At 35.9% G+C, this 72,089-nt stretch overlaps 2 protein-coding genes and 1 long non-coding RNA gene across 14 annotated transcripts in view; 1 reads left to right on the top strand and 2 right to left on the bottom strand.

Moving 5' to 3' along the window:
* Positions 1-13,870, top strand: part of LOC147832549 (uncharacterized) — a 98,095-nt gene extending 84,225 nt beyond the window's left edge. For 3 of the 9 annotated variants that reach the window (XR_015516753.1, XR_015516750.1, XR_015516751.1), the window contains one exon: positions 13,380-13,854. Coding sequence is in view for 5 of the 9 variants with exons in the window: in XM_087295794.1 (XP_087151920.1) it covers positions 1-25; positions 13,380-13,619 (265 nt within the window). In the remaining 4 variants the exon portion in view is untranslated. Of the gene's footprint in view, positions 26-1,344; positions 1,433-13,379 lie in introns of those variants that run through there. The other 6 variants (XR_015516752.1, XM_087295793.1, XM_087295794.1 and 3 more) reach the window with 3 other exon arrangements.
* A 22,775-nt stretch (positions 13,871-36,645) lies between these two features.
* Positions 36,646-39,479, bottom strand: LOC137488508 (uncharacterized). 2 transcript variants are annotated; one of them, XR_015516760.1, is made up of 5 exons: positions 39,399-39,479; positions 38,565-38,681; positions 38,430-38,471; positions 37,979-38,109; positions 36,646-37,638 (listed from the first exon to the last, which is right to left on the bottom strand). It is a non-coding gene; the product is annotated as an uncharacterized LOC137488508 (long non-coding RNA). The 2 variants fall into 2 exon arrangements; XR_015516759.1 differs by having other exon boundaries at positions 38,023-38,109.
* Positions 39,480-50,103: 10,624 nt separating this feature from the next.
* galr1a (galanin receptor 1a) lies at positions 50,104-59,104 on the bottom strand. 3 transcript variants are annotated; one of them, XR_015516744.1, is made up of 4 exons: positions 57,770-59,104; positions 56,537-56,602; positions 54,737-55,852; positions 50,104-50,563 (listed from the first exon to the last, which is right to left on the bottom strand). XR_015516744.1 is itself a non-coding variant. In XM_087295741.1 (3 exons), exons 1-3 carry the CDS (start codon positions 58,427-58,429, stop codon positions 55,535-55,537), a joined length of 1,044 nt encoding a protein of 347 aa, XP_087151867.1. In that variant the 5' UTR covers positions 58,430-59,104; the 3' UTR covers positions 54,557-55,534. The 3 variants fall into 3 exon arrangements, 1 of the variants encoding a protein (XP_087151867.1); XR_015516745.1 differs by having other exon boundaries at positions 50,105-50,297; positions 54,716-55,852; XM_087295741.1 differs by lacking the exon at positions 50,104-50,563 and having other exon boundaries at positions 54,557-55,852.
* Positions 59,105-72,089: the final 12,985 nt, after the last annotated feature.

Below are 72,089 nucleotides of genomic sequence, written 5' to 3'. Positions count from 1 at the left end.
AAATACAGGACTGAACAACCTTAGGGTGAGTAAATGATAACAGAAATAGCTTATTTTTGGTGACCTATCCACTTAAAATTTATCTGAAATTTTACAGCAGCAAACTCTTAAATTACAGTAATTTGGTATGTAAATGTAACTTTACAGTTAAATTAAGTATTTCAACTCCAACCAACTGAAAAATCTGTTGTCTGATTTCTAGTAAGGTCACAGTAAAAATAAATAAATCTACAGGAGAATACTAATAAATCACAGTAATTTGATGTACAAATGACAGTAAATACCTTGCAGTAAATACATTTAAATACAGTATCTTGTTGTGAAAGTAATGCACTAATAGTATTCAGTAATATACTGTCAATTAATGATCAAATTTTTAAAAAGTAAAAGTAAAAGGGCAGCTTCTGCACTTTTATTTCTGAAAAAAAGTGATCATGTGTTTCATGTTTCACATGTGATTTTAACATGTTAAGCTCTTTGATGCTCAAGTGTTTTTTTTTTTTTCTAAAATTGTTTATTTTTGAATCTTCATAAAATAGAATGACTGAGATAGAATGAGTCTTGAAAAGAAGACAATTTGAATTTGGAGACAAGAATAAAAATCAAAATGCCTGTAAAAGTAATCTGAATAAATTAAATTTTGTGTTCTAGATTATATCACTGACTACAATTTATATGAATTTGTGAATGTCTATCTAACATATTTAGTATTTCAAAGCTGAACTTTCTGAAGCATTGTCATAGGAGTTCTTTAACGAGATAATGCTTTCCATATATGCAAAAAAAAAAAAAAAACAACAACAATGATTCTCCCTATTTTCATTTAACTGTTGGTGTGATTTAGCCCTTCATAGCAGGTCTTAAAGCAAACCAATCCACTTTATTGGGAAATGAGTATGTGAAGGGCCACTTAAAAATGCATTAGAAGTGCAAAGCATTATCAAACAGAAGAGCACATAAAGCCAGTCAGCCATTTAAAGCTGGGCCCACACTGTTTATGAGCTCAGCTCTTCACGCTAATGCAGCTCTTAGATGAAGCCAATAGCTTACAGCGCTAACTGTTCCGCCGAGGTAATGGTGCCTCGGTCTCTGCCTGCTTCAAATGGCTGTAGGGGCTCCTTGTTCGCCTCGATCGGATCGGTGACCCTAATTAATAACGATCAGTCTGTCTGAAATGTGCAAATGGAACAATAAACGTAGATCTGAGTAATTAACCTCTAGCATTTCTGCTAATCATGGGCAAACATCCTCACTCTGTCATTGTTACTCACTGCAGTAGATTTCAATCGGGCCGGCAGCCTCGTTTAGCAGCTCATAAATCTGACACTCATATCGTCCTTTCAGGGAAAGGGCAAAGTCGGCACTACACAGCTGGGGAAAAGAAAACAAGATGCCAAAATGTAGGGAATCAACAATAAATAATTGGGAAGTCAGCTCTTTGTGTCCCAGAGTGTGCTTGCTTTCCTTTCACTCTCAGGAACTTTTTTTTCTTGCCAAATCAGATATGGAATAGAATTGAATTATTCATATATAATTAAATTATTCATATGGAACTAAATGGAATATCATATATATCACAAATGGAATACCAAAATGTATCCAATTTGATTAACATATTAAATATATTTTCTTTTATTCATATAGAAATTGTATTTATTATTATTATAGATTGTTATTATTTATTTATTTTAATAATGTATTTATTTAGCTTAAAGCAAGTTTAATTGTATCATAATTATATGGGCTTAAAAAAAAAAAAAAAAAAAAAAAAAAAAAAATATATATATATATATATATATATATATATATATATATATATATATATATATATATATATATATATATATATATATATATATATATACATATATTGGACTAGGGTTAGTTTTATTGTTTAATTTGAGCCATTGCTAGTAGTTTGGGGTCAGTTTTTTTTTTTTTCATTTTTTTAAGCAAATTATTCCTTTCATCAGCGCATGATTTATTTAATGTAAAAAAGGAGTTAAATAGTTAAATATCTATTACAACTTTAAATAACTGCTTTCTTATTATATTTATTTCAAATGAAATTATTACTGCAGTCATTATTGCTTTTATTATCTTAAATACTACTACTACTACTACTACTACTACTACTACTACTACCACTACTACTACTACTACTACTACTGATAATAATAATAATAATAATAATAATAATAATAATAATAATACTAATAATTAATATTAAAGTGATTTGTAAAGGATCAAGTGACTCCAAAGACTGGAGTAATGAAGCTGAAAATTCATCTTTAAAATCACTGGAATAATGTATTAAATTAAATTATAAATAATACTTTTGACCAATTCTTTTATAGTGCAATAACATTTCACAATTTTGCAATTTTAAGTAAATAGTATATTAATAGTATATATAATTAGTATATATGATTATTATATGAGCTTGTAGTAAATATTTATTATTATTATGACATTATTTTTGTAGTATTGAGACATATTTAGCTTGGTAGCTAATAAAAGACATTTGCTTATTCTTGAATAAAAACGAACTATGATTTTTCTCAAAGTGGAAAATATAATTGAATCATAATTGCATGATAATGGGTAAAAATATAAACATTTAACTTAATAATAATAATAGTAATAATAATATTAATAATAATAATAATACATGTTTTTTTTTTTTTGCATAAACTAGTAGAAAATTGAGTTGTAACATTACCTGAATTGTAATATTTCAGTACTATATTGAAATACTGAAATATTAATAAACTATTTACTTATAACATTTAAATGACCAATAAAAAACAAAACAAATTACACGTTCTTACTCTTAAATAAAATGTACAAGTGCTTATGTCTTGTTTTATTGGATGATAATTAGGTAAGCACTTAACAACATTATCTTAATCTTATCATCATAATCACAATCTTAATCTAATCTTAATATCATAATCTTATCATTAACATATGTTAATATTAGTTTAGAAATATACATATACAGTTGAAGCCAGAATTATTAGCCCCTCTTTTTCTTTTTTAAATATTTCTCAAATTATGTTTATCAGAGCAATGAAATTTTTCACAGTATGTCTGATATTTTTTCTTCTGGGGAAAGTCTTATTTGTTTTATTTTGGCTAGAATAAAAGTGGTTTTTAATTTTTAAAAATCAATTTTACAGTCAAAATTATTAGCCCCTTTAAGCTATATATTTTTTCGATAGTCTATAGAACAAACCATCATTATACAATGACTTGACTAATTACTTTAACCTGCCTAGTTAACCTAATTAACCCAGTTAAGCCTTTAAATGTTACTTTAAGCTGTTTGGAAGTGTCTTAAAAATATCTACTAAAGAATTTACTGTCATCATGGCAAAAATTAAATAAATTAGTTATTAGAAATGAGTTATTAAAACTATTATGTGTTAAAATTGTCTTCTTTTCGGTAAACAGAAATTGGGGAAAAAATAAACAGAGAGCTAATAATTCAGGGGGGGGGGTAATTTATTCTGACTGCAGATATACATATATGTATATTTATACAATGATCATAAATATATGAATATTACATATTTTTTTATACCTATAAAATATATGCAGTGATAGAACTTCATTTATTAATAATGCCTATGCCAACTATCAAAATATTTTATTAATAAACTTATTTTATATGCATTGTATTTACATATATTAAATATGGAAAATCATGAATCAAAATATGCTATAAAGGAGGAAGCCCCATTAGAATAGAAACAAAGCATCCAAACGGAAAACCACATGTTCCGCTCTCTAAATGCACACTTTGTGATTGATCCCGGGACGATAACCATTTAAGCAAAACAAAGCCTCCATAATCCCAAATGTGGGCATCTGTGTGAGAGCGTCATTGACATGGACACAGAGGGTAAGTAATTGGGGAGTCGGAAAATGATTAACCCACTATGCAAATGGCAATTAAAGGACACCTAATGCTGCAGGCACTGTCCTTGTGTCCTAATCGCTCGGACAAAAGTTCAAGTACAACTGTTTGCAATGGACATGTACATACTAGAAAACAAGAACGCCATTAACACGACTGAATCATTTCTGCTTAATGGGGAAAAAAATGATCAACGCTTACATTCGTTTTGACAGAATAGTGACTGAAAGAGTTGGGGAAGTGACCCATGTGCAACATCTACATAATTCATTGAAAAAAGGTGCTAAAGTCACTGACCTAAATGTTCATTTTGTGATACACTACATTTCATTAAGAAAAAAAAAAAAAAAACATTAAATTACACATTTTATGAATGCAATATTTTTGTTTTGATAAATTTTGGTAAAATTTGCAATATTATTTTTACTTGCCAGTGGAGGTGCTATCATAATTTCATATGTGTATTTTCTGAATGTATAATTGTAAGTGCTGTCAAATGATTAGTCACAATTAATTGCATCCAAGATAAACATTTGTATTTAAGTAATATAAAGGTGTGTAATGTGTATAATTATGCAAATATTATGCACAAATACACACACGTAAAAATCTACAAAATAAAAAATTCTATATTTTTTATATATTTTTCTATATATTTTTAATATAATGTTTTAGGTTAACTAGGCAGGATAGGGTAATTAGGCAAGTTATTGTATAACGATGGTTGTTTAAAAATGCCTTTATTTTTTTTATTAAGAAATTCTGCTTTTATTCTAGCTGAAATAAAACAAATAAGACTTTCCCCAGAAGAAAAAAAAATATTATCCGACACACTGTGAAAATTTCCTTGCTGTGTTAAACATGATTTGGGAAATGTTTAAAAAAGACAAAAAATTCAAAGGGGGGGGCTAATAATTCTGACTTCAACTGTATACACACACACACACACACACACACACACACACACACACACACGTTTGTTTTTGTGAAAAGTGGGGACATCACATAGGTTTCCATTCATTTTATGCAGCCCAAACTGTATATTATATTGCCCTCACCCCACCCCACCCCTAAACCCAACCATCACAGGAGACTGTGTGCAGCTTTACTCTCTGATTAAACTCATCCTATTGGATTTATAAGCATTTTGAGAAATGAGGACGTCACCAAAGTCCTCATATTTCACCTCCTTTTTGTAATACCTGTGTCATACCCATGTCATTATACAGACATTATACAGATTATTGTATTTTTATTAAACATAAAGTCATTTATTCATTCATTTTGTTTTCAGCTTAGTCCCTTTATTAACCTGGGGTCACCACAGCGGAATGAACCGCCAACTTATTCAGCATATATTATATAAGCTTGTATTATGTTGTATATGCATCTTAAAGGTCTGATATCATGTGTGTCTATTATGTGTCGTACATTTTGAAGTTACGTATTCCAAGTTATCCTAAATTATATAAAAGAGACATTTTAAGCACATTTCATGAGTTACACACAGTTGATTGAGACTGATTTCAGAACTTTAGGAGAGTTATGGCTCACTGAGCAAGCAATAAACTGCATTTTTGCTAATTAAGCTGCCACACTCAAAGGATGGGTGCTTCTGCAAGGTGGTAATCTTAAAACTCAAAGCATTACATTAAAATGTTCTAAATATTTAAACTGAAGTGAACTCAACAAGTCTTTTTTAATTCAATCCCACACAAAGCATGCTGGGAACTACAAATCCCCTAACCAGGTAGGTAGTTGAACCAACATAAAACAAATTCTACAAAATGTACAAATATAAGTCGACTCAGCATAAAACAAATAAATTGGCCAAAAAAATAACAAGAATTGTGTTGCTTCATATACATACATACATACATACATACATACATATATATGCAAATATTATATACATTTATTTTGTAAACATGAACATTTCTTTTGAATGAAATAAATCACAATTAATTGACACCAAATATATAATGCATTTTATTGTGACAAGGCATTATAAGTTATTGGCCTTAGTTTTAAATTAGTTAAATATATTCCTTATTATATTTAAAAACTGCTTATGTAAAAATTTGAATTATTATGGAATTTAATGTTAATTATTGACATGGGTTTAATTATTGATTCGAGTTTTTAATAAACTATTATTTTAATAAACGAATAAAGTTACTATTATTAATAATAATAATAATATTATTAATAATAATAATTATTATTATTACTTTGATTATTATTATTATTATTATTATTATTATTATTATTACTATTATGGCTTTAGACTGTACATTATTTCTGTTATTAATGTTTACATTTTATGTAACAAAAGCTATTTTTTAATTCATTTAATTTAACAAAAGCAATAATTTTGATGGTTCGATTGCCTTCAGTGTTTATTTAGGGACATATTGTAAATACTACTGTATATTAAACTGTCATTGCATTTTTAAAATGTATTTAAAGGTTTGATAAATTACTTAAGTTTATTACTGTAATATATCAGTTTAAAAAATACAGTATGTTTTGCTACTGACTATTATGTAATATCTATTATAATAGAAAATAATATTTGGATTTTATAAATTGTTTTCTTCCCTTTAATCCAAAGAGGCCATTTTTTTTAAGCTCAGTTAGACAGAATCAATTATAAAAAAAAAGCAATCACATATGATTTGTGTGTTTTTGCAAGACTTTCCTTGAGAAAGGCTCGTTTTTCACCGGAATCTCATCTGATTTGACCTGAAGTCATGCACGGCTAAAAACAATATTATCGTCAGCCTGTCAGCTTGCATATATCACTTTAAGCCTATTGTTCATTCGTCAAAATAATCTAAGATCAAGTTTTATCATCAACGAGGGGCTTAAAACCCTAACAACATCTCATGTGAATGCTATTGCTATTTTATATTTAAAGTGGTCATTAAAATCTCCGTAATGTACAATTAAGGACATTTTTTTTAAACTTTAACTAGTTGATTCTGTATTATTTGATAGTGTTGTTTGCACAGTGCTTTAAGAAACTGCTTTTAAAGGCATTAATAAAGTTTATTATTATTAATAATGGTGTATTTAGTGTTTTAATCAGTTTTTACATTTTATTATTCTGGTATTTAAACACCTAATTGTTCATTTACTTAAGTATATGATACATTTACATTTTAAAACTGCCATTTGCACTGAAAAAAAAAATATTTTTGTCTTGTTTCTAGTCCAAATATCTAACAATTTTTAAATCAAGAAGCATTTTCTAGATGGGTAAAAATATTGTTCTGTTTCCAAAATGACAAAGTCAGTGACTTAAGTCAAAATTAAGTTTTTCCTTTAAACAATCAAAATAATCTGCAATTAACACAAGTAAAATATTCATACTTACCCTGCTGGCTAATTATTTTGATTGTTTTAAGGTAAAACTCACTAATTTGACTTATTATTTCTAAAAAACAAAACATTATGTTTACTTGTCTAGAAAAAAAAATGCCTCTTGATTTAAGAACTTTTAGATATTTGGTGTAGAAAGAAGACAAAAACTCTGCATAAGAGGAATTTATTCTGTTTAGTTTCAGTCAGTGGATTTACCTAATATTTGCATTTCATAAATTATTATTTGTTCATTTAATAAATGCTGTAATTAGAAATGAATTTCCAAAGTCAGCTTGCATATATCCCTCTAAGACTATTGTTCAATAGTCAAAGTTATCTAAGATCGAACCCTAACACCAGCTAGAAGCTTAAAAAGCTATAACAGCATCTTCTCCACATCGTCATCATCATCATCTCAGAATAATGGAGCATGTTTCAGTGAGCTCCAATGCGGCGCTGAGCAGTGTGTTTATGCATCCGCTGCTGTCCTGCAAAGTCTGAGACACTGCAGGAGTTTAACACAGCTGATCAGCTCTAGCCTTCTCAGCGCTGACCTCAATGATTTCCCCATCAAGGCCGACCTGATGTACCGCTCCATCTGCACCCAATCCCTCTCCCGTATCGATCGCTCGCAAATGAGCCTTCCCAGGCCTGGCCCAGGAGCAGTAATTCAAAAGAGCAGCGCATTGAGTGCTCCTAATGTTATGAGACCTGGATGTGCACATGCTAACAAAACAAAGTGCCAGCATCGGCTTTCTGCACATCATTCACAGCTGCGCAGAGCTCACTGATTGAATTGTGGAGATCTGTGAACGACATTCAGCAAAAGATGTTTGTCCGTTTGCTTGTTTGTTTGGTTTTTGCTCTGTTTTCCATTTTCTTCCCAGTCCAACTTTTTTTTTTTTTTTTGTAAAGTTATTAAAAAATGTCACTTCAGGGGTATATTTTGTGATAATGTGATTATGTTTGTTAAGGTGGCATATGGTTATTAATTTACCGTTGTTTGGTGGATTTATATCATTTCAAAGGAATCTCCACAAATAGGAGTTTCAGGAACATGCGGGCAAAAAAAATGACTGATTGTGACTGATTCAAGTTGGTCATGGAGATTTGTTTTGACCAACAGTAAGATAGTTGATGTTACTTCTTTATATTTTAGTAAATTATTCAATAAATTGTACGCATGTGACCACACCTTTATACACACACACACACACACACACACACACACACACACACACACACATATATATATATATATATATATATATATATATATATATATATATATATATATATATATATATATATATATATACTCACCGGCCACTTTATTAGGTACATCTTACTAGAACCCAAGTTGGACCCCATTTTGCCGTCAGAGCTGCCTTACTCCTTTATGGCATAGATTTAACAAGATACTGGAAATATTCCTCAGATATTTTAATCCATATTGACAGGATAGCATCACACAGTTTCTACAAATTTGTCGGCTGCACATTCATGATGCGAATCTCCCAATCCACCACACCCCTCTGGTGACTGTGGAGGCCATTTAAGTACAGTGATACTGTCATGTTAAAAAAAAAAAAACTTTCTGAGATGATTTGTGCTTTATGACATTATCCTGCTGGAAGTAATCATCAGAAGATGGGTACACTGTGGATCGACATGGTCAGCAACAATACTCAGGTAGGCTGTGGTGTTGACAAGATGCTCAATTGGAACTAATGGGCCCAAAGTGTGCCAAGAAAATATTCCCACACCATTACACTACCACCACCAGCCTAAACTGTTGATACATGGCAGGATGGATCCATTGTTGATGCCAAATTCTGACCCTACCATCCGAATGTCCAAGCAGAAATCGAGACTCCTTAGATCAGGCAACGCTTTTTCCAATCTTCTAATGTTCAATATTGGCGAGCCTGTGTGAATTGAAGCCTCAATTTCCTGTTTATAGCTGACAGCAGTGGCACTCGGTATGGTCTACTGCTGCTGTAGCCTATCTGCCTCAATGTTGGACATGTGCATTCAGAGATGCTCTTCTGCATACCTTGGTTGTAACGAGTAGTTATTTGAGTTACTGTTGCTTTTCTATCAGCTCCAACCAGTCTGGTCATTCTCCTCCGACCTCTGGCATAAACATTGCATTTGCGCTCACAGAACTGCCGCTCACTGGATATTTTTCTCTTTTTCAGACCCTTCTCTGTAAACCATAGAGATGGTTAGGCTTGAAAATCACAGTAGATTAGCAGTTTCTGAAGTATTCAGACCAGCCTGTCGGGAACCAACAACCGTGCCACGATCAAAATCAGTTAAATCTCCTTTCTTCACTATACTGATGCTCAGTTTGAACTACAGCAGATCGGTTTGACCATTTCTACATGCCTAAATGCAATGAGTTGCTGCTGTGTGAGTGGCTGATATGAAATTTGCATTAATGAGCAGTTGGACTGGTGTACCTATTAAAGTGGCTAGTGAATGCATGTGTACAATACATTATAGGTATGAATCGATACTCTATAATTGTCCTGGTGTGTTATATCACTAATTACTTGCCTAAAATGCACAATACAACATTTTTGTTTATTTTTATGCATTTAAGAAGATTATTTTGACACCATTGTTTAAAATAAATGTTAATACTTTGTATTAATAAGGCCTAAGATGTGTGAATACAATCAGAAGTGGACAATGTTTGTGCAAAACATTCTAAACTTGTCAACATTTGACTATTTCATTGTCATTTAATTTTTTCAAAAGTTTTAATCATAGGGTCAAATATGTTCAGCCAGGCACAAAAGACCATCCTACTCTCTGCTTACAGTTCTAACATATGATTGTTATGGGACATGGAAAAATTGCGGGTATGTGTAATGATGTGGGGGGATATTTTCTTGACACGCTTTGGGCCCATTAGTACCAATTGAACATTGTTTCAATGCCACAGGCTAACTGAGTATTGTTGCTGACCATATCCTTTCCTTTATGACCACAGTTTACCCATATTCTGATGGCTACTTCCAGCAGGGTAATGCGCCATGTCATAAAGCGCAAATGATCTCAGACTGGTTTCTTTAACATGAGTTCAATGTACTTAAATGGCCTCCACAGTCACCGAATCTCAATTCAGTAGAGCACCTTTGGGATGCGGTGGCCCGAGAGATTCGCATCATACATGTGCATCTGACAAATCTGCAATATCTGTGTGATGCCATCATATCAATATGGACAAAAATCTGTGAGGAATATGTTTTGTACCTTGTTGAATCTATGCCACAAAGAATTAAGGCAGTTCTGAAGGCAACGAGTAAGGTGTGTACCTAATAAAGTGGCCGGTGAGTGTACAAGTCTCTAGAATGAAATTTGTCCATGTCAACAGACAAACGCACAGTCTGACCATTTCAATGCACGGACAAGCTCAACAGCCAATCAAATTGCAGTAATAGATAATATATTTGCATATGTGAAGTGGTAGCCTCAGAATTGCTGCCTCAGATTGGTAATGTTATCCACGGTGAAAAAAGAGATTTACTGTGATAATATACACAGGTAAGATTACAAAATAGTAAAACTCATAACAATATTTCATGTCCATGTATATATTTATCTGGTAATTACAGTCTTAAAAGTGGGCTAGTGTGAAGTCAGCCAGTCATTATCACTACATAAATGATAATAATAAGCATCTTAATGTATTTACATGTATACACAAGAATTCTACATTTGAAAAATCACAATCAAACATTTCAGGGAACGTACACAATAAAACAAGAATAGTTTCATATCACTATTTAAGCAAGATGTTATGCATCAGAAAGTGTCTTCTTTTCTTTATCAGTCTTTTCTTTATCAGTCAAAAACCTTACAATAGTCTTTAAAGAAGCAAGCGTTCCAGATCCAATATTCAATATGTAGATCAGAATACAAACACCCTTTATCTGGATTAATGTTTTAAAATCTGTCACCGTCACTCAAGACCCTGTTCCACACATGCCACCTATACCCTTTATCTGGACTGAGAGTCAGTTTTAAAACCTTCTCATGGTTATGACAGGCACATAAATCATCCAAGGATTATAACCAACCCTGTGCCTGCAGAGAAACCTTATTGATCTGGCCAGAGGGGGGCAACCTGCTCAAACCTGCACAGCCCAGCACTGCTGCTCTCTGTTTTATTTACACTTAAATATATTATCACTGAATACTCCTGCTTTATTTATTATTAAAATGCATTTGTTTTGATGAAAATGACAATAGTTGATAGTCAATTTAATTTAAAAAGTCTATCCTGATAAATATTATATTGTTAAAACAATATAATGCAACATAAACTTTTTGAACCATTTTAATAAATTGACAAGAAATTCTGAAAAATCACCAATTCACAGTATCATAGGGTAAAGGTAGTTGGCTTTTTATGCTGTCTTCTGTTTTTTTTTTTTTTGTTTCCAACCAGATTGTATTACTGGCATTTCTCACAATTATTTGCTACTTTACAATGAATGTTATGAATATAATGAACACGCAATGAAATCATATGTGAAATACATATGAAACGTTTTGGAACATTCATTCATTAATTTTCTTGTCGGCTTAGTCCCTTTATTAATCCAGGGATGCCAACTTATCTAGAAAGTTTTTACGCAGCGGATGCCCTTCCAGCTGCAACCAATCTCTGGGACTGGGAAATATCCATACACACACACTCATACACTATGGACAATTTAGCCTACCTTATTCATCTGTACCGCATGTCTTTGGACTGTGGGGGAAACCGAAGCACCTGGAGGAAACCCACGCGAACGCAGGGAGAACATGCAAACTCCACACAAAAAACACCAACTGAGCCGAGGCTCGAACCAGCGACCCAGCAACCTTCTAGCTGTGAGGCAACAGCACTACCTGCGCCACTGCTTCACCCTGGTTTTGGAACATCATTTGAGCATTTTTTTCCCAACACAATCTCATGGCAATTCGTAACTTTTTGATTTATTTTCTAAATCGTATGAATTTGTACAATCTAATTCGTACAATTTAGTACGATTTGCTCATCCCCCAATGACGGTTGGGGTTAGGGGTGGTGTCAGGTGCCACGCCTCCTTTTTAAAATCGTACCATTTCGTACGACTGAACTCGTACGAATTCGTACGAATAAGCCATTAAACTGGCAAAACGTAAAATACTTACGTTTTCTCATGAGATCAGGCTGTCTGTTTTATGTGTATTCCACTTGTGATTGCACATGTGATGCTAATGTGCTTTTTTTTTAATGTATTGCATGTTGTCTTACTCATTTACAAGTCACCTTCAATAAAAGCATCTGCAAAAGTGTTTATTGTGATATAAATATTAAATTATACTATACATATTAACTGATATCACCACTAAGGGGGTGACACGGTGGCTTGGTGGTTAGCACTGTTGCTTCACAGCAAGAAGGTCGCTGGTTTGAGCCTCGTCTGGGTTTGTTGGCATTCCTGTGTGAAGTTTGCATGTTCTAACCTTATTTGCATGGGTTTCCACCAGAAGCTCTGGTTTGCCCCACAATCCAAAGACAAGCGCTATAGGGGAATTGAATAAACTAAATTGGCCGTAGTGTATGTGTGTGCCTGTGAGAGTGTATGGGTGTTTTCCAGTACTGGGTTGCCGCTGGAAGGGCATCTGCTGTGTAAAACATATAACGAATAAGTTGGCGGTTCATTCCATTGTGGTGACCCCAGATGAATAAAGGGACTAAGCTGAAGGAAAATTAATGAATGAATCACCAGGTATTGGCGATTCTTAATACACATACAGATCTTAATTAATAATTAATTTTTATTAATAAAAAGACTTCAAAGCCCTAGTGTGAATTTTATATTCAATATATATATATATATATATATATATATATATATATATATATATATATATATATATATATATATATATATATATATATATATATACATACACTTTTTTCTTTTGGAAAAGTTGTTTCTTTTAGTTTGGCTGTAATAAAATTTTCTTTTAATTATAAAAAAATAAAAAAATAAAAAAAATTTTTTAGCTTTATTACTGTCACACCCTCTGCTTGTTCCTGCAGCTCCAATCACCACTCTCCCCACTCTCTTCACCAACTACCTCTCCTCAATCCCACGAACAATCACCAGCATACCAATCACCTGCACCTGCACCTGCACCTACAATCACTGGACATTATAAAAACCCACCTCATTCTCACACTCATCGGCCGGTACTGAAGTTGGATGGTTCACCTCACCTTCTTCAACTTCTCTTCTCCCATGGATGTCTCCATTTTGCCTTCAGACGTACATACAACTAAATAAGGGAAGTGACTAAGCTATTCTTGTGTTTACCTGAATATCTGATGTTTACCTGATGAACTGTGTTCACTCACCAATACTCACCGTATGATGTTTTTCATAACGAACTGTGTGTGAGATCGCTCACCATCATATGTTTTCCCTATGAACTGTTGATGAGATTGTTAACAACTACAACACCACTCTCCTGCTTCGTCACTCTGATTTAATAATGTTGTTTTGAATAAAACCCTTAAAAGATAACCATCCTAAGAAATGATTCTTTTTAGTTGGCTACAGAACAAACCTCTGTTTGTCCAAAAACTAGATAATTAACCTAATTTGCATTGCTAATCTATGTACATAAAATCTTTAAATGTCACTTTAAGCTGTATACTAGTATCTTGCAAAATAACTAGTAAAATATTTTGTGCTGTCATCAAGGCAAACACTTAATTAAATTATTAAAAATATTATGTTTAAAATGAAAGGGGGAAAAAACTGTTAAGCAACACTTGAGAAATGTTTTTAAAAAAATGAAAATTTCAAAAGAGGGCTAAAATCTGGTATACCGAGCCAACACCAAACAACTAGCACCAACAAAGCCCAAATGTATTGTCACAGCCTTGTGTTGACTCGTGTCTGGTTCCACCTTGTACAAAAAGCTAAACGTGAACACACCAAACGGACGAAAGCCAACTCAAAGGAGAGAGCGTGCTCTGCACCTTCGGAGGAAAGTATCTGTTTTCTCGTTCAACAGAAGACCAGAAACTTACCACATATGAAATTAGTAACACATGATAAAGCACGTGCAAAATGTAAACAAACCAGTGTTCAGTTATTTTTTTTTTTATAAATCGTCAATTGTTTTATACAACGGATGCCCTTCCAGCCACAGCCCAGTAATGGGAAACACCCATTCACACATGCGACAAGGCCAATTTTGTTTACCCAATGTCTTTGGACTGTGGAGAAAACCAGAGCATCTGGAGGAAACCCACACAAACACGTGGAGAACATGTAAAATCCACACAGAAATTTCAACTGGCCCAGCCATTTTATATATATATATATATATATATATATATATATATATATATATATATATATATATATATATATATATATATACAATGACTTGCCTAATCCCTAATGTCGAGTTCAGACTGCATGATTTTTCAAAGTAGTCATGTCACAGATGTTTTCACACTGCATGATATGTGATATGAATGTGTTTACTGAATTTAAGAATCGCAGACAATGTTGTCTTTATCCACAAATTACTGGATTTTGAAAGAAATTGGCATTTTCTTTTTAAAATTTTATCTTATTGCTCAGACGACAGATGTGCTTGACCAAATTTCCACCAGTTTTTCCTCCATTTCCTGGGTCTAAATATACAGAAAAGAAGCCTTTTTCACTTCTCCCCTGACCTCCTGTAGGTCTGCAGATGCTCTCTTATTGACTGTAGATAATCACTGATGTTATTTTCAATCAGAATACATTTTACACTGCATGATTTTAAATCGCAGACGGGTGCAGATATTTCAGCCTGTTCTCACGAGAAAATGTAAATATTTTATGTTTTGCCAGTTTAGTGGCTAATTCGGACGAGTTCAGTCTTACGAAAATGTACAATTTTAAAAAGGAGGCGTGGCACCTAACCCCACCCCTAAACCCAACCGTCATTGGGGGATGAGCAAATCGTACTAAATTGTACGAATTAGATCCTATGAATTCATACGAATTAGCCACTAAATCAAAAAGTTACGAATTGCCAAAGGATTGTGTTGGATATTTAGCATGCCAAATATCTCATGGGCGTTAATGACACATTGGCAATTCTCTCAGATCTCGTCTTTGATATTTCAAACTGTGTGATTGTTACTTGCATGAATGAGCATCGATTTGCCTGTGATTTCAGGCATTTGTCTGCAATTTCTCAAAACCTGATGGCGAGTCAAAATCGGGGCTAAAATTATTTTTTAATTAACCCAGTTAAGCTTTTAAATTGCACTTTAACATTGAGGGTCCAGAGTGTTTTTTTAAGGCTTTGTTGTTTTTATAAGATGCAAAGTATTGTGTGCTCATGCTTTATTTGTAAAAAAAAAAAAAAAAAAAAAAAAAAAAAAACATTATTACACATTACTTAGAAGGTGACGCGGTGGTGCAGTAGGTAGTGCTGTCGCCTCACAGCAAGGTCGCTGAGTCGCTGGTTCGAGCCTCGGCTGGGTCAGTTGCCGTTTCTGTGTGGAGTTTGCATGTTCTCTCTGCGTTCGTGTGGGTTTCCTCTGGGTGCTCCAGTTTGGGTTGTGGCTGGAAGGGCATCCGCTGTGTAAAAACATGCTGGATAAGTTGGCAGTTCATTCTGCTGTGGCGACCCCGGATTTCTAAAGCGACTAAGCTGAAAAACAAATGAATGAATATATGAACATTACTTGATTATTTACTGCTACTTGGATAACATAACTAACAACGGCTGTGATATTTCCTAGTTCCTCCGAAAGCCCGCCGTCAAGAGGCTCTGATTGGTCAGCTAACATAATAAGCTGTGATTCGCGGATCCACGTCACTAGGAAAAGCATCATGCCACTACGAGCACACGCTTTTGCGCTGTGTCAACACTGTCAATTAGAGTAGCTTTCAGCCGTATCGGTTTGTCCCTGAATCAGACAGAAAATGACACAGAGGACACAGCTGAACCTCACCCCTGCTTTCTAAAATAAAATTTGACATGCGTCTTTCACATATATTCAGAATTAGCTTATGTAAGTAATATGAAACATTCACATATCTTGTGCGAGTTAATTATTTGAGATGTTGAACGCAGGGAAAGTGGCCTTATAGAGAGATACAGCAGCGCTGCTGAAGATTGTGGGTGTTTACAGCGGTTTGACTGATAAATATACATTTTATTTAAATAAACTAAATTGTTAGCGGTGCCAAACAGAATTTTCCTTTGTTTGCATCCTTGCTTACGTCCTTGCTACATCATACTGTTAATGTTAGAAACTGTGCATGTAGTTGATTAATTTTAACAAATAAAAACACTTACAGGTTGTGAAACAATCCACAGGTTCTTCTAATATGGTTGGACCCATACCTACCAACATTTGTCTCTGAAAATCCAGGAGACCGTGGGGGAGTGGTGGGGATGTCTAGGTGTCGGGGGTGAGGTGTCTGTATAACACAGCTAAGTACTGTACTATGGACCGAGTTTTGGGCAGTCGCTGCAATCGGATACTATACCAAAGTTGGTGATTATGGGGTGTTATAGACTGTACCAAAAAGATTTATGAGTTTACGGGAGTTTTCCAGAAGAAAAAACAAAATGCGAGGGTGGCCAGAGATAGGTCTGAAATACAGGAGATGCCCGGGAAAACTGGGAGTGTTGGCTGGTATGGTTGGACCTGCTCCTCCTTCTTCCTTCTTTTAGCCGAATCCAGCACTGAACTGAGAAAAAATATTTTTAGTAAAATATTATTTACTGTTTATTAGGAATGCAACAATACAGTCTATGGTTCAATACATACCTCGGCTTTTTAAACGTGGTTTTTAGGTAGGTTGTTTCTATGCTCAAGCAATAGGAACAGTAAGAAATTAAGGAGAGAGAGAGAGAGAAAAAAAATATTTATTGCATTACTCCTTTATTTTACTTAAAAGCCAAGAAAAGTGCACAAGTTTCTAGTGTATTGTATAATAATAAAAAAAATATATATATATTACACTGAAATCTCACAGCTGTTGGTAGCTCATAGAGGTCAGGAATTATCTCGGTGCTGAAAAAAGTGTGAGACAGCAGTCTGTAACGTGGGTCGAGTCCTTTTATGAGATGACAAAAGCCAGCATCCACAATGACCAAAAACGGCTGCAAATCTTTAGCAATGCACACCCCCACTGCCTTTGTTGTTTTTATGTGTCTCAGAACCAGTTGGGTATGTTTGCTGGCAGGATTCAGCTATATTGCTTCGTGATGGTGCCACAGATATGCAGTCAGGTTGGAAGTGTTTCCGTTTGAGGAGGCTATAGGTGTAAAACAATGCTTAAACAGTCATTTTTTTGTTCACAGTTTTTTTTTTCTTCCTTGGCGTTACACTCACTGGCAAAACTAAAATTTGAAAGATACCTCACTTTCTTGTACTGTTTCCTCACATCACCGCCACTCCCCATGTTAAAGGGTGGAAGGATGGTTAAGCACCCCCTAACTTTCAAGCATAGTGATTAAATATTAATGAGGAGTTTCCTTGTCTCAGTTCGTAGACTTACAGGCACACACAAACAGTCAATTCAGAGAGAAATAAAACACACATTAATTATTTAATCATAAAAACTGAAAAAAAAAAAAAAAAAAACGCAGTTCACAAGTGCGTATTGAACTGTGGATGGCCTACCGAACAATTCAATATTATATTGAGAATTGTGGCATCACTACTGTCTATTATGTTATTAGAAATGAGTTATTAAAAGTGAATATATTCAATATATTCCTCTCATGAGGAAACATAACAAAGTGGAGAATTTGTACAAATTGAATTTGCATGTTTAAAAAGGAGGCATGTCACCAAACCCCACCTATAATCATACTATACCCCTTGAAGGATCATACTAAAATGTACAATTGAGATTTTCCTAATTAGGGGTCCAATCTCGGTCCTGGAGGGCCGGTGTCCCTGCAGGGTTAAGCTCCAACTTGCCTCAACACACCTGCCTGGATGTTTCAAGTATACCTAGCAAGACCTTGATTAGCTTGTTCAGGTGTGTTTGATTAGGGTTGGAGATAAAATCTGCAGGACACCGGCCCTCCAGGAACAAGTTTAGTGACCACTGGCCCAAATCAATATGAATTAGCCACTAAATCATAAAGTTCCGAATAAAAATAGTGTTGAAATATTCCCATCACCGAAATACATTGCATTTCAAAACATATTAAATCAGATACTCCTGGTGCCTGTTTCAAAAACCAAGCTTACAGAAAAAGCCAGGCTTATTTTGGTAAGCCTGGTTTATTAATGGCAGATTCGGTTTCAGAAATCAAACTTCCGATAGTTCAAACTCAGTTACTCTGGCAACCTGGGAAACTAGCCTGGTCCGGAGCAGGTTAACTCTCAGACTAAGTCTTAAGTTCAAGCTTAATCAAATGTTAACATTCATCTGCTTTAATTTGATGCTACTTTTAATTTACTTAACCTATTAATAATGATTACAACTTTAGTCATTTAATAGTATTATATATATATATATATATATATATATATATATATATATATATATATATATATATATATATATATATATATATATATATATATATATATAGAGCAATATCACATTCGTAGCAGTGCAATATGGCTGTATATCGGCACTGGTGGGAGGCGTGTGTTGGCACGAAGCCGCAGGCTGAGTGCCTTAGTGCCCCCAGCAGTGCCTATATACACACACACCAAACATCTTTAAGAATAGAACAATAATATATTTAAATTCAAACGAGTTATTGCAAACAAAACAAAACAAACTACATCATTTTAATTACATTTTATATCTTTTTATGTTTTTGTTGATTTATTTCCTGTTTTTTAAAATTTTATTTTATATTTTCCCCCAACATAATTTGGGTGCACTTTTGACTGATCTTAATTTTTTTGTTAAATATTAATTTAAAAGAGAGATCTTTGAGGGGTGTACTTAGCTACAATATGTATTTATGAATGTCAAAAAAAAAATATTAAAAAAGATCTGACTGATATAATAAAGTAGGCTACTTTTCTTTAAGAATGACTTTAAACCTATAAACCCTGCATGGAATAATCAGGAGATGATCCGGGCCAAGCAGTAGCCTCACTTTAATATAAAGATATTTTTCCACGGAAGCGTCAAAGGGAAAGCAGAAACTTGCAGAGTTTTTGGGAGCAAATTTAAAATCTCGTCACTTGTGCGTGCACGGCTCTTTGTAGCCTTTATTTTAAACTTATTGTTCTGAAGTAGAGCACATTCTGAATGTTACAGTGAGCCTGAAATGCGTAATTTTTTTTTCCTCGCAAGCCACAATTGGCAATAAGCGCATCCTCTCTGTCTCTCTCTCGAGCGCGTTCGAAAGAACAATATCAATGTATTTTTTACAAATATTAATTTAAATATAATAGGCCTATATTATGACCTATGTTTAAATGTTTGAACTCTAAAAACCAAGTCGGCTCTCTCACTGTAAACATAGCTCATTTCAGAGCTCTTTTAGTTCTCTCAGTTGCCTTGGTAGTACACAACATCATCGATGCATCTGCTCGACACTCAGCGTTTCATGACAGCAACTTGCACGAGCAGTTATCTAGATTATTTAAACAGGACTTAGATCAGTTTGATTAAATGAACTACAACTTGCTGCTGTGGAACCAATTTAAGCGTGGTCGTTGAGTTCGGCTCACTGAAGTCAGGATTTTGAGTTTAATCCTCGCTTTTCTAAACCACTTTTATGAAACAGCTCCCTGACGGCGCATCTAAAGTCTGCAGCTATTTCTCATTTTAGAACAAATCTGTTAACTTCTCCTCTGTCCACATCAAAAATCCAACTCGCTTAAGAGGACTGACATCAGTTCAATAGCTTGACCTGGTCTGAAACAGGTTTCCCGGTGTATCAAAATTGACCTGCTATACAGGACCACTGAAGTGCCTCAGATCCGCATGTGTGTGTGGGGGGAGACGAAGCCCTCCGTCTGCCAAGGTCTGTCTGCGGTGTCACGCTTGGTTTCATTTTTCCCCTGCAGATGAGATCTCCACTGCTATCTGATGAAATTGAACAACCATTACCAGCCATCAGAAAATAAAGCCCACTCCACTCACTGCTAAAACCAATCCCATACAGCTGTCTCTGTCAGCATTTTTCGAATTTGTCGGTCTCCGATGATCGGCATAATCTCGGGCCGAGGGAGATTGACAGTTCATTGCAGAAATCAATATTTACAATTTACTTCTTTCAACGTTCATTCAGGAAGGAGCTGCCATGTTCCCCTCTCCCGAAATAAGCTGATCATATCTTTCCCCAGCCCCGGAATGAGTTTCCTCACCAAAAATGTGAATCTCTCTCTATCTATTTTCCTTCTTTCTCTTTCTATTTTCTTTCCTTCCCTTCTTCTCGCCCTTTCTCTCTCTCTCTCTCTCTCTCTCTCTCTCCCTGAATCAATGTGTGTGTCTGTGTGTTCTAATCTGCTCTTTGATGACAGTAAATCTTTACCTCTCAATGGCAAGCAACACTGAACCACTGACACCATTTCCTTTGAGAACAAAGGGACAGACCAACACCAATCCCTCTTTCTCCGTGTTCCTATCTCCATCTCTTCCCCTTTCCTTCTTACTTTCTCTCTTCTGTCTCGTATACTTTCTCCAAATACACTATGGGGTTCAGTGTACACTAACAGGCAAAGTCATTAATCAGTAAAAGTGACAGTTGTAGACACACACACACACACACGCACACACATTCATAATTTTCTTCATATAGCATTTGAAAAACTTGTATGAAATCCAGTCATAATACACCAATAGCTGTGAAATGTGGGATAAAAGGATGAAAAACTGATAACAAAAAGTCAAGACAACAAATAGTTTTATGTTGATTTAACTCATTTCAATAAGTTAAATCAGATTTCAACTCAATGTTCCAAGTTATACAGTGTTTAACTTAATATTTTTTAGTCAGACTGATTGATTTAAGTTGAGATTAAAAAAGTTACTTTGATTCAATGAAGATATTTAAATCAGCAATATTTTTTTTTTACAGTTTGTTTAATTTCATATTAAATTTGAGATTTAGTCTTAATCTAAAAGCTAAATAGTAAAGCATACTCTCAATGCATCACCTAGCGGGTTCTACACTGGCTCCTACATCTTGCTTATATACACTATGAACAGCAGCTACGCTAATTATTTTCTTTATTCTCTATTTTCACCTGGGGATACTCATCCTGAGGTCCTCAGATTATGCGGAGTCACTGATTGGATCCAAGACCAGCGACGTGATGATCCCAAGGATTCCATATCCGGGACCAGGCCATATCCTGAGCTGCTGCTGCGCTGATGGTCGTGGGGAGTGGAGAACATGAGTCTGATTCCAGCGATGCTCCAGGGACAGACGAGTCTTCGCTGAGGCCATCTTCCAGCCTAAACCACGACGAATGAAGTTCTGCACTAGACTTTTGGCCAGCGGAGAAATTAAAATGGTCTTGCCCAACTGAGTCTGGTTCTCTCAAGGTTTTTTTTTCTTCACTCCCATCAGGTGAAGTTTTTTTTCCCTCTCCGCTGTCGCCACTGCCTCGCATGGTTCAGGATTGGTAGAGCTACGCATCGATGAATTGGCTCTTCAGTGTTTGAACTCTCAGTAATGATTAAATCACACTGAACTGAGCTAAACTGAACTGAACTTAAACATTAAAAACTGAACTACACTGTTCCAGTTACTGAACCACACTGTTCCAGTTACTATGACCATTTATGTGAAGCTGCTTTGACACAATCTACATTGTAAAAGCGCTATACAAATAAAGCTGAATTGAATTGAATTAAATAAATAAGCGTTCCCTTTATATTTGGCCAAGATAAAGCTATATAAATATCAAAATTAAATAAAATGATTGTTTATATTATTAAACTATTGTCTATTTTAAATGTTTAGTACATTACTAAATAACAAATGAGTTTAGACAAACACAGAAATCATTGTATATATGAAAGGAGAATAAGTAAGCTTTCTTTTTTTGTAATATGTCAATATTTGGCCAAGATAAAACAATTTGAACATCAAAAATTAAAAGATTCCAAATACAGTAAATCAAATTATTGCTTTAAAATACAGCTTTGAAGATGTCTATATGAAATGTTTAGTAATGTAGCACGTTACTAAACAACAATATTGTTTAGAAATTATCTTTATTTATAATTCTACTGATTTAAAATGGCATAATACATCTAGAATTTTTGACCCATACAATGTTTGCCAAAATATACCAGTACAATATACAGTAGGACTTTTACATCAATTTGTGATGATGTAATTGTATCGGAGGCCAGCTAGTAAGTGCTATGCAGGTAAACCTGCGGAAGGTCAGCGGTTTGATACTAGCTCGGAACGGGTTGGGTTGGGTAGGGTAGGACCGGTGGGGTTATATTGGTGCCGTGACCCGGATCAGATCGAGGTTTAGAGGGTGAGGGTAACGGAAGCCAGCTAGTAAGTGTTGTGCAGGTAAACCTCACTCCTCTGACGTCTAAAGGTGCTCTAGCAATAAACATTGTAGAGATCGAACTTGAATTTTAAGTATCTTTTACTTGGAACTGTTATGTTTACATTGATTGAATGTGGAGATTTTGAAGTAATAAATATTAAGTAAAACCAAAACAACTTTTTGAAACTTCCTGGCAGGCACACAACATCATAAAGCCTGCTTTATACTTCTGCGTCGAGTGATTGACGTGACTCATGCACTGCGCGTTGCCGCGCATTTATACTTCTGCACGCTGTTATTTCTGCTCTGCAGTAATACTTTCGAAACGCTAGCTGGCAGTGAGGTGTTTATGTTTATGTTCCTCTGTGTTGAGTTTCTTCAAACAAAATCCAGCGTCCCCACGACATTGGGGTACAACATCAATATAACTTCATGTTGACATCCTGCCTGCAGGGTTTCTATAATCAAGATAGTGCCGAGCATGGCCGCCGTGTTGCGAGCTCACAGCAAACTTTGTTGTGTTTTGTGTTTTTACTTGTATTTTTGTCGTTTTTCATGCTGGATGTACACACTCTCATTACCTAGGACATACTTTTACTTCGGGAAATTGGCTCCCTCGTAGCACATTGAAGACCGGACTTTGAGTTCTTTGAAGACGCTCTGTTTACAAACACAGCAACGGAGCCCTTTGTCTGGGTCACACAACCAAATCAACGACGAAAACACAGCTAGAAAAGAGGAAAGAGAGCCAGCGTCCTTGTCAGACTAAGACGCCATGGATTTTGACCTCTGCTCCCCACCGTTCTGCTGTCTAACGTTTAGTCTCTGGACAACAAACCAACGGGAAACAAGAAATTGCTGCATTATCTACCTCAGAGAAACCTGGCTATCTGCGGAAGTATCAGACACAGCTGCTGAACTTTCGGGGTTGTCCGTGCGGATAGAACGAAAGATCTCACAGGGAAAAGCAAAAGAGGGGGTGTTTGTATCTTTATTAACAACTCATGGGGTGATGAGAGAAACATACACCCAGTTAGATCATTTTGTTCTCCTGATCTGGAATATTCAGTGTCAGCCATACTGGCTACCTTGGGAGTTCACAGCTGTTATCATTATGGCTGTCTACATCCACCTTCAAGCCAACACGAAGCAGGCGCTCAGGGAACTTTGTGGGAGCATAAGCAAGCAGGAAACCACACACCCGGAGGCAGCATTTTTTTTGTTACAGGGGACTTTAACAACGCCAACCTTTGGAAAATCGCTCCAAAATACTATCAACATATCACCACAAACACGCTTGGTGGCAGTATTCTGGACCATGCTATTCTCCATTCTGGGATGCCTACAAATCCTTCCCCCGCCCACCATTTGGCAAATCAGATCACTCTTCTGTTTTGCTCTTGCCTGCTCACAGGCAGAAACTGAATCGGGAACCATCCACCCTCAGGAAGTTCCAGAGCTGGACGGACCAATCGGATTCCATACTTCAAGACTGTTTGATCACGTGGACTGGGATATGTTCCGGGCCGCTTCTTATGACAACATTGAAATGTACTCAGACACAGTTACATGCTTCATCAGAAAATGCATAGAAGACATGGTCCCAACAAAAACTGTCCGTATCTAACCCAACCAAAAACCATGGATCAATGGCGAAGTTCGAACAGCCCTATCAGTGCGAGCTTCCGCCTATAAATCCAGAAATACTGAGAAACAAAAACAAGCTAATTACAACCTTAGCAAAACCATCAAAGCAGCAAAACGTCAATACAGAGACAAGGTATAGGGTTAATTTAACACCAATAATGCAAGGAGCATTTGGCAGGGACTTAATTACATCACATACTTTAAAAGAAACGAACCCGCCACTGTAAACATTGCTGTGTCTCTCCCTGACGAGCTAAACTCGTTCTACGCCCGCTTTAAAGCCCAGGACAGCGCACACACACGGTGCGCTCCCGCGGCCGATACTGATACTCTCTGTTTCTGTAGAGGACGTTACTAAGATCTTTCCGTCGCGTGAACATCTGGAAAGCTACGGGCCCAGATGGTATCCCTGGCCATGTACTTTTCACGGACATCTTTAACCTCTCGCTCTCTCAGTCTGTGGTTCCCACATGCTTTAAGACAGCTACTATTGTGCCCATATCAAAATCAGCTAAAACCATATGCTTAAATGACTGGCGTCAAGTTGCTCAGACACCAATCTTCAGCAAGTGCTTTGAGAAGCTGATTAAAAAGCACATCTGCTCTGTACTGCCCACTCACACTGACCCTCTGCAATTTGCATACAGGATCAACCGCTCCACTGACGATGTAATTGCTTTCACCTTGCACACTGCTCTGTCTCACCTGGAAAACAAAAACACATATGTGAGAATGCTGTTTGTGGACTAAAGCTCATAGTGCCTGCCAAGCCATAGTGCCATAGTGCCTGCCAAGCTGGTGTTGAAGCTCCAAGCTCTGGGTCTTCACAGCTCTTTGCGCAACTGGATCCTGGACTTCCTGTCAAGCAGATGCCAGGTGGTCAGAATGAACAACATTACCTCATCCACACTGATCCTCAACACTTGTGCTTCACAGGGCTGTGTTCTCAGCCCACTCCTGTACTCCCTGTACACACATAACTGCACAGCCAAACACAGCTCCAACGTCATTGTTAAATTTGCTGATGACACAACGGTGGTAGGCCTAATCACAGATAATGATGAGACGGCCTACAGAGAGGAGGTGCACACTCTGACGCAGTGGTGTCAGGAAGCCAACTCTCACTCAACATCAGTAAAACCAAGAAACTGGTGGTGGATTTCAGGAGAGAGAAGAGAGAACACACCCCATCACCATAAATGGGACATCAGTGGAGAGAGTCAGCACTTTCTTGAAATACACTAGGCTGAGGATTTGACATGAACTGCTCACACAGACGCAGTGCTGAGGAAGGCACAACAATGTCTCTTCTTCCTCAGGTGTCTCAGGAGGTTTGGAATGAGCCCCCACATCCTCCGCTCATTCTACACCTACACTGTGGAAAGCATCCTGTCTGGCTGTTTCACCAGCTGGTATGGAATCAGCACCAGCAGCAATCACAAAAGCCTACATAGGATTGTGCGACAAATCGTAGGAGGTGAGCTTCCCTCCCTCCAGGACATCTACACCAGGCGGTGCATGAGGAAAGCCAAGATAATTATCAGCGACCCCAGCCACACAAGCCATAGACTTTTCTCTCTGCTACCCTCAGGCAGACGGTTCCGCAGCATCCGGTCACGCACCAGCCGACTGGAGGAAAGCTTCTTTCCTCAGACTGTCAGGCTGATGAACACTTAACACACCTCACACAGACTCTTCCATACCCCTCACTGCACTCCATCAGTATGTAGCATGCACTGCACTTTAACCAATCCATACTTAAAACAATTTTGCCTACAACTATGTGCATACCTATTCATTGTACATATCGCTGTCAATTTTACATTGTCCTGTTGTCTCGATTTTGCACTGTCATTGTATTTTTGATCTGTATTTTGTCTGGAGCCAGCACCTAAGCTTTTCACTTATCATAGCACACTAGCTGCTGATGATGTGACAATAAAAGTGATTTGATTTGATTTTATGATTTGCAGTTGTATTTACAATTTTTAATTGTTGTGTTTGTTATCTGGTGTTGTAACTTGCTGTTTTATGACACCTGGAATTCATTTTCTACTCAAAATTTAACATTTATACACAAAAAATGCATGAATTGTTGCTGTTTTTGTGTACCAAAGTATTGAGGTAGACTGTGTTCAGTGGTACCTTGTTGTCTTTGATATGTAGATCTGTTATCATATATAGATTTTTACTAGAAATGCTGTACTGTTAACTTACATTAAGTATTAAAACTTACAAAGGTAAAATGTTCTAAAATACTCAAAAAAAAAAAAAAAAAAAAACAATGTTACATTTAAGTAACCTACTTTTTTAAAAAAATAATTAGCCAACAATAAATAAATATACTTGCAAAATAATTATTAACCAATGTGTTCCAATGGACCATGGGATTTTGTGCCAGAAACAGAGCAAAATTGTACAATATCTCAAAGTAATAATAATAATTAAATAAATTTTACAGACTTTGAGAAACTTATTCGATAGGGTTTTTGTTATACTGTTAATGCTGTCAATTATTTTTTTTTTACTTCAAAGCTTTATAATTTCTGTTAATTGGATTTGCTCTTTGCTCTTTAAATTACTACTGAAATTTATTTTCTGAATTAAAAGTAAATAAAAATATTATATATATATATATATATATATATATATATATATATATATATATATATATATATATATATATATATATATATATATAGTGTCGGCTGTTGTTGATGTGTTTGCTTTAAATTTGATCAAAAGAAAAGTAACTATTAGCTAGATAAAGCTTTAATGGTGTCTTTCATAGATCAAGCTTTTCAGGCAGTTTGCTGATTGAAAGCTTCTTTATTAAAAGCATATTAATAAAAAAGCTCAATTAAATGAGCATAATGCTCTACCTCTTACTAACGTTATGAGAACTGACCCTGAGGAAACATCCCCTCTTTCCTTTTATATACAATTTATTCCAATAAAACTTTTTATTTTTTATTTTTGGACAAGTTCTATAAAGCGGACCTGTATATTTTGCATTTAACCTAATGCAGCTTCTATGCACTCTTCCATTCTGAAGGAACGATTGGGTGGTAATCTATTGTTAAACAGCATTTAATGTGAGAGATGAAAATGTCAGGCTCACACAAGCAATCAATTCATATCTCATTAGTGCATATTATTTATGACAGCGGTAATGACCGGGGAACAGCTCCCAGGAGAATAACACAGACCTCAACCGTCAGGGCGAATAATGACAAATGCTGCGGTATTATATGACTACAGAGTCCAATGCTGAGGGCTGGCTTGGAATATTATTGATTGCAATGGGCTCTTTAAGAGATATATGGCCATCAGCTTACTGCGAGGGAGGAAGAGGAAGGAATAGAAAGTAGAACAACAGCAGCATGATCTCTCTCGACCTTTATGTGCAGTTATACTATTATAAAAGGATTAATCAGATGCTGATTGGTCCATGCAATACTCAAGTCAAATTATTTTCCAGCTATGATGTGCAACAGCTTTTCAGATATCACTGTGAACATGCATGGATTATTATTGTTTTTTGTTGCATAGCAACATTTGGACGAAAGGCTGAAGGTTTTGATGGTTACATGGCCCTGTTAGTCTCTGCAGTTTTTGGAGGGCTCTTAAAAGCATGTAATAGGTTCATATTGACGTCAGAGCTTTGCAAAGTTTTTAGTGAAGAGCTCAGGATTGTGTGCGTTTTTATTCTATCTGAGTCATTAGTCATATGCATTATATCATATCTGTCAACATTGGGATGTGAAAAATAAGGGATATGCCCACCGTAATAAGGGACACCTTAATAAAGCAATTGTGAAAATGCAATTGTAAATGTACTTACTTACTTACTCCCAATACTGATTGATTGAGTAATTGAGTGATTGATTGATTGATTGATTGATTGATTGATTGCCCACAGCGCATTACATTCACAATCCTCAAAAACTGCAATAATACACTTATGGAAGAGCAATTGTAAAACGTAATCTCTGTCCAACAAGAACAACAGGATGTCCATCAATAATATTTTTTCAGTAATTGGGCAAGCAAGATTGCACTTTGCATGTAATACATTTGTACGCAAATAAATGCCCTGTATAAATACAAATCGTCCCATTGGAATTATAAGGTTCTCTCTCCGTTCTGAATGATTTTGAGATAATGAGCTTTAAGTTTTTTTTATTGCATATAGACAACAGTATGTGTGTAACATTTGTTTTTGTTTTTTTTTAAATAAAAAGTCTTAAAATGTAAACAACTTATAAAAAAAACATCCCATAATGTAAATAAGTTGTCATTTAATAAGAATATGTCAATGGTTAGATTTTGACAAAAATGTCAGATAGAACCTTATAATTCTAAGATGATGAAATGTTTATTTATTTATTTTTTCTATGTACTATTGACTCTTCTCAACAAATATCAGATTTTTTTAAACCTAATTTTTCCATGGTTAATTGGCTTGATGGAAAAAAAAAAAATTTTGAGAAATAAAAAAAAAAATCTTTTTGAGCAGTGTTTCTCAGAAATACACTTTATGTTTTGGTGGCCTTGGCCAAATTACTGACACAATAACTAGGTTTTTAAGCATGAATGAAATGTTTTGGGTGAGTAACTAATATTTTGAGCAAGGCACTGGCATTTGCAGGTAATTCATGGTGTTTTTCTATTTGTACATGTTGTTTTGAGAAATGCACTTACTGTTTTGCAAATTTCAATTCTTATATGAGAAATGGACCAAAGCGACCATTAAAAAACTGTAATACACTGAACTTTAAAATAAAATGTGACTGAAATGAAAAAAAAACATATATATTTCAAAATTCTGTGCAGTGATTTGACATGGGCATCCAGAAATTCAATTCCAATTTATCTTTATTTGAATAGTGCTTTTACAATGTAGATTGTGTCAAAGCAGCTTCACATAGAATATTGAAAACAGTGTCAGTTCAGTTTTCAGAATTTAAGTTCAGTTCAGTTTAGCTCAGTTCAGTGTGGTTTAATAGTCACTATTGAGAGTCCAAACACTTAAGAGCAAATCCATCCAAATCCAAGCCAGTGGCGACAGCGGTGAGAAAAAAAAACTTCACTTCACTTCACTTCAATTGGCGAAAGTAAAGAATTAAAAAAAACTTGAAAGAAACCAGACTTAGTTGTCATTATTTCTCTGCTGGTCAAACGTTTTGTGCCGGCCTGCAGTCAAGGCACCGGAGGCTGGAAAGCTGGACCTCAGCATCTCATGCTCTCCACTCCACCATGACCACCACAGTAGCTGCTCAGGATATGGCCTGGTCCAGAATATGGAAACCTTGGGATCATCTCGATGCTGGTCTTGGATCAAATCGTTGGAGCTGCATAGTCCGAGGGCCTCAGGATGAGTATTCCCAGGTGGAAATAGAGAATAAAGAGAATAATTTGTCTAGCTGCTGTTTATAGTGTATATAAACAACATGCAAAAATCTGCAAAAATGCACATTCATGGATCATAACACTAAGTGATGCACTTAGTATATGCTTTACTAAAAAGATAGGTCTTTAATCTAGTTTTGAATTGGGATAGTGTGTCTGAGCCTCTAACATTATCAGGAAGGCTATTTTAAAGTTTAGGAGCCATAAATGAGAAGGCTCGACCTCCTTTACTTGACTTTGCTATTCTAGGTCCCACTAGAAGCCCTAAAATAAATAAGAAATAAACCACCCTAACCAGAAAATCTACTTTAGATTGTAAATATGTGTTGTGTTCCTTCCTCTCAATAAGATTATCCCAAAATGAAAAGTGACAGAATGATTGTGTCACTTCATAAAATTAAGCGTCACACAGACAAATTAGTAATTATTTAGATATTTAGACTCTTTTAATGCCTTTATTAGCTCTTCTGACTCAGTTCTAGTTTAATGAGGCCTCATTTAAATTCATTGTAAAATACCAAAACAAGTTTTATATAGAATTTATAAATAATTAGGTAATTACAGTTTTTCTTGACTACTTTGATACAGCTGTCAACTGAAACTCCACCTTTTCAAGATAGTTAATACTCAAGCCTAAACAGTGGGACTCATGGGTAAAATGATATATTTTGCTTGCAAAAGGGTCTAACCGTGCCAAAAAATTACCAACAGGGAGCTAGCTCTCTGCAATTCTCACAAGGTTGCCCACTAAGCAGGGCTGCGTCTGGTCAGTAGCTGGATTGGAGACCACATGGGAAACTATAGGTTGCTGCTGGAAGTAGTGTTAGCGAGACCAGCAGGGTGTGCCCAAACTGTGGTCTGTGTGGGTCCTAATGCCCCAGTATAGTGAAGGGGACTCTATACTGCTTAGTGAGCACCGTCTTTCGGATGAGATGTTAAACCGAAGTCCTGGCTCTTTGTGGTTGTTAAAAATTCCAGGATGTCCTTCGATAAAGAGTAGGGGTTTAACCCCAGCGTCCTGGCCAAATCTGCCCACTGGCCTCTGTCCATCATGGCCTCCTAACCATCCCAATATCATAATTGGCTTCATCACTCGGTCTTCCCTCCACCAATCAGCTAGTGTGTGGTGTGCAGTCTGGCGCAAAATGGCTGCCGTCGCATCATCTAGGTGGATGCTGCACACTGGTGGTGGATGAGGAGACCCGACCCCCCCTTTCCCCCCCACCCCATGTGTAAAGCGATTTGAGTGTCCAGAAAAGCACTATATAAATGTAAGGTTATTATTATTATTATTATTATTATTATTATTATTATTATTATTATTATCATTATTTAAAATATGCAACAAAAGCAAATTTTGCCTTCAAACAACACAACTTGCAAACAAGTATGAGCTATATTTCAATCAGTCATTACACAATGGACAACGAAATACTGAACTCAGTGCAACATTTCTTGACATTGTAATCAATTGCCTGTGCCATTTGTTGTCTTTCTATGTAAGCTGTGTCAAATTTGCCTTTTTGTATAGAACTGGATCCAGAGTAAGAAATGCTTTGATTAAACTTTTATTGAATTCATCACATTTTTTTCAAACTGTGGCTAAAAACTGAAATACTGTAAAAACATAACAAAAAGAACCTAATTAAATACTGTAAATATTACTGAAAACAAATGTAAACCAAAATAAAGTAAAATCTATTGGGAATATAAACCGTTATTGATCTCCTCCATCCCTGCTGGAAAAGAATAACATAGACCTACCACCTTTAAGGTTTGCAGACTGATTGCTAATTGAAGATTTGTATGAAGGAGTGTTAAACTGGTGATTCAGAAATGTTATGCTGATCTTGATAGTGTCTAATGGTTAGAAGTAGATGGTTTCTGTTTAATTACCATAGCTACAACAATGGGGTTTGGACTGCTTGAATGTTTTCGAAAAATGTTGGGGGTAATGTATCAATCCAATGAGAAAGGGTTTACACATTTGCAAGGCATGGCTTCTGCTCTGCTGGATGGTGATGAGGAAAACTGAGTGGATCCTAGTTTCTTTAACCAGGTCAAAGCAAACAAGAAAAACTGTAATAATAAGCTAATGCCACATTGCCATGTAGACTACAACCTAAAATACAACATATAATTAACAAAACATTTATCTCGCTATACAAATATATAAATCTAGAGGAGTTAGTGCATCTCATGTCCTCTTGAAACTTAAAATGAAAATTTACTCACAATTTACTCATCTTAAAGTGGTTCCATACTTATCCAGCATTTTTCAAAAAACCTTATTTTGTGTTCAACCAGAAAAAAAAAAAAATTACTTAAACAGGTTTGTGATAAGTGAGGAGTGAGTAAATGATGATAGAATTGTCACTTTTGGGCGAACTGTCCTGTTAATAACCACTGATAAAATGTATTGTGTTCTGTCTGTGCTTAAAATGGAAAAGAGAACTCTGTTACAATCTGAAGTACTTTTTAATATGAATGCTGTTTTGTTATTATAATTTTAAATGTATTTATTTGTTTAGAGGGATACATTAATGTCTCTAGTGCCACTAAAATGACACTTAAGAGAGTCTCTAGAGGGGTTTTTACATAATTTGAAGCAACCACTAAAATGCTGTGCAAGTCTGACCTCTGCTGGTAAAATATAGTATAGCACGTTTTGAATGCTTTTTTTTTCGTGCTGTGAGAATGTGGGCAAATTATATAAACAGTATAGAAATAGTATGTAAATACTATAAGCAGTATATAAATAGTATGTATGTAATCGCATGAGTATAGAGTTTTCCTGAAATAAGCATAGATTTAGTTCACAAAAACAAACAAACCACTTGTGTAATCAACAAAGCTAAAGACTAATTATGATTATGAGATCATGTGAAATTTATATTCTTTTTCATAAAGCTTACTTACCAGGTAATGTTTAACAGAGTATTTTCCACAAAGTATTTTCCTATTGTATTTTTCTAGAAAGACTTTTATTTTGGCTAAAATTATATCTTGAAAAACAAATATATCTTGCTCTAGAAGACAGAAATATTAAAGTAAACACTGTGAAAAATAATTTGGTAAACATTTGAAATATATGAAAAAGAAAAACTGGAGGGCTAATAATTTTGACTTTATATACAGTATCCACACACAACCTCAAATCAGAAATAGTTGTGACGGTGTAGAAAATGCAAATAAAAAAGTAGTGCTTTTTAAATTTACTTTGACGTGTATTTTATTGCAAACAATACTACAGCACATTACTTAATGTGTTTCCCATGATTCATTTATTTATTTATATTTTTAAATAAACACATATTGCAGTTGGGGTTCTTGAAACATTTAAAAAAAAAAAGTTGAAACCTTGAAGCATTTAGCACTTTATGTTGCCATTCCTTTTCACAACACTTAAGGGACATTTAAGGACTGAAGACACCAAGTGATGAAATGTTTCAGGTGTTATTTTGTCCCATTCTTTCCACAAACAAGTTTTAAAGTGGGCAACAGTATAGTATTGGTATTGTCACATTTTCTATTTTCACATTCTCTATTGGAGACAGTCAGGACTGGAGACAGGCCAATCAATTACCTCTTACTCTGCATCCAGAACTTTGTAATGTTTGCAGAATGTGTGTGTGTGTGTGTGTGTGTGTGTGTGTGTGTGTGTGTGTGTGTGTGTGTGTGTGTGTGTGTGTGTGTGTGTGTTTTAATTGTCTTGAGATATGCATGGGTGTCCCTGGAAAAGAAGGCAGTACAATGTGCTCTAAAATCTCTTTGTACTTTTCAGCATTTTTGCTGCCATCATAGAAGTGCAACCCTTGCCATGGGCACTAACACAACCCAATACCAAGACAGACCTTGGCCTTTGGACTTGCTGTTGCTGGTAACAGTCTGCATGATCCTTTTCTTCTTGGTCTGTAGCACACAGCATTAATTTGTCCCCAAAAATACCTGAAATACCAACAAAATCTCAAAGCAATTCATAACTTTTTGATTTAGTGGCTACTTTTTACTGAATTTGTATAATCTCATTTGTACATTTTAGTATGATATGCGCAGCCCCCAGTGACGGTGGGGTTTAGGGGCATGGTTGGGTGTCACACCTCCATTTTAAAAATGGTTAATTTTTGTATGACTAAACTCCTTCGAATTCTAACAAATTACCCATTAAACTTAAAAAAATAGTAAATTAGTTAAGTTTCCTCATAAAATCAGTCTGGAACAAACCAATTCATCTCACCACCGTACATGCTTGCACTGTGTGATCACGGTCCATCCCAGATGCCTCTAAGCCTAGAGAGGATGATGGCACTTTTGGACACTGTTAACATCAGGCTTCCTTTTGGCACGGTACAGTTTTAACTGGCATTTGGGGATGTATGTATTGTGATTCTTATTGAGAAGGGTTGCCAAAGTAGTCCTGAGACCATGTGGTGTTATTGCTTATAGATGAACGAGGATTCTTAATGCAGTCTCACCTGAGAGATTACAGTAGATCAGCTTAGGCTTGCACTGCATGTCCTCTACGGACTGAAATTCCTTCAGTTTCCTTGAATCTTTTAATTATGTTCTGCACTATTGAAGGTGAAATATCCAAATGCCTTCCTATCTTTCTTTGAGGAACATTGTTTTTAAACATTTCAATTCATTTCCTCATGTATTTGTTGACAAACTGGAGATCCTTGGCCCATCTTTGCTCCTGAAGGACTAGACCTTTCTTGGTGCTGCTTTTGTGCTAAATCATAATTATTGCTTATGTCCCAAGACTCCCAACTTTTTTTGGAATGTCTGAATGACAGGGAAGAATGTATATTTACAAAGGAACGGAAGTTGACCAAACAAAACATAAAATATTTTGTGTTCATATTGTCTGCAAAAAAAAAAAAAAAAAAAAAAAAAAACAGTGAAAGTTGTTCAAAAGTAAATTTGGAAATTTTGGGGTTGTATATACACACACACACACACACACACACACACACACACACACACACACACACACACACACACACACACACACACACACACACATATATATATATATATATATATATATATATATATATATATATATATATATATATATATATATATATATATATATATATGGAGGTTAGATTTCCACCCAAAAATTTAATTATGACATTGAGTGAATGCTTGGGTATTGAGCATGGATGCTATGAGGAGAAATAAAAGTCCAAAAATAGACCAAGATCTTGACTTGAGTATAGTGAGGATGAATAAATGACATTATCTTTTTTGCACAGTAAGTCTACCTTGTGTTTTATTTGCAAATCCAATCTATGTTTCAAAAGAGAAATATAATGTATAAAACTTTAACTTTTTATAAAAAGCATTTATAAAACTTTTTATTTATATTATTTTAATAAATAATCGTTTTTTTTTTAGTAATGGACAATGCACAGATATTGATGTTTCACAGAGTTTTTACACTGCATTATTTTAACCTAACAAACTTGTTTACATTGCTCTACTTACATTAAATTCAAATCCCAAATATCAGAAATGACAATAGATTGTTAAGATTTAATTAATATCAATGTTAATGTTTTTGATTAATGCACTTGACAGATTTCATTCATTCATTTTGCTTCTGCTTAGTCCCTGGTTCATCTGGGGTTAACACAGCGGAATGAACCGCCACTTACTCGACAGATGTACTCATTTACAAGAAAAGAGGTCTGATGGATTTAGAGAGTTTTGCATCTGCACTCTTCATATATATATGTGTGTGTGTGTGTGTGTGTGTGTGTGTGTGTGTGTGTGTGTGTGTGTGTATATACATATATCATTGCCCCCTTAATTTTTTACATACATTTAATTAATTAAAATAATTTAATTAATCATTTTGTCTTTATCTGCATAGGCCTATTTATGTTTACTGCTGATAGAGGATTTATTGACTGTGACGTTTAATTCCAATCAAAGGATAAAATGCTATGATAAATGTAATGCATTATATGTCCAGAAATAGTGTCACTTGAAAACCGAAATGACCTTGCTATGTGAACTCTTACATAAAGACACACTGCGTTCGCTCTTACACACACTCATGCAGCAATCAACATGAATCCCTCACGAGAATGCCTGGGGTGAAAATCTTCAAACCTAAAAAATGGTAGTCAGAAGAAGGTACTTGAAAGTCACAAATAGCCCATCATTGCAGAAAAATAGCCCCTTTTTTGCAAATCCCTTTGTAATCTTACTGCATCATTTACAGTGTCCTCTGACCCACTGATGTTTTGTACATGCTTTTATGCTTCATGCGGGTGTATTTTAATCTAAGCCTAAAATCCAAAAGCTGTTACTTAACTTTATGTAGTGAATATGGAATTTATACAGATGCCATTTATGTTTTATACAAAAATTGTAAAGTAATTGTCTGAAGTTAGGATAAAAGAACAGATTTTCATAAATCACCAATCGAAATAAATGTGTAAATGCAAATTGGCATAAAATACCTAAAATTGTCCTATAGCAATATGTTCATGCTGTACACTGTTAGACATTTCAAAGGGTTTTTACAGTAACTTACTGGCAACACTGTTGCCAGTAAGTTACTGTATTTTAGATTTACAGTATACAACTGTAAATCCGTTTACAGTATGTTACCGTAGTGTCTGAAAATGGTTAACTACTGTAAAAACCTAAGTTAACAGTTAGCTACTGTAAACCTTTTAATTTTGTCCTAAATATTTTATAATATAATTTTATTAATATTATTTTAATACTATAGACCTAAAAAAGACACAATTACAAAATATTAACAAAATAAACACTCTTTATTTAAAACATTGGAGATGCTTAAAACAAGCTTAAAAATGTGTAAAAACATTACATTTCAATCATTCAAAATATTTTATTTTAAGAAAAAAAAACATTGAAAATGACAAAGCACATTAACATACATGTACAAAACTAATTTAAGTGTCTGACCTGTATATTGTTGAGAAAAAAAAAAAACAATTGTACTAAGTACTACTGACATTAAACCAGACACAATTACAAAATATTCCATTCTTTAAAACATTAATAATGCTTAAAGCATTTAAGGAAAATGTGTGAAAATTACATTAAGCATTAAAATCAACAGATTAAAAATAAATAAATTACACAAAGCACTAGAACATACATGTACAATAAAAATTTAAACTTCTGAATTGCATATTGTTGGAAAAATAAATATTTGTAACTATTAGCCGACTCAGAAACAACCCAACTTTAAAATATTACTAGTTCTGGTGTCAAATGCTCAACAAGGTCTGAATTCACATGTTCAAATGCAATTCATCTTTATTTCTATTGCACTTTTACAATGTTGATCAATGATGTCAAAGCAGCTTAACATAGAAGTTCTTGTAAATTGAAGCTGCTCCAGTTTTCAGAATTGAAGCAGTAAATGTCACTGCTGAAAGTCCAAACACTGAAGAGCAAATCCACCGATCCACCAATCGTAGCCAAGTGATCCAGTGGCGACAGTGGCATGGAACAAACTTCACCAACTGACGAAAGTGTAGAATAAAATCCCTTGAGAGATACCAGGCTCAGTTGGGCACGACCAGTTCTCCTCTAGCCAAACTTGTGCAAGGCCGCAGTCTAGGCACCAGAGGCTTGAAAGTTCACCAGTGGGTGGTCAGGCTGGCCCATTGGATCAATGCGGAAACTCATTGATCACGTGTGTCTTTTAGGATTCACTCCTCCATGACCACCACAGCATCTGGTCAGGATTTGGCCCAGTCCAGGATTATGAAGAACTCTGGATAAGGACAAACAGACTAACATAAGCATAGAAGAAGCTTGTTTAAAAAAAATAAATCATATACTGGTTAGTTATTTTGAAGCATGGCAGCTAGGTTGGGGTAGTTTTCAGCTGGTACTGAGCAACTGGCTCCTGCTCATAACCTGCTCACTACCATGTTTAAAAGATAACTAACCAGAATGTCCTGTTTATTTTTTTCCCTAACAAGGTTTTACAAAAACATTGTAGCATTTGTGATGGGTTGATTCACTGCAGGACAGATTAGACTATTTGTTTTATGTATTCCTAATAAACTAAAACTGACTGAATACTGATAAAACTATTGAGAGTGTCTCACCTAATCCAAGTTCTCAGTTAGCTGGTGAAAGAAGGATAACTCACTGTTGTTCATGGTTGTCATTCTCTTCACTACTTCTCCTGCTATCTTCTGGCTCACTTTGGTTGTTGCTGTGCATTTTGTTTCATCCTCTGGAATTATTTATACAAAAAATTGTATTATTTTATTTATTACAAAATATTTAGGCAACATGAAATGGGGAAAAAGACATTTAATACATAGACAAATGCATGTATCCCAATACTAATTATTGTATTTTGAAATGTCTGACCCATGACAGACCTCAATCTGCTCAAAAATATTATAAACAAAGATGAAAAAAAAACCTACTAAATGGTTTAATAAAAAAGGGAAAAGATTTTTTTATTTAGCTAGCAACTAAACATGTGACACATTTTGTATTAAAAGTAACGTTAATATATTGAGAAACAAATAGATGTACAGTACTTACTGTTGTATGAGGTCCAGTTTGCACAGGCAGGCTCCCAGTATTCTATATTGAGACCATAAAAAAGCCAAAAATACAGATAAGAATACCATGCTACAATCCACAACCTCCACACAACTTTTTTTTTTATTTGTTTACCTTGGTTGCTTACTGGTCTTGCTTATTTTTTAAGCATAAGGCTGTGCTGATCAAGATGTTCCTCTGAAATGCTGTTTGTTTCTTCAGACAAAACCTGCTGCTGTGCCAGTGCCATATCTAAACAGAAAAAAATATAATGGTAACAATTATGTTAAACCAAATGTCAAGAGTTGTGATAAAAAAATAATTAGCAAACAATAAATAGCAAAAAGGTGGTTATTAGCATAATGCATAGAGGTAAAATTGGTTTTATATTAGCAGATTCAGACTTCCCCCTTAATAATTTAATTTCATAAAAGTATTATTTGCAAACTCTAAATAGCGAAATCATTTTAGCAGCTAATGACTATCAAAGTACAACATGCTCACGGTCAAATAAACAGTGTTAATGTTGATTTCAAGTCATACTGGCATGCTAATTCTGATCGAATATTCAAAGTAACATGGTAAACAGTATAGAGTCTTTTAAATGAACGAATGTGCGAATATAAAACCAACTTTACCTCTATGCATATTGTAACGTTATAGATTTACGTTAACGTTCTTATAGGTTACGTCGCGATGTTATTTTCTCAAGCTAACGTTATAAGTTACTCTAAACCAGAGAAAAATAAGTTCACAACATCTAATATATATAGTATAAATCAATATAAGTTAAACGTTGCACGTTAAAATGAGTTTGAGTCCAATTCAGTATGAACTTAGCTCAGTTTAGCTAACAGTTAACATTACCATTTTAAGATCGCTTCAGCCAATGTTGCCGAGCAAACAAATGCTAATAGAGGTGCTCAAATCAATGTCGAGTGTTGTCAGCACAGACAGACGCGCTTTTACCTGGATTATTTGTTGGTCTTTCATTCATATTCTTCTGGGGGAAAACACTCTCTGCCGGACCGTTGTCTCGTGCTAAGTGTCCTCCAAAACTGTCTGCATACCTCTGGTTCCCTCCTAAACCAAAACCCGCTGCAACACCGGTTCCTATGTAAATAAATAAAAAGATATGACGAGAACAATGGCTAATAGTCATAAACAGTCTTATTTAAAGTAATAGTAGTGTTAATGTAATAAATTAAATAAAGGTAACATCTTAATATATGATATATTTCTCAAATGGGCGAAATAACGCCAAGCCAGAGAAAATAATAATAGCCAACTTTATACTTTACTTTGTTCTATTCTCGTCCACAAAACATTCTGTAAAATGAAACACTGCCTCAGCTTACCAGAGTAAAGTTTGTTAAATCCAGCATGTTCTTCAGGCACACTAATAAATTGTCCTCCAGAATTGCTCCAGGGTCCTCTGGCAAAATGTGGTGGAGAGTAGTCGAATCGCCGCAAGGTGGCGTTGAAGCAGTTGTGGAAAATACAGTATAATACACGAATTTTTACAAATACAGTACATCGCTGTATATGTTGTTCGACGTCACACTAAATTCCCATAATGCAACGGTAAATACAGTTATTTACCGTAAAAGGAATTTGCAGTATTACACTGGGTGAAATACAGTAAATAACTGTGTAATTTACAGAAATGTCTAACAGTGTACATCATGCTTTACATCATGATTTACTGAAATTTTAAGCAGCCTAAACTGGAATTAAAAAGTAGATTTGTCTCATTTTAAATAAATACTAAAACTGAAAATTTACTTTAATTATAAGTAAATAAATGTTCAACAATATCCTCAGAATTTTTACTATGGTGCATTTTTCCCCCTCTATATATATATATATATATATATATATATATATATATATATATATATATATATATATATATATATATATAGTTAACATTAGTTAATGAAAATACAGTAGTTCATTGTTAGTTCATGTTAACTCATGGTGCATTAACTAATGTTAACAAGCATGGACTTGGATGTTAATAATGCATTAGTAAATGTTCAATTATGATTAATAAATGCTGTACAAGTGTTGTTCATGATTAGTTCATGTTAGTAAATGCATTAACCAATGAACCTTATTGTAAAGTGTTACCCAAAATTTAAAGTCATAATTGTTTTTATTAATATCTACAGAAACTAAGTTGTATTTTTTCATAATTTTACATTAATAAATATTGTAATTCCACATACATTAAAGGGCATCTGTGGAAGCTGTTGGAAGCTGTTTGGACAAAACTGTGTTGGTATAGTGTGTACACAGTCATAACAGGGTGGAATAAACACAGCACGTCTCTTTTTAAATACTTTCTGGTGTTAAAATATGATCCAAATCCCAATAATTTTAAGGCCCACCACAACATGACGTAGGAGCGCTGTTTCCATGCCCACCAAATTGATTGACAGCTGCATATTAACATGTCTACATAATGACACGTATAAACATGTCCACAAGACAGAATTTGCAACGAAACTGGGATTAAAAGATCTGTTCCAGATCTCTGTGATCAGCTGCACCTTAAGAAATGAGCTTTACAAGTTTTAACGTTTGTAAAACAGAGAATCGGGTCCGTAGCCAGCCTGGTGAAATGAGTGGTTCTTTTTTCTCAAAATGTAGTCCTTTTTGCAGTTATTTGCCTATTTTTGATGAGATTTAAATACTGCATTTTAAGCACAATTTATTTAGCTGAATTGAATTGTTGCTTCACTTCACATTACTTCACTTTATGATGTACCAAATATTTCCTAAAGATTTAGAATAAAGAAATGAAAAAATAATTAAAATACAAACAATTATACCATATATCATTAGGAAAAAAATGAAGCTATTGAAGTTTTTAATTAGAAATTGTAGCCTATTGTCATTTATTAGGCAAAAAACAAACTGGCCAGCATGTTCAATTTTCCTCAGTCAGAATTTTCATTTCAATACAAAATAATGAAAGGATTTAGAATAAAAGTAACCTGTAAAATTATTTCTCAATTTAAAAACAATACAGTGGCAAAAACAAGGCTTCTTATACATAAGATTTTGTGTTTTCTTGCACAGCTGGATGTTGGACAAATATTTGTTAGCATTGGCCAAAACTAATTATTTGAAGTCACACCAAAACAGTATACCAGACATAGGATTCCGCTTGGTCTTACAGCTTTTTTCGATGGGTTATTTTCACTATTTATGATGGAACAGCAGTCAAAATAGGACAAATGAGCTCATCATGGGATAATTCTGGACCATTGTCAGTGAGGGATGGGTCTTCCGAACCAAAGATTGCAACGGTGGTAGCTTATTTGCATTTAAAGGCACAGGCTACAAAAGCAGCTACACTTTGCTCTGAGTCCAAATTGGTCATTTTCTGTATTGTTTAATAGCTAATCTGATAGGTACTTTGTGCAGAAACTAATAGACACAGATAAATAATTTTTTTAATTCCCAAGTTCTGCTGGTTGACGCAATTTTCCCTGCCAATCTTTAACCAATTGTAATTGTTTGTTTTGGTTCAATTTGGATTTTTTCAATTCTGAATCTATAAAATGTGAATATGGGTAGTATGAATGACATTCAGCACTCTACATCCACCAGTGTTGTCATTATAGGAAGTTCTACCAATGTCAGCTGCGTCACCTCACTTCCATTGAAAAATCCTTTTCCATGGCCTCATGGGATAGTAAAGTGTCCATCAATTGCACACTTCAGAATCTCAGTGGAAGTAGAAGGTCATCCTGGTACTCTACGCCTATTTTTATTTATTAATTTTTTTTTGTATTTTCAAGATTGCGCTTTCTACTCTGCTCACATTTTTTTTTCACAAACGATACTGCAGGAAAGTGTGGGATTTTTTTTTTACTGATTAATATTAACATGTAAATCCATTCACAATTATATGTTTTATCATAACAGAAAACACTGTGCCTCTTCAAAGATCTATTAAGCAGACCTACTAAAATATCTGTTACATTTTAATCCACAGATGCATGCATTTAGTCCAAAAAGAGGGTAATAAAACATTAAGTAGTTCTATTTTTTTAATGAAAGTTTTTACCAACAATTAATCATCTAATTATACAGATGATAGATTTTTTATGGATATATATATATATATATATATATATATATATATATATATATATATATATATATATATATATATATATATATATATATATATATATATATTAACTGAAAAAAAAAAAAAAACAACTGTAATTTTAAGGTTTAAACCATAGCCGTTAAATTACAAAAATGTACTGTGCAATAATGGTAATTCAATTCAGTAATTCAGACTCTGTTATTTATTCTATTTTTTTTTTTTTTACAGTAAATTTCTGTTTTTTGATGGCTGTTACTTTACTTTTTTTTTTTCCGGCACTCCAGCTGGTGTACATAAACTGTTAAATTACGGATTTTTTACAGTTTATATATATCCATAAAAAATACATCATCTGTATAATATATATATATGTATGTATGTATGTATGTATCTATGCATGCATGTATGTATGTATATATATATATATATGTCATGGTCGGGTGAGGGGAAAAGGAGCGAGGACTCAATTGCAACAAATAAGGGTTTTATTAATAATAAAGTAAAAACAAAAAGGCAAAACAAACAATGACGAGGGGGAAAACTAATAAAACAAATATAAACGAACAAACAAACTTTACTGGACTGGCAGGACAAGACACGGCTGGACACAACAAGACAGGAAACTATCGACGACGAACTGGCAAAGGACTGAAAACATGAGGGGGGTTATAAAGCAAAAAGTAAATTGACACACAGGTGAACATGACAAACTAATAATGAGTAAACAAGGAGGGTGGGACTAGACAATAGACGGCCGAGCGCATGACACAGAGAGACAATACAAGCCATGCGCTCACATAACACAACACTGAAGCACACGACAAAAGCACGTGACCACAATGTAAACACCGAGCCACGTGCTTTGACAAAAGACGCAAGACACGAGCACATGATGAATGAAAACACTCACCGTGCACTCACACACGCAGCGTGCATGCTTCATCCCAGCGCCGACCAAAACCGAAACCAACAAGACTGAGACGCTGGGAATGAAACACCACGCTGCTGACAGACGAACACAAACACGAGTACAAGAGCGCACGCGTCTGAGGGACGCAGTACGCGCGCACGGCCGCGTCAAGCAGGAGTGCGCACACTCTGCGACACCCACGACGGCGCGCGCGCACACAGAGACAGAAACAGGACCAGACATGGGTAGTGTCCGAGCTCTGCCACCAAAACAAGAATTTACAAGACCAGAGTGGCAGAACCCTGACACTAGCCCCCCACCTGGCGTCCCTAAAGGGAACATCCAACAAGGTACAAGACAGACAAGAAACACCACAAGACAACAAAACAGGCAACATCAACAAACACAAGACAGGCAGGTGAACAGGCAAGACGACATGAAGGGGGGAAGGGAGGGGAGCCAAGCCAGACCCAACAAGACAAACAAGGGAAGGATGGGAGGGCAAGACCAGGGAGGATCAGGAGGGACAGTCCAGGGTGGGTTCTGCAGGTCGGGGGCTCCGGCAGGGAACCAGGGTGGAGCCGGAGGGTCCGTCCAGGGTGGAGGGAGAGAACACCAGGGAGGAGCAGGAGGGACGACCCAGGGAGAGTCTATCAGGGGAGACAAGGCAGGAGGTCGGTGGGGAGCCGGCTGGGCTAGAAGCGGCAGGGCTGGAGACCAGAGGGGTGCCGGCAGGGCTGGAGACCAGAGGGGAGCCGGCAGGGCTGGAGGCCAGAGGGGAGCCGGCAGGGCTGGAGGCCAGAGGGGAACCGGCAGGGCTGGAGAGCAGAGGGGAACCGGCAGGGCAAGGCGTCTGGGAGGTGCCGGCAGGGCAAGGCGTCTGGGAGGCGCCGGCAGGGCAAGGCGTCTGGGAGGCGCCGGCAGGGCAAGGAGCCGGGTTGTGGCCGGCTGGGCAAGACGTCTGGGTGGCGCCGGCAGGGCAAGACGTCTGGGTGGCGCCGGCAGGGCAAGACGTCTGGGTGGCGCCGGCAAGGCAAGGAGCTGGGCTGGTGCCGGCAGGGCTAGACGTCTGGTTGATGCCGGCAGGGCAAGACGTCTGGGTGGCACCGGCAGGGCAAGGAGCCGGGCTGGGGCCGGCTGGGCAAGATGTCTGGGTGGCGCCGGCAGGGCAGGGAGCCGGGCTGGGGCCGGCTGGGCAAGACGTCTGGGTGTCGCCAGCTGGGCAAGACGTCTGGGTGTCGCCGGCAGGGCAAGGAGCTGGGCTGGTGCCGGCAGGGCTAGACGTCTGGTTGATGCCGGCAGGGCAAGGAGCCGGGCTGGGGCCGGCAGGGCAAGACGTCTGGGTGGTGCCGGCAGGGCAAGGAGCCGGACTGGGACCGGCACTGAGCTGCGCTCAGGGGCTGGAGCCGACACTGGAGGGCGCTCAGGGGCTGGAGCCGACACTGGAGGGCGCTCAGGGGCTGGAGCCGACACTGGAGAGCGCTCAGGGGCTGGAGCCGACACTGGAGGGCGCTCAGGGGCTGGAGCCGACACTGGAGGGCGCTCAGGGGCTGGAGCCGACACTGGAGGGCGCTCAGGGGCTGGATCCGACACTGGAGGGCGCTCAGGGGCTGGAGCCGACACTGGAGGGCGCTCAGGGGCTGGAGCCGACACTTGAGGGCGCTCAGGGGCTGGAGCCATCTTGGCTGAAGAGGCCTTCCTCTTCAATCTCCGCTTCTGGGTGCGGGTTAACCCTTGGGGGGAGGACATGGACTGGGAGGTGGTGCTGGTGGTGGTGAGAGGGCTCCCTTCCCCCTCCAGGATCTCCCTCTCCTTCCTCAGGCAGGTGTATTCAACCACCTCCCAATAAGTCCATTCCTTTAAATCACCCAGCTCCTCCCAATCAAGAGGCTCATCCAATCCTGCCAGGAAGAGATGGATGAGGGTCTTCTCATTGAATCCAAGCCCCAACACTGCCTCAAGGAGGCCTTCAGCGTACACACCAAATGGACGACTGTTCTGGTGACATTCCTGCAGTCTCCTGGCAAGGGATTGATCCTGGAGCTTCTTGTGGGAGAGAGCTGGGCGAAGAAATAAACCCATAGTTGCTGAGTTCTCTAATGGCCAGTTCGTACTGTCATGGTCGGGTGAGGGGAAAAGGAGCGAGGACTCAATTGCAACAAATAAGGGTTTTATTAATAATAAAGTAAAAACAAAACGGCAAAACAAACAACCCCGAGGGGGAAAACACTAATAAAACAAATAAACGAACAAACAAACTTGACTGGACTGGCAGGACTGGCAGGACAAGACAGGGCTGGACACAACAAGACAGGAAACTATAACGACGACAAACTGGCAAAGGACTGAAAACATGAGGGGGGTTATAAAGCAAAAAGTAAATTGACACACAGGTGAACATGACAAACTAATAATGAGTAAACAAGGAGGGTGGGACTAGACAATAGACGGCCGAGCGCATGACACAGAGAGACAATACAAGCCATGCGCTCACATAACACAACACTGAAGCACACGACAAAAGCACGTGACCACAATGTAAACACCGAGCCACGTGCTTTGACAAAAGACGCAAGACACGAGCACACGATGAATGAAAACACTCACCGTGCGCTCACACACGCAGCGTGCATGCTTCATCCCAGCGCCGACCAAAACCGAAACCAACAAGACTGAGACGCTGGGAATGAAACACCACGCTGCTGACAGACAAACACAAACACGAGTACAAGAGCGCACGCGTCTGAGGGACGCAGAACGCGCGCACGGCCGCGTCAAGCAGGAGCGCGCACACTCTGCGTACACCCACAACGGCGCGCGCGCACACAGAGACAGAAACAGGACCAGACATGGGTAGTGTCCGAGCTCTGCCACTAAAACAAGAATTTACAAGACCAGAGTGGCAGAACCCTGACATATATATATATATATATATATATATATATATATATATATATATATATATATATATATATATATATATATATACAGTATATATATATATATATATATATATATATATATATATATATATATATATATATATATATATATATATATATATATATATATATACAGTATATATATATATATATATATATATATATATATATATATATATATATATATATACATACATACATACACACATTTGGTTTAAACCTTAAAATTACAGTTGTTGTTTTTTTTCAGTTTATATATATATATATATATATATATATATATATATATATATATATATATATATATATATATATATATATATATTTTTTTTTTTTTTTTTTTTTTTTTTCAAGGCTTAACCAGGTTAATTGGGTTAACTAGGTAGATTAGGGTAATTGGGCAAGTTATTGTATAATGATGGTTTGTTCTGTAGACTATCGGAAAAAAATAGCTCAAAGGGGCTTATAAATTTTTCCTTAAAATGGCTTCTAAAAAATTACAACTGCTTTTAGTGTAGCAGAAATAAAACAAATAAGACTCTCTTTAGAAGAAAAAAAAAATTATCAGACATACTGTGAAAATTTCCTTGCTCTGGTAAACATCATTTAGAAAATATTGAAATAAGAAAAAAAAAATCAAAGGAGGGCTAATAATTCTGACTTCAACTGTATATATATACATATATATATATATATATATATATATATATATATATATATATATATATATATATATATATATATATATATACATGCAATATCTATATATTACCTTATAATACCTTATAAGAGTGCACATAACAGTTGTAAGTATTGCATACCAGACGTGCACATTCGAGTGTTATTTATCATGAAACTATTCAGATATAAGAACAGTGTCCTGAGTCATACCTGGGCACCATGGACAGGCGCCAGTGTGTGTACCAAGCTATGCATCCGGTGTGCGACCCCCTTTAGTAGCCCACCAGTGACGATATACAGACATATCGCACTGCTACGAGTTCAACAGTTCAACTGCATAATCGTATATATAAAAAAAGAAACTAAACAATGAGAGTCTAAAAATGCTTTTGTATGAGGAACTACTTTCTTCTGCCAATCATTCACATCTGCAGCTGACAGTCAGAACAGTAGAAACCATTGCTGATTCAAACGTCACATTAGAGCTGGTATGTGAATGATTCTCTATTGTAATGTCTAAAATGATGACAAAACGTGATTTTGCTCATGTTTTAAGATTATATGGCTAAAAATGCCACTAGTCTAAAGTCATTTCCCAGTATTTCTCTGTTGCAATTGGGAGATCACAATAATTAACCCAGAAAAAGCCAAATCAATCACTACCAGATTAGTGTTGTGTTTGCGATGAGGAAAAATGTTTAACACATGCGGACATTTCTTCTGTCTTTTTACTGAACTAGTCTGCAGTAATGAAACCAGGAGACTCATTAGAAACAAACAAATGGCCAACCAAAAAGTAATTCAGGGTTATTCAAAGAGTGGCCAACACAAAATAAACATATTCCTGATATGCGAGTCCCGTCTCACACTCAATACACTACAATTACTATGGTATAAATACAGCACTACAACCTACAAAAGAGAGAGATCGACTTAGAATGTCACTCTTCAATTTTAAAATGCTTTGATCAGCTGTAAAATACATTTCAATAATTTGAAAATGCGTCCAATATTTTCTCCTCTAAGGGCTTATTATGCGATTTCTGTGTCCATCTTATAGATGGACAACATCAACCGTCTTTGCTCTGCTAAATGACAGACTGGATGCCGACAGGCTGAATTTATAAATATTTAAAATAGGCACTGTCCTTAAAAAATAATCTGCATAGATGCAATCTAAACAGCTACATTCTTGCCTAAAAAGCCCTAAAAGTACACTATGTTGTCCAACAGCTGCAATATTTGTCAAACTTTTGTGAGTTTTTTTTTTTTACTGCTGTCACTCTATGAGGGTGGAGTAATACACAACAATCTAACAATTGTTGAAGCTTTTATTATATTAATAACAAAAATAAGTATATATTAGGCCATATAAAAAAGTGAGGTTCAGAGTAAACCATTACCAACCAAACCATTTAATTACCTGTAAACTGCAAAATGATTATAAAGTTTGCAACCTACAAGGGCTCATTAGTAAACAAAAGTACAACAAAAAAATCTCCCAAAACAGTTTATTTTTTCTGTTGAACTTAAATATATATGTATAGTTTTCAAAATTTTTTATCTTGTTTTTTTTTTTTTTTGCATTCATAGACGTTTGGGTTAATTGGTTATTAAACTTTATTTTATTTTACTATAGGTTTGTTATTTAAACCTAACCTAAGATTAATAAATGTATTGTCTTGTTTAATAAATGTTTACTTGTTAACAAACTGAGCCTTACAGAAAGTGTTAAGCAGTAATCCTATAAATACTCAGTACAGTCTCGATCAATGTACTGGGCACGTTATAGATCATTTAAAATAATTAATCAAGGTTATTAAAACTGCCCATTATTGTACATGATCATAATTGCAAAACTTGTAATATTGAATTTCAGCATGTCAAGACAAATTTTTCTGAACTGCAGTGGTCCAATATTGGAAAGAAGCTTCCAGAAGTAAATGTTTTTGTGGATCACAGTGACCCATCACACACGCACACACACACACACGCACACGCCCACACACACACACACACACACATACACACACACACACACACACACACACACACACACACACACACACACACACATACACACACACACACACACACACACACACACACACACACACACACACACACACACACACACACACAAACAGAGACCAATGATGGAGAATTAGAACTCGTGCTTCTGACTCTAAAGCCAGAGACTGCAGGACTCACTCACACACAGCATGTGTCTCCATGACGACCAAAAGCAGGATACTTTTGAGACAGAAACTCTTTTTTTTTTTTGTAACATGAACTTTACTACACGTCATGAATACACATGATAATAAAATACATATATATATATATGCATCAATTTGCCTGTAATGTTAGATGCTAATAATCCTTGTTCCTTACTCATCTAAATTCATGAAGGTGCTGCCTTGTATGACCTTCTTATTTTCCATTATCAGTAATTCAGGTGCATTTGCACAAAGGTAATCTTGTCAGGTCTCTTGTTGAAGTGTGGAGCTAAACATAGCCTCTTTTCGTGACCCTGGGACAGTGTAGTGTCTTATAATTGGATTTAAAAAAAAAACATTTTTATTGTGCTCTTAATGCACCGCATTTAACTTGAGCTTCTGTGTTTCCATTATTGTTAAGGACACTTATGAATTTTAATCCTAACATAAAGTCCCTTCAATAAACTACAAGTGGTTGGTTCATGGTATAAGGCATATTATGCGATGGAAGGGGATTTACTAGAATGACTGTGGCATTACCAGGTATATCTGACAACAACGCAAGTTTCATAAACATGTGAAGCTTTTATAGGATGCATGATGCATGTAAAATGTACTGTACATAAACTTGTGATATACAAAATATGGAATATTTTCAAGATAACAATCTTTAAATTTGTATTTAATACACTGTAAAAAAAATCAGGGTTCCACACAATTCTTTCATATGGTCTCAAAACAAGTCGTTTAAGTTAACTTAATCTTTTTTTTTTTTTTTTTTTTTTTTTTTTTTACAAATTTAGGTGGATTGAACATAAAACAGTTAAGCTTTCTTAAATTAAAACTTTTTTTATTGTGTTAACTCATTTTTAAGTAAGTAATGCCGCAAAAGTCATTATTTGCACACACTTCAAATGTTATCACAATTGAATGGGCATTTTAGTGGTCATCAGCTGATAGATACAGGCCAGTAGGGGCCTTCTGCATCTGCAGGCTCAAAAGGCTGTTATCATCTATCCACATGGTTAATACTAATAAGACTCCAGATCCAGATCTGTTTTAACATTACTGTGGTGGTTGGGTTTAAGGTTGGGGTAGACGTTAATAAAATACAATTAATGGGAAATGTAGTAATTAATACAAATAATTCTTGTTAACTTCTGTCTGCAGTCGTATGTGATCTATAACTGATTACCACGTGGATGATAACATAATAAGCTGTCTGAGCCTACTAGTATTGGAGCAGAAGGCCCCTACTTGCTCATATCTATCAGCTGATAACCACTGATAATGCCCATTCAATCGCGTGATAACATTCAAATCGGCTGTATTTTGAGTGTATACAGTTCAAGTCAGAATTATTAGCCCCCCTAAATTATTATCCCCATTGTTTATTTTTCCACAGTTTCTGTTAAACGGAGAGAAGATTTTGTTTCAACACATTTCTAAATCTAATAGTTTTAATAACTAAACACTAACAACTGAATTATTTGATCTTTGCCATGATGACAGTAAATAATATTTGATTAGATATTTTTAAGACATTTCTATACAGCTTAAAGTGACATTTAAAGGCTTAACTAGATTAACTAGGCAGGTTAGGGTAATTAGGCAAGTTATTGTATAACGATGGATAATTCTGTAGACTGTTAAAATATATATATATAGCTTAAAGGGGCTAATAATTTTTATCTTAAAATTGTGTTTAAAAAAAAATAAAACTGGTTTTATTCTTGCCAAAATAAAACAAATAAGACTTTCACCAAAAGAAAAAAATATTATCAGACATACTGTGAAAATTTCCTTGCTGTTAAACATCATTTGGGAAATATTTAAAACAGAAAAAAAAATAATAATAAATCAAAGGGGGTCTAATAATTCTGACTTAAACTCTATATTAAAAATAAAAATGTTTATAATGTTGCATATAACATAAAATAGGCCAGAATATTAATATAAAACTATTAATTGATTATTTAATGTGTGATATGGTACATTATGTGCAAAATATGTAAATATGTAACATTTCCAAGACTTAACACTTTACAATAATCTGTGTCTGTGACAATTTACAATAAGATTATATGAGTTAATAGTCATTAATGTATTTAATAACATGAACATACAATGAACAATAACTTTATTACAGTATTTCATCATCTTTTTGAAAATAAAGTAAATTTTTAGTTCATTAAGTAATGTTAATAAGCATGTAAAGACATTACTTAATGCTGCATTAGTAAATGCTGAACTAAGCTGTATTAGTATTGTTCATGATTAGTCATTAGTATAAGCCATGAGTATTGTTTATTCATTCATTCATTTTCTTTGCGGCTTAGTCCCTTTAAGTCATGAGGGGTCACCACAGTGGAATGAACTCCTAACTTATCAAGCATATGTTTTACACAGCGTATGACCTATCTATCAGCAGCAACCCAGTACTGGGGAACATCCATACACACTCATTCACACACATACACTACAGCCAATTTAGTTTATTCAATTCACCTATGCCGCATGTCTTTGGACTGTAGGGGAAATTGGAGCACCTGGAGGAAACCCACATGAACACGGGGAGAACATGCAAACTCCTCACAGAAATGCCAACTGGCCCAGCCTGGACCCGAACCAGTGACCTTCTTGCTGTTAGGCGACAGTGCTAACCACTGAGCCACCGTTTTGCCGAGTAATGTATTAGTTATGAATATTGTTCATGATTAGTCATGTTAGTAAATACATTAAAAGAGAAGTGTTTGGTTCTTGCTGCTGGATGCTTGGCAACAGAAACAGCCAATCAGAAATTAAGCAGTGAGGAGTACATCATGTCACAAAACAAAATGTGTTGTAAATATCAGGAGTAACATGAAGTTCTTCAAACTTAAGACATTTCCAAAAACTGCTGCCTGCTTTTCATCCAATCAGCAACAATGACACCACAAATATGCAAATAAGAATTTTAACCCAGGGTTAAGGAATGTACAGTATGAAACATCTGTTAGTTGCAACATTGGCTCATTCTGAAAACGTAGCCCTATGTACATTTCTGGAGATTGCGAATTATGTAGCCAGAAGTACGAATGGCTGCATTTCATCTTTAAAACAAATACTACGGGGCGGTATGACACCATTCTTTTTCTCGCTTACCGGCTGACCACTTACCTCCATATGAACGGCTTTTCCGCTGTTACTAGTTTGGTTGGTATAGCTCAACATGTGGGTCGGCAGACTTGAGACCGTTCCAAAAATCAGGTAAAACAACAACAAAATCTAAAAAATAAAATAAACAATTAAACAACAGAGTGAGAATGTGGTAAAATCTGAAAATTTGGTAAAAATCAGGCGACTTATTTTTCCCTCTCAAGAAATGTATATAGGGGTGCGTAAACAGAATGAGCCTGAAACGTGATTACAAATACCCATGAATTCCATTTATTTGGGGTTTAAGATGGCCCAGAGTTATCGATTTCAAGTGTGAAAAGTCCTAAAAAGTAAATACAGAATTTTAAGATGCGTTTTATGTCTTTTAAAATTCTGGATATTATTATTATTATTAAAAAAAAAGGAGTCCATTATAAAACCCCTGAACTATCAATATATACTACTTGAAATTATTAGCCCTCCTGCATATATATTTTCCCCTTTAACGGAGAGAAGATTTTTTTCAAGACTTTATCTTCGTACGATGACAGTATACAATATTTTGCTAGATATTTTTCAAGATATAATCAGTTTAAAATGCAATTTAAAGGCTTAAAAAGATTAGTTAGGCAAGTTAAAGCAATTAGGCAAATCATTGAATAACGATAGTTTGTTTTGTAGACAACAGAAAAAAAAACATATATAGCTTAAGGGGGCTAATAATATTGACCTTAAAAACGGTTTTAGAAAGATTTAAAACTGAGTTAAACTAAAAAGCTGAATTTAAACAAATAAGACTTTCTTCAGAAGAAAAAAAATTTAACTGAAAAATTCCTGTATGTAAAACATAATTTGGGAAATATTTGAAGCGTTAATAATTTTGACAAACTATTGGTGGATATAACTCTGAAGAATAATAAATTACTATTAGATGAGAAACTAATAAACCAGCCGACTTGATTATTATCACTCCATTGAATGGCTATTATCAGTGGTCATCAGCCGATAGATATGGGCCAGTAGGGGCCTTCTGTGTTTACTAGTAGGCTCAGAAGCCTGTTATCATCCATCCACATGATAAACTACCTATAGATTACAACTGGCTGTGGCTGGAAGTTAACAAGAATTATTTATATTGTTTAATAAATGTCCCATTGACTGTATTTTTTTTAACATCTATCCCTAAGCCAACTCTAAACCCAATCGTCACATAAATGTAAAACAGATCTGGATCTGGAGTCTTATTAGTATAGCTGATTAAGAATGAGGAACGCCCATTCAATCGAGTGATAATATTCAAAGCGGGTGCAGTGAAACATGGTAACCCAGGATTCTATTTACTTGGGGTTTAGGATGACCCTGAGTTAAAGTAAATGTAGAATTGATTTACTTAAAATTATGTTTAAATTTTTGTTCCTTTAAGATGTGTTTGAAGCGTTATGTGCATTTCTTTTAAAATTATGGATATAATTGTCATTTTTTTAAAGGAATAAAAGATAGAACCCCTAAACTATCAGTATATACAGTTAGAATCAGAATTATTATTCCCTCCCCCCCCCTCTATATATTGTATATATTTTTGCCAATGTCTCTTTAACACAGATAAAAAAAAAAAAAAAAAAAAAAAAAAAAAAAAAAAAAAAATATATATATATATATATATATATATATATATATATATATATATATATATATATATATATATATATAATTAAATACATTTTTAAGACATTTTTAAACTTTATAGTTTTGAAAACTCATTTCTTCATCTCAAAATCTTAATTTTTTGCCATGTTGGCAGTACATAATATTCTACAAAATATTTTTTAGGATAGTATTCCATTTAAGATGCAATTTAAAGGCTTAACTAGATTAATTAGGCATAAATTATATATATATATATATATATATATATATATATATATATATATATATATATATATATATATATATATATATATATATATATATATATATATATATATATATATATAACTTATTTATTCTAGTTGAAAAAATAATATTATCGGAATACTGTAAAAAAATCCCTGCTCTATTAAAAGTAATTTTTAAAACAAAATATTTGAAAAAGGAAAAAAAAAAAACACAGAAGGGGTTAATCATTTTGATAAACTATTTATGGATATCACTTAATAATAATATACCGGTATTGGCTGAGAAACTAATAAGCCAGTTGATTTGAAAGTTATCACTCGATTGAATGGATGTTATCAGTGGTTATCTGGGCCAGTAGGGGCCTTCTGCACCAACTAGTAGGCTCAGATGGCTGTTATCATCCATCCACATTAAAAAGCTATAGATAACATATGGCTGCACCTGGAATTTAACGAGAATTATTTATATTATTTATTACATTTCCCATTAATTGTATTTTGTTAATGTCTACCCCTTCCCCAACCCTAAACCCGACCATCACAGTAATGTAAAAACAGATCTGTATCTGGAGTCTTCTCTATTAGTATAGCTGATTAACCATGTGGATGGATGACAGTAGGCACAGAAGGCCCCTGCAAGCCAATATCTATCAGCTGATAAAAACTTTTAACGCACATTCAATCAAGTGACAGCATTCGAAACGGGTGAATAAACACACACAACAGCACAAATTGTAAATAGATTACTTAAAACAACGTATATAAACAAAATGTTCCAATTATAATTTAATAATACAGCATTTTTCTATTATAACATGGCTCAAGATTGATTATATTTCCTGTTTTCCCTGAAGCAAAAAAAAAAAAAAAAACATACCCCATAAACTCACTCTTACTCCCACACTTTTTTTGATTGCACATATTTACAGGCCATACATCACTACAGCTTCACAGCAAGTACCAAGTAAGGTCTCGATTGCGCTCTGAGAAAATGCATCATCAAGACTGAAGCACACAGCAAATGCTCTTTTTATGATGACAAAAGCCCTTAAAAGTCAACCGCCCAATCCTTCAAGATCATACCAATTAAAACATAACCATGTTTATCATTTAAAGTATAATTTTACATGGAACTACCCCTTTGCCTTCTACTGAAGACTTAAAGCCATCGAGAATTATAGTGTATATGGATTACACAGTGGTGCAGTTGGTGGATGGTGCTGCCTCTGTCTTGCTCTTCATTTCTCTGGCTTCATTTGTAGGGCACTCAGAAGCCACCTGACAGCGAAACACCTGCTTATAGGCCTGCCTGAAGTTCTCTGATAGGAACGCATAAATAACTGGATTAACAGACGAGTTGCTGTAAGCCAGACAATGAGCCGCCACGCGAAGCACAAATGATGCCTGGTTCAGGGGAAAGGAGCCAAACTCAACCCACAGGTGCACCACGTGATGAGGCAGCCAGGACAGGCAGAACACCACCACCACCACCAGAACAGTCTGAGCTGTCTAAAAAAGAGAGGGAGGAACAAGTTTTTACTGATCTCTTTTGGTTATTAACAACATTATATATGGATCAACAATTAATATTAAAATGTAAATATACAGCAGCGAAAATAAGTATTAAACATGTCTTGTATTTTCCAGGGAATATTTTTTTCTAAAGGAGCTGTTGGCATGGAATTGAACAAGATTTTGGTAAAAACCCAAATAATATAAACATAAAAATAAAACAAAATAAAAAAATCTGATAAATTATTTACATTTTGTAACAATGAAATGTCCACTCTGGTTTCATCTTCATCATCCTGGTAATGTAGATGTTGGATTGAAGGGCAGAGGGTTGCTGAAAAACTACTGAGGGATTTCTGCTGCTGTCAGGGCTTTTACTTCCATTCTACTTCTCCCTTTCTTCATGCATTCAATACTTTTTCATTTAATTTTATTACGCATAACTTAATTTGTCAACTAAATAGGTTTGTTTTCTTTGCATGTATGGATTTATTTGCTTGTTACCATTATCCAGGGAACAATTTAAGTCAACAGCAGCTTTAGAGATATGATTTCTGAGAAAAATGTTGACTAAATCACTAAAGTTTGTTCAATGCTTATTTTCCCAGCTGTATATAAATATATAACAAAATAAATTTGTAATTAAACATATCTGAAACAAATACATTTAACTTTTCTTACCTTCTTTTTTGAGGCCTCTGACTTTTTGGAGACGTTTCTTAACTTTTTATGTAAATGATTGAGGACCTGAGAACAAATAGGCACATAATGGTTTGAAATAAAAATGAAATGGGGCAAAGGTTTCTTAATATTCACATTATAATTTGTGATGCAGAAATGAACTATTTTCTGTAAAATGTGTGTGAGACTTCTGGTTTATTAGGGCTGCAATAAAAAAATAAAGGTGTAATAAATTGTAAAACTCTTCATACTAGAAATCAATTTGCGTTTATGACAATATATTATAATATTGTAAAAAGGCATATATATATTTTTTTTGCAATATCAGGCAATAAAATGAGCTGCTTTGTGTTAACATAAATGAAAGGAGTGACACCAGAAGTCTTGTATACAAAATGGATACGCCCACTCTTATGTTAAAAATAAGGTAGATACTGCTAGCCTACAATTATTTGCACACAATTCTATCTCTCTCCCTCTCTCTCTCTCTCTCCCTCTCGTTTAAGAAAAAGTATTGCATTTTTCATATAAAATGTTAAAAGTGTACATAAAAAAGTGATTTTGTTTTTTTAAATAACAATAGATCAAAATAGTTTAAACTATAATTGTATTATTATGATGATTATGATTATTATTATTATTATTATTATTATTATTATTATTTTTTTTTTATTAATTTATTTTTCTTTGGCTTAGTCCCTTTATTCATCAGGGGTCGCCACAGTGGAATTAACCCCAACTTATCTAGAAAAAGGTTTTACACAGCAAATTCCTTTCAGCTGCAAGCTGGGAAACTCTATTATTATTATTATTATTATTGTTATTATTATTATTAATTTATTTTTAATAATACATATTCATATGAGTTAAAATATTAATGCAGGATTACATTTTGTTGCTATGTGATAAAGGCATCAAATAAACAGGACCTAGAAGACATTTTGTTCAGGTCAAATAAAACAGTGGAATAAAATGAACATAAAACATAACTTAACAGATTCTTGAAACTTTTATCGAAAGAAAATCCTATAAAATATAATGTAAATATGTAAACAAGTACAAAGATTATTTTTAGGAGCTCGGCAAAAAAGGATTCCTGCTTCTCAATTAGCCTACTTAAGCATCTTTTTTTTTCCAGTGACTTGTTTAATAGACTATAAACTATCCATATTTTGCATGAATAAGGATCAAAACTTTACATTATCGAGCTACAATTAAAGGCAATCCACCAACCTTGGCATAACAGAAAGAAATCAGAATCAGCGGCAGCACATATCCAAAAACAAAAGTGCAGACCACATAGATTTTTCTCCTGTCGTGATCTGGCCACACTTCCCAGCAAAACGTGCTGTTGTCCTCACTTTCCACGATGCCCTGATAGTAGGCGACCGGAGTGGCCATGGCGAAAGAGAGCACCCATATGACCAGCACCCCGATCAGCGCATGCCTCGCAACTCGAATGGACGAAGACTTTCTGCAATGCACTATGGCGATGTACCTGTCCACCGACATGGCTGATAAGGTGAAGATGCTTACGAGCATGGACACGGTGAAAAAGTAATGGATGAACTTGCAAATAAAGGCGCCCAAGATCCATGTGGGCAACATGTAGACTGTGGACTGAAAAGGGATGCAGAAGAGCAGGTAGGACAGATCTGCCACGCTGAGGTTGAGGATGAAGATGTTGGTGGTGCTTCGTTGCTGTCCGGGTTTGCGTTGAGCCAGAACGGTGATCACCAGAGAGTTTCCAAGGACGCCAAGAGTAAATATGAGTCCGAAAATCAGAAGCGTGACTAAGTTGTCTGTGCCGATGCCAAATAGGTTTTTTTCAGGTGCTTCTAAGTCTATGTTGCTTCTAGGTCTGTCCAAATCACTGTTGTTTTGGGTGCCCATCTTCAGCGTGAGCTTATTTTGATGCTTCGTCGTGAAAAGGAAGTCTTCTGCAGTTAATTTCCTTGGGTTATTGATTTTTCAGAGGAGGCTGAAAATCCTGTAAAGTTTACTGGAGTCCAGCAGCAGCAGCATCAGCAACGGGGTTTAAGTAGAATGTGCTCATTTACGCGCATCACAAAATTAATATTCTTTTCATACTTTTTTCATGTTAACCTGTTAAAGTTTATGATGATATCGATAATCCTTTTGATTTCTCGTACTGACAGCGCTCACAGATTCATGTTTTCATCAGCAGGTGCTCTTCGTGCGTTTTGAGCGCGCGCTAGGTGGAGAAGAACTGTTCTGCCTCTGCAATAAAATATTGCCTGTGCGCACGTCACCGAGACACCAATTCCCCAGCCTTACTCACCCATCCTCTTACATGGACATGGGAAAAGCACATCTTTCATTTTTAGCGGCCCCTCTCCTTTTGTTTATCACTTATTACTTTCCATTAGACCCCTTTTGAGTATTATGCATTTACAGGTCAGAAGGGGTCAAGTTTAGTTATTTAGAATTACAATATTGTTGGCACTAATTTGTATATATATATATATATATATATATATATATATATATATATAAACATGTTCAACCAAATGTTTTTCATAAAAAAAAATAAAACAAAAATGCGGTAGTGATGATGATTTAAAAGCATGTTTAATTTTTGTATATAAATTATTTGTTTTGTGAATCACACAAATTATTTTAATGAATCACAAAAGTTTGTAATAAAGCACACTAAATGTATAGTAGTGATCAAAAGAGGTCTTGTTTACTATTAATATTTTCTAAAAGGCATTTGTTTGTATAAAATCATTTTAAAAATGTATAATTAAAGTAAATGTAAACATCTAGAATCTGTCTAGAATGACTAGTAGAAAATTCTGTCTTATGTGTTTAGTGAAACATATGCCCCAAAATGGATATTTAGCTCTACCCACTCCCATGGAGAGGGTGCTTGTGCACTATTTTATTATGTTTTTATGTATAAACTGTATAAATAATTAAGCAGTGTGTTCTCATTTAAAATTCCGAAAGGAAAAAGTACGTTTAAATAGCTTGACAGTGCGTATTTCCCAGAAACTAAAGATGAACTTTGGACGTTTATTATTATTATTATTATTATTATTATTATTATTATTATTATTATTATTATTATTAACGCACGTAATACACAGAGTTGACATTTAAACAATACTTTACTTTGATTCATGTAGATCTGCAGTGACAGGATAACTAGTTGTTCTTAATCCGGTCCACTTGGACATTTTGCATGTCATACTTACCTGATTTAGAGTATTGGCTTAATATTAATAATAATTTATAATTCATTACATTTATAAATCACTTATATGAACACTCAAATCACTTTATAGATTTGCAATCCAGGCTCATTCTGAAAACATACCTCTATATACATTTCTGGAGAGCGGCAAATGTGTCCCATAATGTAAATTTTTTTATTTATTTATTTATTTTTTTTTTGCAGTTTTTGTTTTCACAAATCTACCAGAGGCTGCTGTCGACTGACTGACTGACTGACTGACTGACTGACTAAGTGTTTTCAAAAGCAAAGATTGACCCGCCCACCCACTTCCCTAAACTCAACCAACAGTTTTAAAAAGCAGTCCAGACAAAGAAAATCCTCATCTTATTAACACATTTTCAGATTTTACCACATTCTCACCCTGATATTTACTTGTTTATTTAATTTTGGATTCTGTTTTTGTCTTATCTGCTTTCTGGAACCATTCTTCACTGGACTCAAACCCTGTCATCTTGGTCAACTCCTCTCTGTATCTCAAGTAAGCCAACGTACATGGTGAGCTAACTGGACAAACTAGTAACAGTGGGAAAGCTGTCCATACAGAATTAAGAGGTCAGCTGGTAAGCGCAAAAAAGAATGGCGTCATACCACCACATAGTGTTCATTTTAAAAACAAAATGCAGCCATACGTAGATCAGAATGAGCCTATGTTGCAGATTTGGGTTGATTTGATTCATCCTCCACCACCAGTGTCCATCATTTACCTGGATATCATGATGCCAGCCATTTCCCACCAGACTGCATAGCATCAGCAGAGTGATGATGTCAATTATAATATGGGGATAATTAGGAAGCTGTGATGGACAGAAGCCAGCAGGCAAATAAGGCCAATTTTCTACGGTGACACCCCTACTCTTTTTGAAGGACAGTCTGGGATTTTTCATGATCTCAGAAAGTTAAGACTTCTGTTTAGCACCTCATCTGAAGGTGCTTACTGCTCATTGTGCTCACTGACATTTAGAGTCTCTATCAAAATAATAATAATAATAATAATAATAATAATAATAATAATAATAATAATAATAATAATATTTCCTTACATTTATTTAGCACTTTTCTGTACAGTCAAAGTGCTTTACACATTGGGGTAATCTCCTCATCCACTACCAGTGTGAAGCATCCATCTGGATAACACAATGGCAGCCATATCGGGCCAAACTGCACACCACACACCAGCTGATTGGTGGAGAGGAGACAGAGTGATGAAGCCAAATCTTGTATGGAAATGGTAAGGAGCCATGATCAACAGAGGCTAGTGGGCAAATTTAGCCAGGATGATAGCGTCAAACCCTTACTTTTTTACCAACCTTTTTACTGTTTACCAAGAGTCAAGACCCTGGTTTTTAATTTCTCATCTGAAAGACTGCACTCACTAAGCAGTATAGAGTTCATGTCACTATACCGGGGCATTAGGACCCACACAGATTGCAGGATGGGCACACCCTGCTGGTCTCACTAACACCACTTCTAGCAGCAACCTAGCTATCCCATGTGGTCTCCAATCCAAGTACTTACTAGGCGCAGCCCTGCTTAGCTTCATTGGGCGACCTTGTGAGAGTTGTGCAAAAGTGGCAAAAACGCAAAGTGGCTTCAAGGTCCAAGCGCTCTATACAACTGTAGGGGAGACTCATGAAATGGTAAATATAAACGTTTACAAAGCTATTTAATACTTTCAAAAATGACTATCGCAATATATATGTCCATGCCTAATATCCAATGGCCAGCAAGTAATTTATTATTTTTATAAATTGTTAAAATGTTGGTATTTGTTATGCAGCAAGCTCAGAAATTGTTGTGTAGACTATGACTTTATATAAAATTAACTTTAATGTCTGATTTGAATTAAAAGTGATCATAAATAAAAAAAATTTCTCAACTCAAATGAGTGGCGGCTTGGACCAGGAAACTGTATTACACACGTCACCAACACGTCACCACTTAACAAGCACATACCAAAACTATGTATGTTATACTGGGGCATTTAGACCCACAAAAACTGCAGGTTGAGCAACCCCTGCTGTCCTTACAAAACACCTTTTCTGGCAGCAAATGTGATCTCCCATCCAAGAACTGAACAGGCACAGACCTGTTTATCTTCATTGGGTGACCATCTGAAAGCTGCAGAGAGCTATACCTGCCGGCTATGTAGTGGAGAGTTCCATCATTGACGTTGTATATCAGATAACAGAGACAAACAAATAGTGCAGAGAGGTGCTTTCCAGCACTAAGGAATGAAAACCACTAGACTAGTCTAATACAATGCTCTGCTATGATCTTGATCCACTCGTCTTACTGTCTATCCAACAGTTATGTCACAGTAATGGGCTAATGAGGACTTCGTCACATGATATTTAGTCAGGTTTATATCTGGACTCTGGGTTTGCCATTTCGTTTTTCCTTGTTTCAGCTTTTAAAAACTGCCTTACACATTTTGCATTGTGGCAGCATGAAAATTGACTGATTGGGCAATGAACATGGGGATGATGCTGCCAAGTATATATATATATATATATATATATATATATATATATATATATATATATATATATATATATATATATATATATATATATATATATATATATATCACTGCAGCCTTAGAAGAGAGGAAATTGGGTCAAGTTTCAATAGGTTACAGATATGCATATGCACATAATTACAGTATAATTTTGGTGATACTGCACAATAATTATTATTATACATAATACAATTATGAATTATTATAATTCTTTCATTACTAAATAAGGGGTTTAAAATTGAAGTAGGTGTAGATGCTAATAAAACACAATAGGTTTTTGTAAGGGGTAAATTTAGGGTTGGGGTTGGTGTGACTTTTATGAAACACAAAAGTTGTACACTGCATCATATACAAGACTTTAAATCAATCAATCAAAAGCTCCAGAACATTTGTACCACCCATTTTGAGGCTGTCTATACCTGACTCAATGCTCCTATAAGCATTTGCATTCACTGCAGTTGTACTTGTAGCTGCATAAGTCCCAAACTTCAGTCGTAGAAAACATCCACTAAACCGTGACACTTAACCTTCACTTTACTGACATCTTTACATACTTCGAGTTGAGATTCTTAACCGGTTCAGAGCTGAACTGGAGAGACATTCCAGCTTCAGTGTTGAATCAATTACCAATCGAGATTCCCTCCATTATCTTGTCCTCATGTGCATTTGTCTTTTGTGGACTTGAATGACTTATTGACATTGTATAGAGGCAATATTCTAGAAAAAAAATTGATTTGGAACAATCATCTTCTCTTGCTGTGGCAGAAAGGATCATCCCTTTGGACTTCATCTGGTCAGTCTGCTGACGGAGGGATTGAGTCACTTTAGAAAGGCTCAGAATTTTTGCACACTCAATGAAAACTGGAAAGTTGGGCTGTCAGTTGAGGGTTTAGCTGCTGAGATTTACTCCAACAAATAAGAGCCTCCCTCTTATTGTTGTTATCTAATTATTGTTCTCTAATATCGATCAGTGCTCTTTCTCACATAGATCATGTAGTTTTTAAGACCATGCCTCAGTATTGATGGGACTTATTGATGCTTAAAATTAGTCTTTTTTTAAATATATTGTTATTATTCCTATGTGTGAAATTAACATAATTAACCTATGTGTGTCTTTCTGTCAAATTAGCATACTTTTTCAAATATTTCCCAGGTGCTGTTTAATGAAGAGTTTTTTTCTAAATATTTTTAAACATAATAGTTTAAATAACAAATTTTAAACAACAAATTTATTTATATACATTTATTTTAGCATATTATTTATACTATTTAACATACCATTTATTTGCTATCACTAACTAGGCTAGTTTAATTAGGCAAGTCATTGAACAATATTGGATTATTCGGTTACCAATTAAAACAATTGTTTAAAGGGGCTAATAATATTGACCTTAAAAATAAAGAATAAATGATTTGCTCTTAAAAACTGCTTTTATTCCAGCCAAATTAAAAAAAAAAACATTGTCCAGATAAAAATATTATTCTGTTCAACCAAAAAGAAAAAATATCAAAAGTGCAGTACATATCTCTGACAATATCATATAACATTTTAAATCTGCTGTTAAGTTGATTGATTTGTCAGTTTTGTTTTCCAAGGTTGAATGCTGCAAATAAAAGTAAACACATTTCATCCTTCGATGCACAAGCTATGAAAACCACTTAATGCACAACATGGGTCTAAAATGACCCGTATTCATTTCCTGTGTAATTTCACGCTTGACTCTGTTTTTTGGTTATTTTTTTCTTTAACTATTTTCAGCATTAAATATTCCCTCATCTTTAAATTCTTTTATCCATGGACATACTAAATATCTTTTTTTTTTTTCAGTGACCACAAGTTAATACATGTTTTTGTGTGCTACTTCAAGTTTTACACACATGGGTCAAAAATGACCCAACACATTGTACAATTGAAAAGTAGTTAGGCTATATACATACATACAATTGAAGTCAGAATTATTAGCTTCCTGAATTATTACCCGCCTGTATATTTTTTCCACTATTTCTGTTTAATTAAAATTTTTTTTTTCACATTTCTAACATAATAGTTTTAGGGTGGGGGGGCTTTGGGGGATTAAGCCCCTGATGTATTGTCAAAAGCCCCTGATCTTTTGGAATATGTTGGACTTAAATAAAAATAGGTTAACATTTATTTTGTTATTAAAGTACTTAAAATTACCACATACATCACGCGCATTACACTTTTGTGTCGGGTAATTAAAGTCAGCTGTTCAGCAGTACCTGTTCCTACAGGCAGGTGGGAGGGGCACTGTTGTCACATGTTGTTAAAAAAGCCCCGCCACTGCACTGTCATCATTCATTATTTTGAGGAGCTGAAGCTGATCAGGTAATAATACAACTGGTTCGCGAAACTGAATAGTTCTAACTACTGATGAAGCTTAATAATTTAATATTTGTTTTAACAGTATAAAATCATGGTAATCAATAAAATGTGCATCATATCAATGTAAATACATGCAAGTTAGTAAGAAAAACCTGTAATAGCTTTCTAGATATGATATAGATATCTAGACATATTTATCTAGATATGATATAGCCAGTCACATCTGCTTTTGTAATAGTTAAATCACAGTGAGTTCATGGATCTAGCATATTTTTCATAGCTATATTCTACTGTAACATGCTATGTCAGTTAGCATCGGATTATAAATCGACTTTCTTATGAAAATACCTAAGATGGCTGGAAGAACACATATAAACCATTTATTGTCGCAATAGTGTAGATGATCAGTTAAAGCCTTTTTATGTTTATTCAGATCTTATTTTCAGTCAACTACAGCAATAGTTGGACGCCTTCATCCATATTATGGATTTCCTAGAATGTTCTACTACTTTTGTGAGGCATATATGGAATTTCTGCTCAAGTATGAATGAAACAGGCATTATGCATTTAAAGTGCTACACTGCCCACATCAACCTATTTTGAGAAAAAACTGAAAAAAAAAAACTTCCTTTAAAGAAATTTGAAGCAAAGCAGGAGGAGTTAGGAGGCTCAAGAGGTATGATCATGGATCATAGGGCCAGACAGAATCTGCGGATGTTTTTTGTTATTTATGCAGATAATTTTGGGGCTAAGCCCCTTATCTCTTTTGACCCTAGCAAAGCCCCAGACAGTACATAATATGTTAATAGATATTTGTCAAGATACTAGTATTCAGCTTAAAGTGCAATTTAAAGGCCTGACTAGGTTAATTAGGTTAACGCTTTGGTTATTAACGTAACCCTCATGGGGGGGGGGGGGGGGGGGGGGGACTTCAATGCTATGTAGAAAAACTTCCACTATGGGGAATTTCGTTCAGAAAGCTAATCATCTGAAAGAGTATGTAAACGGGCCAATGAAATGCCAATGAGTTGGCAGCTTCAGCTTGTGCAGCTGATGCTCGTTGCAAAAAATTTGGCAATGTAAGCACAGTGCGTGCAAAGCAAAGCATCCTTTTTTAGCTGAAAAGACTTTCACCTCAACAGGGGTAATCATTATGGTGTAACATGAAATAAGCTCATTTTATGAATATTAATAATCAACAATAACGGTTTATTCTTAATTATTAATATTCCGACTTAAGCTTCAGTCAGCTTGGTCAAACAAACATATGATTGTAAATGATCATGCTCGCGCGACCGAGCGGATTCCCAGATTATGAATATTAATTATCAACAATAACGAATTATTATTAATCATTAATATTCCGGATCAAATTATTGTTAATTTGACCAAACAAACACAAGCAGAGCCGCCACTCTTCCGAGCGGACACGGTAATCTATTAATTTAGAAAAAGGGAATTTAATTGCTACTTCTTGTGAAGTAGATTAATCATTCAAAAGTTTTAAACAACTTATAATAGCAAGGCAGGGGAATCTGTATTTCAGTGACATTTTCTCGTGAGGCAAACAATACAATTCATTTGATTATAATGGAATTTATTGACTAGTCAGACGTAACGAACAAACAAACGCACAAAAATACATTAAACACAAAACAAAGGTAAACCACGTGGATATATCGGGTCTATAGAACGTGTAACAGCAAAGAGAAATAGTAAAGCTAGAAAATATAGATTTCAGATAAAAGAGTGACAAAACTTTCAGTTCCACACGCACCATTACGGACCACCAAGGTTATAAAAAAACACCTTTTTGATAAAAGGGGCACAGCTTAATCGCATAACTAAAATCACCTGGTCTTTCATGTCTGGCGGTCTCTCTGATGCGTCTCTCTTCCGTCGTGATGAAACTACTCTTGATGTCCTTTGATGCGTGGAGTTTGTAATGCAGTTCGGACGAACACGATCGCAAACTTTAAACTGAATTTACTTTGCCGGAAAATAAAGAAAGCGTGGCGGGAAAAAGTCCATGCGGCTTAGAAAGCCACGTGTGGCCCGAGGGCCACCGTCAATGATGTTCCTTTTTGGGACGTTCTCTTTCTGCCCAGATGTTTGGGAGGGCAGAATGAGTTATACCTGCGGGTCACGTGACGACCAGTACAGCATTCTGACCAATGATTTCAGGGGAAAGTTTGCGCGCGAACCTTCCTTTGTCTCTGGGCTGCTCGTATGCAAATTTGAGCGTCCGCCTAAAGCATGCAGACAGGCATTTAATACAGGGCTTTAAAGAATAAAGCAATGCGAGTTATGGTCTCGATCTATGCATCATGTGTTGTAAAATGTCAGCAGAAACCCATCGGTACCAAACATGGGGGGGTTGAGAGTACATCAACATAATTTTTCATATCCTTACAATATTTATGCTTTACAAAGGCCTAAATGGAACATGCATACAGGTTATAAGAGATGTTACACAGGTAAGAAAAGTCAGAAATGAGATACAAAGTTTACAAAACATAACACATTGGTTTTGTGCTGGTTCTGGATTTGATGAGTTCATTTTCTTTCTTATCTTATCTGTCATGTTCTTTTGAAGTAGGCAGAGAGTGGTTCTGTGAAGTCTCCCAGACTTGTTAACATGTCACCACGGATTACTAAGCCAGACTTTTCGTCGACAAGTGATTTTATTGTCCTGGCGATTCACCCAGATTGTTTTCTGGAATGTTAAATGGAATGTTTATCTCCAGAATGCAGGTTACAATATGTTACAATGGCGAAGGAACATATAATTTCCGTTACGCCCTCAGGGAACGAGGGTTACCTTGGTAACCAGAGCTTTCCCCTCCGGGTGGGGAACTTTAATGCTATGTGTAAAAACTTCCACTATGGGGAAATGTATGGCAAACGCCATAATGATTGAACCTTAATTTTGCCTCCGATGATAGGTTTTCCAGGCAAAAGAGAGCATGAGCATCACCAGAGGCGCAGTCTTCCAACATGTTCCCTGTCCCTTACTTATCCCACTTCAATCGAAGATTTACCGATTTAGATATATTTTTTTGGGAGCCGCAAATATGTCAAGAAAATTCTAGCAATTTAAATACGACAGAACGTTGGGAAGGCGTGCAGTCCCGATAGTAAGGACAATGTGGAGGCCAACTACTACCCAAGTGGCACCTATACCCAGAAAGCGGGCTGCCCAGCAGACAGACCTACAACATAACAGGCCAGTGCCTGACTCCTCCACTGAGTCAGATGCTGGGGGCCTCGGAAGAATCTCTGCTGGGCTCTCCAAGTGGGGAACTTTACTGACAGTAAAATAAGCGCACATACCTCCGTGTTAGAGAAAATGGTGCAGCAAGCATGTAGAACACCTTCATAGAGTTGTTTCCTCAATCACCAAGGGTTACTTAATACCCTTGAGGAAACCGGCTCCACTCGCAGATTATAAAACCTTGCAAATGTAATAGGTGTCGCCCAGCCCACAGCTTTGTAGATGTTTGTTAAGGAGGTGCCGCAGTGCACGTGCCCAAGAGGATCCGAGTGAAGTGCGCTCAAACTCCTGGGGGACACGGTAAGCGAGGGAGATGGCATTCTCTATTTAGAGAGGCAACCTCTTTTTAGACATGGCACTTTCCTTCTGCTGACCACCATAACAGACAAACAGCTGCTCAGATGATCTAAAGAGTGCGGTCCAGATAGATTCGCAAGCGCAAACTGAACAAAGTAATGAAAAGGCTGGGTCTGCCCAGGGCAGCTCTTGTAGGCTCACTACCTGGTCCTTAAACGGTAGGATCTTTGGGCATGTATCCAGGCTGGGGTCTCAGGACAACGTGAGAGTAGGCCTGCCCAAATTCCAGGCATGAGAGGGGGTGTGATGAATTAATTTGCCTAGCACCTCTGAGGAACCGGATGATGAGGTTATGCCTTCTCACTGTGCTGCCAGTCACTGCGTCATGGAGAGCGAAGATGGCAGCCACTTAAACCTTGAGTGTGAGGGGTGATAGCCCTCTCCAGCTTCTTCTGAAGGAAAGGAAGCACAACGCTGATCTGGCAAGTTTGGGGATCTTCTCTGAAAGAGATACACCATTCAGTAAATAGCCTGAGTGATGGTATTAAACACCACCATCGGTAGGTTACCTAAGTCTTCCTCACGTCTAAGGACCACACATGGAAGTTCCAAAGATCGGGGTGAGGGTGCCAGATGGTGCCCTGTCCCTGAGAGAAGAGGTCCTCTCTCAGAGGCATATGCCAGGGGAGGGCAGTCGCGAGGAGAGATAGTTTTGATATCCAGGTCTGGTGCAACTAGAAAGACCTGCTCCTTGTACTCCCTGACCTTGCACAGTAACTGCGCGAGCAAGCTCACTGGGAGAAACAAATAATTGCGCATGCCCAAAGCCAGCTGTGGGCCAGTGCACCTGTGCTGAGAGAATGAGCGAATGAGCAATGAGCGTTCTCAGGGGAAGCAAACAGATCAATCAGCACTTCCCCGAATCGCGCCCATATCAGCAGAACAGACTTGAGGTGGAGTCTCCATTCTCCTGGACATAAAGGCTGCCGTGAGAGTGCGTCGGCTGCACGGTTGAGCTTGCCTGGAATGTGAATGGCGCACAGTGATTTCAGCCTTGTATGACTTCAGAGGAGCAGACGGTGACCGAGCTGAGACATGCGGCGAGACTGCCACTGCCGTTGTGCTGTCCGTTCTGACCACATGTTGTCGCTCTAGCACCGGTAAAAGACGGCGGAGAACGAGGAACACTGCCAACATCTCTAGGCGGTTGATATGCCAATGCAACTAGGTTCAGGCCCGCAGGCTTTCCACAGGCCAGCAGCCCACAACACACGCCCCCCCAGCTTGTGCTGGAAGCATCTGTCAACACGACAATATGTCTGGATGCTTATCCTAGAGGCACTCTGGCCTGTAGGAACGAGGGGTCATTCCAGGGGCTGAGTGCGCAGCAACACAGCGCAGTGACAGTCACCCAGTGTGTGCCCGTGTGCCTGCGGAATCATGAAGTCAGTGCTGTAGTGGTGCCATATGGAGTAATCCGAGCAGTGTGACAGTGGCTTCGGATGAAATGATTTCAGTGGAACCACTATTTTGTTGTCGAACTCTCTCGGACAGTTCAGCATTCGCTGAGCACGCTCTCCAGCGAAGACGCTGTCATGTTGACAGAGTCCAGCTCTAACCCGAAAAAAGAGAGGCGAGTTTGCTCTTTTCTCGGCTGACCTGAAACTCCCATAGGTTGAGGTGCCTGAGCACCTTGTCCCTGTGAATAATCAATTGCTCTCGCAAATGGGCTAAAATCTGTCCTCGAGACAATTGAGTCGAAGGGGTGCTTCACAAATAGAGCTTGGTGAAGACATGCGGAGACAGAGAGAGCCCGAAGGGAAGGACTTGTACGGCCAGGCTCAACATTCAAATGCAGACTGCAGAAAGGTCTATTGCTGGAGGATTGGAGGTGTGAAAGAAAGGAGACCGTCTTCTCAGAGCGCAGACGGGGCAGCTCTCGTAGACAGACGCTCTTGGCGACAAGCAGTGGATGTAGATGTCTCAGCCCATCGTATCTGACTGCACCGCCGTGAATTGTCCCGTTTACATACTCTTTTTGAACGAAATCCCATAGTGGAAGTTTTTCCACATAGCATTGAAGTTCTACGCAAATTGAGGTAATTTAGCCATTTTATTGGATTACAGTGTAAAAAAACAACAACATATATATAAGGTAATAATATGCAGTGGTGTAAAGTATCTAATTACAAATACTCGAATTGTTGTAATTGAGTAGTTTTTCTCAGGAATTGTAATTTACTGAGTAGTTATAAATGTGTACTTTTACTTTCCCCTGAGTACATTTTTAGTGCAGTATTGATACTTTTACTCCACTACTTTCCTTCAACCTGCAGTCACTACTTTATTTTTTCTTGTCTATGGGGATTACAAAAATCATTCCTGTTATTCCTGTCCAATCAAATTGCACATAGAAGGTAAATCACATCATAATGAACAACCTCAAGACATTGGTGATTTATAATTGCAGCAAACTGTTTGTAAGTAATAAAAGTGTCCAAAATCTTTATATGCATTGACCCCGAGACTGTTTAGATGCATGCCACTGATAAGAAGATGCAAGTGTTTACTGTATGATGACCAAAATGACCTTAAACACCCAGCAGTCACAAGATGTCAACATGACGTCAGAATGACATTGTACCCCAGTGTCGTGGGGACGTTGGAGTTTGTTTGAAAACAAAAATCATGTCACTGTCAAAACTCAACGTCAGGCCATCGTCAATATCCAATGTTCAACCCAAAACCAACCAAATATAATTAAAATAATGTCCTTGCTGGCTAGACATTGAATTTTGGTCACCTGACATCACAACCCAAGTCTGACCTAATATTAATGTCTTATGATGTTGTGTGCCTGCTGAGCAATAACAAGATGCACCACAGAAAAGAACATTTACACCCACATGCACAAATTATATGCAAATGCATCAAATTCATGCTGAAAATATGAAATCATCCATATTACAGTAAGTTGTGTGGCAGATGTGTGACAGATGTGTAGTCAGCACAAGTAAAATCCAGGAAAAAAAAAATGTTCCATCTTGCAAAAATATGCAAAGTCATTGAACCCATCTGTTCAAAATTAATTTATAAATCCAAAATTGTGTTTCTTTATTTTATGGAAAAAATGTCATAATTATTCAAGGAAGTCAAAAAACCAAGATGATTAATGAAAACCAGCAATAATACATGGTAAAACAACTTTTTTTCAAAGGTCCAGCAAATAATACTGAGTATGTAATTTCTGTAATAACATAGGGAATTAATTATTATGAATTAGATAAAAATTATACCTAAATTAAAACAAACAATGTTTATTTATAAAATAAGAAAAAATAAATAAAATAAACGGAAGTCAAAACAAGCTATTTAAAGAACATTTACAAAAATAAATTATATAAATTTAAAGATTAAGCAAAGTAAACATTTATAATAAATTACTGAACTAAATGAATATGGGTCATCTCAGACCCATCTTGTGCTAAAGAAGGGTAGTGGCACAAAAATAACTTTTTATTCAAAATACAATATAGACAAACATAAAATAAGCATTTGTGATGATCAAAAACAATTGAGGATTTCCTGGAATACCAAGCAATGAATTCAATGTATTGCAAAGAAAAAAATAAGTCTTATCATTGTACTGTAGACCCATCTAGTTCATTAAAGGGTTAAAAGCCACTGGTGTTTCATTTTGTTTTATTCATGTGGTGTCCTCATTGTGGCTACTGATGGTTAAAGCTACATTATTGCTGTAGATTGCAGTATAAACTGTTATGTTAAAATAAATGTATAATCATTTCCTGATGTAAATTTAGTAATACCCAAATAGCATGTTGAGGACCACTGACATTA

This window comes from Danio rerio, chromosome 19, assembly GCF_052040795.2.
Source record: "Danio rerio strain M-AB ecotype USA chromosome 19, GRCz13ab, whole genome shotgun sequence".
In the NCBI taxonomy this organism is placed as follows: Eukaryota; Metazoa; Chordata; class Actinopteri; order Cypriniformes; family Danionidae; genus Danio; species Danio rerio.
The sequence above is the reverse complement of the archived record's forward strand: the minus strand, read 5'-3'. Positions and strand labels throughout refer to the sequence as shown.

What these genes read in the sequence shown, in the direction of transcription:
- galr1a (XM_087295741.1), bottom strand. Translation starts at nt 58,429, where the DNA reads ATGGGCACCCAAAACAACAGTGATTTGGACAGACCTAGAAGCAACATA. An exon ending in TTTCTTTCTGTTATGCCAAG is followed by an intron (nt 56,603 to 57,769) that starts GTTGGTGGATTG and finishes ATTTGTTCTCAG; the next exon opens with GTCCTCAATCATTTACATAA. An exon ending in CAGAGGCCTCAAAAAAGAAG is followed by an intron (nt 55,853 to 56,536) that starts GTAAGAAAAGTT and finishes TCTCTTTTTTAG; the next exon opens with ACAGCTCAGACTGTTCTGGT.